Below are 72089 nucleotides of genomic sequence, written 5' to 3' on the forward strand. Positions count from 1 at the left end.
TGCGGACCGAGGTAAAATTTGTCAGTACTAGTGTATAAATTCTGAGAAAATAGGAGTAATTTTACGCGAAAGACGGGTAATAAACAATATGTACGAGAACCAAGGGGGAAAGAAGAATGGAAGGTGGAAGACGGGAGCCGGCCGTTGTAGCCGAGCGGTTCTAGGCGCTTCAGTCCGCAACCGCGCTGCTGCTACGGTCGCAGGTTCGAATCCTGCCTCGGGCATGGATGTGTGTGCTGTCCTTAGGTTAGTTAGGTTTAAGTAGTTCTAAGTCTAGGGGACTGATGACCTCATGTGTCAAGTCCCATAGTGCTTAGAGCCATTTGAACCATTTGTAAGACGGGAATGCAGTTTTCCACACCCACGGTTCTTTCTATACACCGAAGAAGCAATGATGGAAATAAAAGTTCAAGAGTGGAATTAAAATTCGGGGTGAAAGGACATCCATGATTAAATTCGCTGACGACGTTGGTATTCTCCAAAAATGGTTCAAACGGCTCTGAGCACTATGGGACTTAACATCTGAGGTCATCAGTCCCCTAGAACTTAGAACTACTTAAACCTAACTAACCTAATGACATCACACACATCCATGCCCGAGGCAGGATTCGAACCTGCGACCGTAGCAGCCGCGCGGTTCCGGACTGAAGCACCTAGAACCGCTTGGCCACCGCGGCCGGCCGCTATTCTCTGTGAATATGAATAAGCGTTACAGACTCTGTTGAACTTAATGAACAATCTAATTAGTTCACAGTATGGATTCAGAGTAAAATGGAGAAAAAGCAAGGTAATGAGATGTAGCAGAAATGAGAATAGCGAGAAATGTAGCATCAAACTTGAGGATCAGGAAGCACGCAAAAGAATTTTGCTACCTTGGAAGAAAAATAACCCATGACGGATGGAGCAAGGACAACGAAAGCAGACTAGCACTGGAAAATATGGCATTCCTGGCAAACAGACGTCTACTGATATCAAATATAGACCTCAGTTTAAGGAAGAAATTTCTGAAAATGAGCGTTTGGAGCACGGCATTGTATGGTAGTGAATCACTGACTGTCAGAGGATCGGAACAGAAAAAAATCGAAGCGTTTGAAATGTGGTGCTACAGTAGAATGTTGAAAATGAGATTGACTTATAGGATAAGGAATGAGGAGATTTTCCCCAGAAATTGTGAAGGAGGGAACATATGGCAAACACTGACAAGTGGATGGGACAGGCTTATAGGACACCTGTTAAGACATCAGGAAGTAACGCGCTGGACAGAGATTTGAATATATCCAACAAATAATTGAGGACATAGGTTGCAAGTGCTATTGTGAGATGAAGAGGTTAGCGCATGTAATGGACCGCATTAAACCGACCACAAGGCTTACGGACGACACAGTCGACGGACGCCAAATTTCTAGCACCTTCACGGTGCTGTACAACGCACTGCGTGTCCAATCTATATTGAAAGTTTGCTCGCCGCATAACATGAGACATTTCAGCCTGGCTTCCCGCGTCACAACACCTGACTGGTGCAGCGTATTTGCCGGTGGAGCAGGCGAGGCGAGAGCAGGCAGCAGTGGTGTGGCCGGAGCGTGCCGGCGGGCGGCGTCGCTATCTGCACGCACGGGCCGCCACAGATACAGCACGCGCGCCGCGGCTGCGGCGGACCCAGCCGGCGGCTCACAGCTACCAGCTCACAGCCTCGTGACACACTAGTGCACCCCGCCACCGTTCCCAAGTCAAATCGGCGAAAACACCAAACACAACGAAAAACTCACGGGAAGAAGCTCGTGACGCGTCGGCAAACGAAAGAATTCGGAACAGTCTCTATGCGAAATATACACACACACATACACACACACGCACACACACACACACACACACACACACACACACACACACACACACACACACACAGACTTCCTCAGGCGTTACGAAAAGCCCAAAACAGGTCGTTCAGATATCAGGTTGGAAGGACGTCAAGTTAGCGACGGGCACGTAAAACTATACCAAACAAACCATTGCTCTGTGAGTACAGAGGGACCCAGTCTCTGTCTGCATCGTTTTTGTCCAAGAGCCTCCCCTGACTGTCTCCTCATAGGTTAGGTATCTCAAATTTTGATAGACGGGCTCCGAGTGTCTGGCCGCCGAGCGCTTGTTTATAACATTCACAACACGATTTAAACAACCGTCCAGTTCCTTACATTGTTACAAACGCTAGACCTTCTACTTAAACGAACTGAGGTAGCGCAGTAATTAAGGCAGGGGACAGTGTTGTACCTAGAGGTTAGAGTACCTAGAAGCACGTTCTGTTTTTCGGTCGGTAATAAATTCTGGTGACTCGTTTTAGAATAAGCAGTTTCTGCCATTTTCTCCAGTTTTTGTTTTCGTTATAGATTTGACTGTTTTGTGGAGCTTTCGTGTTACAGAGTGTGGGAAAACAATTTAACCTAAAGTGTTGGGCAGAAAGATCAAACAGAGGGATTTGAGTGCAGGAACTAGGGGTCGCAATTGCTTATTCTCGGCGACACAGGAATGTAACTGAAATCTGGCATATGGACGTCTTTATTCGAACTGAAATGCAATTCACTAAAAATCTGTACGTAAACAGAATGTTTGAACTAGTCAGTCATAATGATGAGACAAAGAGAAACTTTAAGCATCACACAAACGTGTATCGTACTTAGCTGTCGTACCACACAGCTCTTCTTTAGGAATGAAGGTAATCACGTGTCCATCTTTCATGTTTCATGTATGCCCTAAAACGGTAAAAGTAAATGAAGAATGGGTACCTTCTTGTACACATACTTGCCATCACTTAATTAACATAAGTACGTCGTAGCAAATGTTCAAGCTGACCACCGTTTTCATGCTTCCATAGGATCGTAAATATTCAGCTGCGACCCCCAGGCCCTATACTCAACTTTCCTCGTCTGGTGCTGTGTTTCTGCCCTATACTTTTGGTCATATTGTTCTTCCACGTCCTGTATTTCGAATATAATTCTTGATTATTTTAGATATAAAATTTTATTGTGAGTAAAATGATATACAGGGTGGTCCATTGATCGTGACCGGGCCAAATATCTCACGAAATAAGCGTCAAACGAAAAAACTACAAAGAACGAAACTCGTCTAGCTTGAAGGGGAAAACCAGATGGTGCTATGGTTGGCCCGCTAGATGGCGCTGCCATAGATCAAACGGATATCAACTGCGTTTTTTAAAATATGGACCCCCATTTTTATTACATATCCGTATAGTACTTAAAGAAATATGAATGTTTTAGTTGGACCACTTTTTTCGATTTGTGATAGATGACGCTGTAATAGTCACAAACGTATAAGTACGTGGTATCACGTAACATTCTGCCAGTGCGGACGGTATTTACTTCGTGATACATTAAATGGTTCAAATGGCTCTGAGCACTATGGGACTTAACATCTATGGTTATCAGTCCCCTAGAACTTAGAACTACTTAAACCTAACTAACCTAAGGACAGCACACAACACCCAGCCATCACGAGGCAGAGAAAATCCCTGACCCCGCCGGGAATCGAACCCGGGAACCCGGGCGTGGGAAGCGAGAACGCTACCGCACGACCACGAGATGCGGGCCGTGATACATTACCCGTGTTAAAATGGACCGTTTACCAATTGCGGAAAAGGTCGATATCGTGTTGATGTTCGGCTATTGTGATTAAAATGCCCAACGGGTCTGTGGTATGTATGCTGCTCGGTATCCGGACCGTTCGCCGGATAGTTACGTTATTTAAAGAAACAGGAAGCGTTCAGCCACATGTGAAACGTCAACCACGACCTGCAACAAAAGATGATGCCCAAGTAGGTGTTTTATCTGCTTTCGCGGCTAATCCGCATATCAGTAGCAGACAAATTGCGCGAGAATCGGGAATCTCAAAACCGCCGGTGTTGATAATGCTACATCAACATCGATTGCACCCGTACCATATTTCTGTGCACCAGGAATTGCATGGCGACGACTTTGAACGTCGTGTACAGTTCTGCCACTGGGCACAAGAGAAATTACGGGACGATGACAGATTTTTTGCACGCGTTCTATTTAGCGACGAAGCGTCATTCACCAACAGCGGTAGCGTAAACCGGTATAATATGCACTATTGGGCAACGGAAAATCTACGATGGATGCGACAAGTGGAACATCAACGACCATGGCGGGTAAATGTATGGCACTGCATTATGGGAGGAAGGATAATTGGCCCCCATTTTATCGATGGCAATCTAAATGGTGCAGTGTATGCTGATTTCCTACGTAATGTTCTACTGATGTTACTACAAGATGTTTCACTTCATGACAGAATGGCGATGTACTTCCAACATGATGGATGTCCGGCACATTGCTCGCGTGCGGTTGAAGTGGTATTGAATAGCATATTTCATGACAGGTTGATTGCTCGTCGAAGCACCATACCACGTTCACCGGATCTGACGTCCCCGGATTTCTTTCTGTGGGGAAAGTTGAAGAATATTTGCCATCGTGATCCACCGACAACGCCCGACAAAATGCGTCAGCCCACTGTCAATGCATGTGCGAACATTACGGAAGGCGAACTACTCGCTGTTGAGAGGAATGTCGTTACACGTATTGCCAAATGCATTGAGGTTGACGGACATAATTTTGAGCACTTATTGCATTAATGTGGTATTTACACGTAATCAAGCTGTAACAGCATGCGTTCCCAAAGGTACACGTATCACATTGGAAGAACCGAAATAAAATGTTCAAACGTACTACGTTCTGTATTTTAATTTAAAAAACATACCTGTTACCAACTGTTCGTCTAAAATTGTGAGCCATATGTTCGTGACTATTACAGCGCCATCTATCACAAAGCGAAAAAAGTGGTCCAACTAAAACATTCATATTTCTTTCCCTACACAAATATGTAATTAAAAATGGGGGTTCCTATTTTAAAAAACGCATTTGATATCCGTTTGACCTATGGCAGCGCCATCGAGCGGGCCAACCATAGCGCCATCTGGTTTCCCCCTTCAAGCTAGACAAGTTTCGTGCTTTGTATTTATTTCGTTTGATACTTATTTCATGAGATATTTGGCCCGGTCATTCTCAGTTGACCACCCTGTATACTTTAGAACTATTTATACGAAATGTGGACAGTTAAGGCATAGCTCGTCACTTCTTTTGTACATTGAAACAGGAGGAGTTCTTTTGCCATGGAACATGTGATGGTTACAAATGAACTGAAATTCTTTGATGTCTTAACACGTTGCAAGGCATTCCAGATGTCCTCAATAATGTTCATGTCTGAGGAGTCTGGTGGCCAGCAGTAGGACTTAAGCTCAGAAGTATCTTCCTGGAGCCACTCTGTAGCAATTCTGGACGTGTGGGGTGTTACATTGCCCTTCTGGAAATGCCCAAATCCGTGGAATGCTCAATGAACGTGAATGGATGCAGGTCATCGGACAGAATGCTTACGTACGTGTCAACTGTCAGAGTCGTATCTAAACGTATCAGGGGTTCCATATCACGCTGCACACTCCCCACTCCATTACAGAGCCTCCACCTGCTTGAACGGTTCCCTGCTGACATGCAGGGTCCACGGATTCATCAGGTTGTCTCCATACCCATACACGTCCATATCCGCTCGATACAGTTTGAAACGAGACTCGTCCGACCCACCGAGCGAGGTGGCGCAGTGGTCAGCACACTGGACTCGCATTCAGGAGGACGACGGTTCAATCCCGTCTCCGGCCATCCTGATTTAGGTTTTCCTTGATTTCCCTAAATCGCTTCAGGCAAATGCCGGGATGGTTCCTTTGAAAGGGCACGGCCGATTTCCTTCCCCATCCTTCCCTCACCCGAGCTTGCGCTCCGTCTCTAATGACCTCGTTGTCGACGGGACGTTAAACACTAATCTCCTCCTCCCTCCTCCTCCTCGTCCGACCAACCAACATGTTTCCAGTCATCAGCAGTCCAATGTCGTTGACCGACCCAGGCGAGGCGTGAAGCTTTGTGCCATGTGCAGTCAGGGTACACGAGTGGGCCTTCGGCTCCGAAAGCCCATATCGATGATGTTTCGTTGAATGGTTCGCAGGCTGACACTTGTTGATCGCACAGCATTGAAATCTGCACAAATGGCGGAAGGGTTGCACTTACGTCACGTTGAACGTTTCTCTTCAGACGCCGTTGGTCCCGTTCTTGCAGGATCTTTTTCCGGCCACAGCGATTTCAGAGATTCGATGTTTTACCGGATTGCTGATATTCACGGTACACTCGTGAAACGGTGGTACGGGAAAATCCTCACTTCATCGCTACCTTGGAGATGCTATGTTCCATCACTCGTGCGCTGACTATGACATCACGTTGAAACTCACTTAAATCTTGATAACCTGTAATTGTAGTGGCAGGAACCGATCTAACAACTGCGTCAGATACTTGTCAGATACTTGCATGCCTACACCAGTTTCTCTGGCACTTCAGGGCATTTCAAAATGTATGAATGTGCAGCTGGGTTTCGATAGTAATTCTCCTTAATTTTATTTAACTTGCTGATTATTGGTGTGTAGTAGACTAATAATGTAACAAACAGACGGTCAGATACAGTACTGAAAACATTTTCTCGATTACATCGCTTTTCATTTTTAATAGGATATTAATTCCTAGGTAAATTCATGTTGTACCTTGCAATACGTTTTGACATTTGGAAAAATCGCATTTTTCTGCAGTAATTTTTGTAACTTCAGAAAAAGACTGCAATAGGTAAAAAGTGAATCCCATCATTTAATAATGGAATAGGAAAATATAGGAAACTTGGACGGCCGAAGTGTTCGTGCGGTTCTAGACGCTGCAGTCTGGAACCGCGAGACCGCTACGGTCGCAGGTTCGAATCCTGTCTCGGGCATGGCTGTGTGTGATGTACCAGGTTTAAGTAGTTCTAAGTTCTAGGGGACTGATGACCTCAGAAGTTAAGGCCCATAGTGCTCAGAGCCATTTGAACCATTTGCTATTTTACTATCTATGTGGTAACAACACATGTTATCGTGTGCTTGAAAATTAGTCTTCTGTTTAACAGCTGCCTCGTTCCATTTTAAGCTAACTTTCTTCATATACAAAGCATCATTTTACATTTTCCTCAATACCTTTATTCAATAGTTACCATTTTTGTTCGTAAAGTAGACTGCAGTTTCCATGATATTGAAGTTGTTGCTTAATTTAATATGTATTTACATGTAATGATTTAAATTCACGTTATTTACGTTTTTCAGTTTCTCTTTTTCGCATCCATTTCATTCTAACATTTTATCTTCTACTTCTGTTGATATTACTAGTCTATGATACTTGATATTCTAAGTGGTTTAGGGCTCTCATATACTGTAAAATTTCATTATTGTGTGGTAACATGTAGTTCATATATACCGGGTGAACATTAATAAAACCGACAAACTGCAGGGACGGCCTCTTGATTGGAGATTGAGGAAAAAAGATTCTATGAACATGTGTCCGAATGGCATAGCTACCACGAAAGATGGTGCGGACGAATGACAGTTCCTTTCCACACGTGCCCTTCATTACTTGCATGTTGCAGGCTGTGCGGTTGACGCAGCGTACTGTAAGCAGCAAAATGGTCCGGTATTCATGTCGGGAATAATCCGAGATGGTGTTTGTGTACGGCCAAGCAGATGGAAACGGTCGAGAATAGCACATGTGGTGTCGCCGCCAGACACCACACTTGCTAGGTGGTAGCCTTTAAATCGGCCGCGGTCCATTAGTATACGTCGGACCCGCGTGTCGCCACTGTCAGTGATAGCAGACCGAGCGCCACCACACGGCAGGTCTAGAGAGACGTACTGGCACTCGCCCCAGTTGTACAGCCGACTTTGCAAGGAAAGGTTCACTGACAAATACGCTCTCATTTGCCGAGACGATAGTTAGCATAGCCTTCAGCTACATTTGCTACGGCCTAGCAAGGCGCCGTATTCAATTGATAATTAATATTATGAAGCATGTACCGTAACGAGAGATGTTCTACAATTGTGGATTAAAGTTAAGTATTACATCATCTACGTACTTTATTTACAATTCTCAAGATATTGTCCTGTTCCAGACCTCACGCCAGTCAGCGTGTAATTAAACGCGTCCATTTCGGCCTCCTCTAGAAAAACAGTGTTGGCTCTTCTGCCAACACTACAGCACGTATGTACCAAAACAAATTCCCTAACAGATAACAACCACATCACACATTTAAAGCCCGTTTTGAGTCCTTTCAAACCGAGAACGTGCATGGAGGTGGCGAACTGTGCGTACACCAAATTTGGAGGACCATATTCTACAGTATATTGAGATAACCCTAGTACAAGGTCCAGGCAAGTGGCCCGCGAACATGATGTAAGTACGATTATGCGTATCCTGCATGACAATCGCTACCGTCCGTAACACCTGCAGCAAGTGAAAGGATTAACAGCAGTGTATTTCCTTCTACAGGGACGATTTTTTCGATGGATTTTACACCAGACCATCACAATTGTGAGGTTTCTGTTATCAGTCCTCTTTACCGATGAAGCAGCCTTTACCAGGACAGGCTTTATTAGTCTGCATAACTGTCATCTGTGGGCTACAGTCCGCAGCTCGTGGTCGTGCGGTAGCGTTCTCGCTTCCCGCGCCCGGGTTCCCGGGTTCGATTTTCGGCGGGGTCAGGGATTTTCTCTGCCTCGTGATGACTGGGTGTTGTGTGATGTCCTTAGGTTAGTTAGGTTTAAGTAGTTGTAACTTCTAGGGGACTGATGACCATAGATGTTAAGTCCCATAGTGCTCAAAGCCCTTTGAACCATTTTTTTTGTGGGCTACAGACACGGCACGCGGTCGGAGGAACTTTCATTCGTCAGCGCCATCTATCGTGACAACGAAGCATTTCCGGACACATGTTCATAGAACCTTTTATTCCTCCATTTCCCGTCAGGAAGCCGTCCCTGCAATTTGTCGGTTTTAATAATGGTTCAAATGGCTCTAAGCACTGTGGGGTTTAACATCTGAGGTCATCAGTCCCCTAGACTTAGAACTACTTAAACCTAACTTACCTAAGGACATCACACACATCCATGCGCGAGGCAGGATTCGAACCTACGACCGCAGAAGCCGCTCGGCGCCGTACTGAAGCGCCTAGAACCGCTCGAACACAGCGGCCGGCTTTTAATTATGTTCACTCTGTATATAATGTACACAGATGAATATGTCAGCCGTTTAACAAAGGCTCATCGACAGAACATTAAACCCTAAATTCCTGCTCGTTTCATTTTAGTTTTCTTTTTCAAGTTCTGTTAATGTTTGTAATGAAGAACTGATTTACATGTTTACTGAGTTGCAGTTGTGATGGTTAAAGAGTACAACATGCAGTTTTGATTTTTCCAACTATATAGATTCAGAGACACATTTTATTCTCTTCATTCTAAGAACAAGTATATAAAAAAAAGCAGTGTGTTTAGCCAATACCTAGTAAGACTTAATCTTTAAAGTAGTACCTGCCATATAGTGAGTAACTGTGAGTCATCTTCAGACATAACGTATGCAGATCGTAAACCATAGTAAACTTCGGGGAGGGGACACCAATGTTACTGCAACAGTACTGTTCCTTTATACACAATGAGGAGATAGAGTTGCATACGTACTTAGTTATTGCTGTTAATTTGGTGTCATCTTTGGCAATTCTATAGAATTTTTGCGTAAAAGTTCGCCAGATTTTTAGGATTTCACGTTTAAGACTGGTTCTCCACATTTACACTGTACAATCGTATTGTTTCTCTTGAATTTATGATTGCAGTTGTTCAGGAGTTATGGAAATCCTAAGAAAAATTTGAACGTCCTCTCTGTGTAGCTTATACACATCACATAGTAATTGAGCCCAACCGTAAGCAGTATTACCGTAGGCCAGCTCACATGGCTTGGTGACGAATTGTTATTTCACACTTTTACGGCAACAAATCTCGTTACATTCTTTTTGTTGTTTCTGCTTTTTGGAGCTAGCTGAATCTGACCTTTCGGATTCCAGTATTAAATCTCCGTGTACAGAGTTTGAATAAGTGTGAAATTCATTTGTTTTCTTGTTTACGAGTTGACAGGAAGAGAACTTTATGCATTTATTTACATTACATATTATTCTTCTGTCTGTAGCATTACATTTAAGCAACAGACACGGGGTATAGTAACGTGTTAATGGCAAAGATAGGTTGGAAGACGGAAGATAAGGTAGGGAGATGTAGAAAATGAAGAGAAGAGTGAGAGACAGAAAGAGAAGAGAAGGCTGAAACAGTATGGTACAGGAAAGGAAGGGAATAGAGACAAGGGGAAAAGGGATTAGAATTGTGAGAGAGTGATTCATAGAGAGAACGGAGTGAGAGATTTGAGAGGAGATATAGAGATAGAGAGATTGACTGACGTCGAGACGGAGAGAAAGAGAAGTATGAGCGGTAGAAAATTCATGGAGACTGATCAAAAGTAGTTTGAGTGAGCTATGATATTTAGAAGAGGATGAGACGGATCCATCTTAGGTGGCGTACTGGTGGATCGTGAGTGATTAAAACGTTAAAGAGGTGCTAATGTGCATTTGATTGCCTACTGTGTTTGTTATGACGTAACAATCTTCTATGAGCGCTATTTATATGGAAATGGCCATGTGCACAAGTTGCTTTTTGATTTTAAATGTTTTGTTTATTACAAACCTGTATATTATGTGCTACATTTTATCTAGATGACAACTTGGCGTGACGTCCTACTCAAAATGAACACATTTTATAACATAATTTTTTGAACGTGTTTACTAGTAAATGTACAGCTCCATTTCCGTTTCTTGTAACGCTTAACTAAAACTTATTTTACAAATCCCGTCATAACTCATGATACGAGATATATTCCATGTATGTGCTGTATGTTACAGACCTGAAGATGACACCAAAGTTTGTCGAAACATATTTTTTGTGAATAAAGAAGTATTTATGCGATCTTAGCTTTAGATACTTTATACTATGTACTAACTTCTTTGGGCGTGGACCTAGCGCCCTATAATGGATGACTCTGGCTCTGAGTACTATGGGACTTAACATCTATGGTCATCAGTCCCCCCTATAATGGATATTAAGGTCTCGTTTGGTACCTCAACTTCACTGCTTGCCAGTTTGCACTTGGTTTCCATAGATTTTAAATATTTTTGGAATCTTGTAATTTGATTAAGATGTTGGTCGCTCACATGCTTAGGTTTTATATTTGAAAGTATAATACTGACAGTCACTATTTACTGTTTGATTTTCGATGTGTATTTAGTGCATGGCTGATTTATCTCAGATCTGAAGATGATGACTTTGAAACGCGTCATGAATACGGAATAAAAAAGATTTGCGATTAAGACATTCCCAAATATCAATGAGCGACAGTCTACAATGATCGTTAAACGCAGTTGGTAGTTTAAGCGCAGTTGGTAGTTTACTTCCTGTGTCACTAAACCCCCAGAAGGACAGCATTTACGGTTTTACAATGGCAAACATTTGTTGGAGCATGCTATTGTTTTACATTTTGATACATTTGGACGAATTTCGTGATTCTTCATATTCACTGTTCCAAAGACTCCAGCAATCCCGACTACTGTACATATTACGCTGTAAAGGGTTTTCTTGTTTCGTCGTAGAAGAACCTTAAAGAATGCTCAGCGCTTGTCAGAGACAGTCTGCCTCCCGGCGCCGGGACAGAATGTAGGTGTGACCCGTTAGTTACGCAATGCTTCACATCACTTCCAAGATGAGAACAATTTGTTTATAGCCTATCGTAAAATCTTAAATTCACGTCTGAAATATTTGCAAACCACATCAACCTTAGTCATCACCCTGAGGTTATAGGGAATCCATAGCCGGTCTTATTTATTTGATTTTGTACTCAGTATGAGTAAATAATGTTTTACGTATCACTTGTGGAGTCTGTGCTCAATAAACACAAATACTGACTTTCTGTTTACCTAAGCTTTCTATTCTCTTCTTTTTCTTCGGCCTTTATCCCGTGTTACTTGGGGTCAACCTATTACCTCTTGATTTGCCATTATTTGGCGGGGCTGCCAAATATACTTCCTGTCACTATGTTTGCCTAAGCGTCCTGTCCTAGCTAATTTCAACTACCCATAGAAACTTGAGCTTTAGTATGTTATTTTTATATTATAGGTCAAATCAAATGGCTCAAATGGCTCTGAGCACTATGGGACTTAACGTTTGAGGTCATCAGTCCCCTAGAACTTAGAACTAATTAAACCTAACTAACCTAAGGACATCACATACATCCATGCCCGAGACAGGATTCAAACCTGCGACCGTAGCGGTCGCGCGGCTCCAGGCTGAAGTGCCTAGAACCGCTCGGCCACAACCGCCGGCTATATTATAGCGGTCATCAATTTTAGATAATGATGAATTAGTCTACATGTCTTCCCTGAAATGTCCAACGTATTTATGTATAATTAGCTTCCGAGCCTAAACATTTCATTGGCACAGATCTCTAAATACCTCCTGACATCACACTGTACAGCAATCCGAGAATAAGAAAAATCGTTAGAGAAGGGGTAAACAAATGCAGCATGAAAATAACACCACATAAAATCACGTGCGTACTAATGAAGGGAATCTCCATCTAGAATCCTACAGGAAACTTACAGAACATTGTAATTTCGAATTCTTGCAGGTACCTTCTGCAGAAGGTGGGTTCAGGTCCCCTCCAGTGCACCACAATTTTAATTTCCTTTGTTCCCCACAATCACTCAAAGGGAATGCATTGGAAAGGTGCACTCTCTTCTCCCTTCCTTAGTGCATCCAGTCAGAGCTTCAGGTCCGTTTCTAATTCTCTCGTCGGTGGCGGGACGTAAAACTCGAACCTTCTTTGTCTTTATAGCTGTTGTGCATATATCTTGAAAGCCACCTGCTATCTGACCGAGTTTGAAAGCTTCCTGTTTAATCGAATTTTCATTTTTGCCTCCAATATGTTGCTTTCTAAAACCACGACTTTATCTTTGCAAAGATCTGTTCGATCATTCTGTGATCAGGTTCGATTAGTCGAGCCAAGTGTCATCACCGAAGCATTTTCCTAGTTTCGGAATGCCACTAGGCAAATGGGAAACGTTCACGGATGTCTACCGACGAGGCCATATAATTCGAATTGGAACACGACATACTGTTCTGCCTCTGTTCTCGGCTTATCCAGATCCTGTTCCTGTTTCGTTATGCTGCAGTTGGAGTCCTGCAATGATGAAGACTGTGAGTGATACTTCTACAGTTACTTGCGTGATGACTAATAGGCGATGTGTAGCTTATTTGAATCATGTGTTCTAAATATTCGCACATTTATCTTGCAATGAATCCACGTGAATTATAACGTGAAATGATATCTTTGCATGTGTCGACACAAAGGCTCATAGATCGTTCGCTTTTCGTAAAATGGAAGCTGATTTATTGGAGCGATTAATACGAGTATCTTTTCGATCCGTCGCATCATGGATTCAGACTTATCTTCCTGTCTTGCATTTAAAATGTTTTGTCACTGTGATGAAAGATCTATGTCTAAAACAAGTAATATCACGGTATTTCCAGACTTTCACTTTTTGTTACACACTGTGAGAACCCGTGCGGTCTTTGTGATCTGTCGGCACTGTTTTGAGAACAGTATGTTTTATTTGCAACAGTTCTCTGAATTATTTCGCAAGCCAAGCCATTCACTTATTATCGTACATAAAATAGTTCCATGCTGCTGTGCCACCGTCTTGTCGGTACCTGTTGCTATAGGCTTCACGTCGATGATGATTGGTCGTGGTACGAGTCAGTTCCAAGCTATTATTTCGGTTCATTAATAGTAAATACCCCGTTTCTTATGTGAAACAAATTGCAGGTGGAGAAAGGTACGTTAACGAACGCTGCTCTGAAACTTGGAAGAATATACATTGTGTTTCTGTGTAACATTGACATTTGGAAAATATGATAGGGGGTGGCTCCCTGTTTTCAGCACTATGGGAAGATTTCGTTGCTAAATAGCGTTATAATGGCATTGATTTAATGAAGCATTCCACTAATTATGTTTTCAGATCTAAATTCAGTGATTACGTATAAGAGGAAACAGTCTCATTGCATCAGTTTTGGCTGTAAGCTGTACACATTGTATAACTTTGGAACAAATTTTTGATGGGGATATATCTACTATTTGATCTTCGAATGCGTAACTATGCAAACGCATTACCGTTGTGCCTGTATCAAATAAGTGTATATGTTGCATAACTATTGTGCTCAGCCGGCCGGTGTGGCCGAGCGGTTCTAGGTGCTTCAGTCTGGAACAGCGCGACCGCTACGGTCGCAGGTTCAAATCCTGCCTCGGGCCTGGATGTGTGTGATGTCCTTAGGTTAGTTAGGTTTAAGTAGTTCTAAGTTCTAGGGGACTGATGACCTCAGATGTTAAGTCCCATAGTGCTCAGAGCCATTCGAACCATTTTATTGTGCTCACATCGCGTTTTCAAATGTTTGCACCGGGAATAAACATTCGCCTAATACAGCATAGCTTAATAAATAAGCTGTACATATTGTATAACATTTGATGAGATTTTTGATGAGCACTTACCCATTATTTGATTTTGAAATACATAACAATCCAAATGCATTACCATTGCACCTACATCAAATAGGAGTATGTGTTCTACGACTATTTCATTAATCATTTGTGCTCAGATAGCATTTTCAGCTGTATACACGGGCAATGAACATTCACATAACGCAGCATAGGTTAATAGATCAGGGCTTTTCTTAACTACTCATAATAACACAGCACAGGGCGTACAAATTTAACATGAGCGCATGACATTTATGACTCCGGTATTAAGCCCTGAAAATACTCCCCTTTTTGTAAAATTTGATCCATTCATGAATAAAAATGCAATTTGAACGGAGTTAGTGAAATATAAGGTAGTAGGCCGCTAAGAATACTTTCATATCGCATCGGAATCTGAAAAAGGGGCTTTTAACAAGAATTAAAAGAAACCGACTCACAACAGGTTTTCAATTGTTCTTGTATGGTATATAAGTGTAGGTGTGTCTCTGCTTATGGAAAAGACGCATGCAATTCAGGTGTGACTGGACCTTGAACTGTCTATTAACTAACGACAAGAAGTACACTATGTGATCAAGAGTATCCGGACACCTGGCTGAAAATGAGTTACAAGTTCGTGGTGCCCTCCATCGGTAATGCTGGAATTCAATATGGTGTTGGCTCACCCTTAGCCTTGATGACAGCTTGCACTCTCGCAGGCGTACGTTCAGTCAGGTACTGGAAGGTTTCTTGGCGGATGGCAGCCCATTCTTCACGGAGTGCTGCACTGAGGAGAGGTGTCGATGTCGGTCGGTGAGGCTGGCACGAAGTCGGCGTTGCGAAACATCCCAAAGGTGTCCTATAGGATTCAGGTCAGGACTCTGTGCAGGGCAGTCCACTGCAGGGATGTTATTTTCGTGTAACCACTTCTTCACAGGATGCATTATGAACAGGTGCTCGATCGTGTTGAAAGATGCAATCGCCATCCCCGAATTGGTCTTCAACAGTGGGAAGCAAGAAGGTGCTTAAAACATCAATGTAGACCCGTGCAGTGATAGTGCCACGCTAAACAACAAGGGGTGCAAGCCCACTCCATGAAAAACACGACCACACCATAACACCACCGCCTCCGAAATTTACTGTTGGCACTACACACCCTGGCAGATGACGTTCGCCGGGCATTCGCCATACCCACAGCCTGCCATCGAATCGCCACACTGTGTACCGTGATTCGTCACTCCTCACTACGTTTTTCCATTGTTCAATCGTCCAATGTTTACGCTCCTTACACCAAGCGAGGCGTCATTTGACATTTACCTGCGTGATGTGTGGCTTATGAGCAGCTGCTCGACCATGAATTCCAAGTTTTCACACCTCCCGCCTGTCATAGTACTTGCAGTGGATCCTGATGCAGTTTAGAATTCCTGTGTGATGGTCTGGATAGATGCCTGCCTATTACACATTACGACCCTCTTCAACTGTCGGCGGCCTCTGTCAGTCAACAGACGAGGTCGGCCTGTTCTCTTTTGTGCTGTACGTGCCCCTTCACGTTTTCGCTTCCCTATCACATCGGAAACAGTGGACCTAGGGATGTTTAGGAGTGTGGGAATGTCGCGTACAGACGTATGACACAAGTGACACCCAATCACCCGACCACGTTCCAAGTCCGTGAGTTCCGTGGAGCGCCCCATTCTGCTCTCTCACGATGTTTAATGACCACTGAGGTCGCTGATATGGAGTACCTGGCAGTAGGTGGCAGCACAATGCACATAATATGAAAACTGTATGTTTTTTGGGGTGTCCGGATACGTTTGATCACACAGTGTATGAATCACAAAAATACGAAATCTCGATGTATTTAGAACTGCAACAAGTGTGTTGAACATCAGGAAAGTGGGTGCACTCAGAGAATGTTGTGTGATTTACATAAATTATAGAACGCAGCATTCATTCAATCTTTTTTTGCAGGTTTTATTACGCAAATCCAGATTACGGCTAGTGGCTAGCCATTATCAATGCTAAAAAATACAAGAAGTACATAGTCAGGTGATACAATAAAAAGTTACAACTCATGGCATAACCTAAATGTCTTATATATTAGATTACGTTCCACTATTTTCTAATCTGGATGCACGTTAGTTCCCTATTGTTAGGGCGTCAGTCACAGTTCTTTGAATACTACTGTATAAAGAAGGTAGGCTGTGTGGAGAACACATCGATTGGTTGTATGGCTTCCTGTATACGAACTACGTATGTAACATTTAAGGGAAGTAAAACACTTCAAATTTGCATGGGTATTACATAAAATAAAACATAAGTAAAATTCTTTGCATTGCTGTCCGAATTATTTCACATTTGCCAGTAAACATAGAAAATTTCCAGGTTCACTCCTTGTGAGTCAGTTGGTTTATTCTTTAAACACATATGTAACGTCAAAAAACCTTTTTTTTAAATTTATTTAAAAGCACAAGGAGGTACATGCCATATGAAACTACACTACTGGCCATTAAAATTGCTACACCAAGAAGAAAGGCAGATGATAAACGGGTAATATATTATACTAGAACTGACATGTGATTACATTTCCACGCAATTTGCGTGCATAGATCCTGAGAAATCAGTACCCAGGACAACCACCTCTGGCCGTATTTACGGCCTTGATACTCCTGGGCATTGAGTCAAACAGAACTTGGATGGCTTGCACAGGTACAGCTGCCCATGCAGCTTCAACACGATACCACAGTTCATCAAGAGTAGTGGCTGGCGTATTGTGACGAGCCAGTTGCTCGGCCGCCATTGACCAGACGTTTTCAATTGGTGAGAGATCTGGAGAATGTGCTGGCCAGGGTAGGAGTCGAACATTTTCTGTATCCAGAAAGGCCCGTACAGGACCTGCTACATGCGGTCGTGCATTATCCTGCTGAAATGTACGGTTTCCCAGGGATCGAATAAAGGGTAGAGCCAGGGGTCGTAACACATCTGAAATGTAACGTCCACTGTTCAAACTGCCGTCAATGCTAACAAGAGGTGACGAGACGTGGCACCCCATACCATCACGCCGGGTGATACGCCAGTATGGCGCTGACGAATACACGCTTCCAATGTGCGTTCACCGCGATGTCGCCAAACACGGATGCGACCATCATGATGCTGTAAACAGAACCTGGATTCATCCGAAATAATGACGTTTTGCCATTCGTGCACCCAGGTTCGTCGTTGAGTACACCATCGCAGGCGCTCCTGTCTGTGATGCAGCGGCAAGGGTAACCGGAGCCATGGTCTCCGAGCTGATAGTCCATGTAGCTACAAACGTCGTCGAACTGTCCGAACGATCCGTTACAGCCATGTGGATAAGGTGCCTGTCATCTTGACTGCTAGTGTTACGACGCCGTTGGGATCCAGCACGGCGTTTCGTATTACCCTACTGAACCCACCGATTCCATATTCTGCTAACAGTCATTGGATCTCGACCAACGCGAGCAGCAATGTCGCGATACGATAAACCGCAATCGAGATATTCTACAGTCCGACCTTTATCAAAGACGGATACGTGATGGTACGCATTTCTCCTCCTTACACGAGGCATCACAACAACGTTTCACCAGGCAACGCCAGTCAACTGCTGTTTGTGTATGAGAAATCGGTTGCAAACTTTCCTCATGTCAGCACGTTGAAGGTGTCGCCACCGGAGCCAACTTCCTGTGAATGCTCTGAAAAGCTAATCATTCGCATATCACTGCATCTTCTTCCTGTCGGTTAAATTTCGCGTCTGTAACACGTCATCTTCGTGGTGTAGCAATTTTAATGGCCTGTAGTATATTAGAATTGATCTGATTTAAATGTTTTTTGTCTTTTACCATTTTTTCTCTTTATTTAAACATAATGACAGGTAAGTTATTCCCCTTATTTACTGAATGGTTCATAGATGGCGGCAAATGTCAGCCAGATGGATGGTTGATGTGACTTGGCATTCCGTTACAGAAGTAGAGAGTACTAGTCTCTGTGTCACTTCAAACAGGTTTTTCTTAATAATACAATAAAACAAAGACACTGAATTGCTGTTATTAACAACGTACTTGCATTTAAGCTAACGTACCAAGGAGGAATTCTGTAGGTTCAATGTTATAACCATCATACTCGTACAGTATTATGCTAATGCCTGTTACATATCAGCAAGACAGCAGAACATACTTGGGGCGACCATTGTAGGCAAAACCACCCCTTCCTTCCGCCTCCTTGGTTTCTATCTCACCATCTATGGCCGTCCTATCGCCCTCACCCCCACCCTTAAGTACCTTGGCGTCACCATCGACCGTCGCCTCTCCTGGACCCCCCATCTCCGGACAATCCAAGCCAAGCTACGCTCCTGACTCCGTCTCCTCAAGCTCCTTTCTGGCCGTACGTGGGGTCTGGACCCCTCCACCATACTCCACACCTATAAATCCCTCATCCGCCCTATCCTTTGTTACGCCCATCCGGCCTGGATCTCTGCCCCCCCTACCTTTTATAAGTCCCCACAAATCCTTGAATGCCATGCTCTTCGCCTCGCCTATCGCATCCGTCTCCCCTCCCCCATGCGGATCCTGTACGACCTCATTCCGTTCCCCCCACCTCCTCCTTTTCCTTGAAAGGATACGGATCCTGTACACCTCCCGAAAACTCGATCCTCCTCACCTGCTTGTCTCCCACATCCTCTCCCACCCTCGCCCGCTGCCGCGCCTGTATTCCCACGTCCCACCCGGTCTCCATCTCTCCACCCACCTTACCCTCTCCCAAGGTGGCTTCCGCCAGCTCCCTCTCCCTGATGATGCCCTCCTCCCCTCCATCTACCCCTCCTACCAACTTTGATCCTCTCTCCCTCTTCCTGTGTTTGCTCCTTTGGGCACCCGCCCTGCCCTCTCTCCCCCTTCCCTCCCTCCTCCTTTTCTCCCCACTCCTCCCCTGGACTTCCCCTCCCCTGTCTCTCTACTCCTCCTCCCATCTCCTCAGCCATTGGCATCTTTGATCTCCCCTCCCGCCCCCCCCCCCCTCACCCTTCTTCCCCTCTTGGCAGGTCCCCAGACTCGCACACGCTACGTGGACATTCGCGCGCCGGAGATCATCGCCATCAGTGTCTCGTGTGTGCCGTCGTGTTTAGTGTTTAGTGTTCACCATCGCACTCCATCGTTCACCTGTGCCATCGACATCTTCAGTGTTTGTGCGTCGTGTCAACAGTTTGTAGTGTGGATTATCGTCGAGTGTGAATGGCTCCGTGTTTGTCTTTATGTGTCTACTGTTTTATTACCCACTGTTATGTATCTTATGTGTATTCTTTCTGTTGTTTCATTGTCTATTCTATGGCTGAAGAGCAGCGTAGCATGCTGCTGACAGCCTGCCTGTTATACGGGTTTAAAAATAACAATAAAGAAAAAAAAAAGAACCTATTTGGTTTCTCCTGGCTCAAACCTTACACTGTTTCCTAGCAACAAGTTTTCAATCAATTCCCGGAACATTGCATTTTTTTATAACGATCTGATCATTAATCAGGTTGCTGTTGGTATTCTTGTGATGGCAGAAGATCTCCAGCTCTTCTAGGAGATCGAGGGGCCTGCCCTTCTCGCATTTATATAGCAACTTCACATTAGATGTCAAAGTTGGCACCTTTTGTTTCGTTGCAAATAAATGAGCAACCATCCTCGATTTTTCCATGGTATCTTTCCTGCCCAACGCGACGTGTTCTCCAAACCTAATTTCCAGCCTCCTTCCTGTTTGGCCAACATAATAGGCCTTACAGTCTGGACACCAGAAGCATGAACTAGGTTCTTTAGATCTACAGAGTGTTGCAAAATACATCCTACGTTATTTTTGGTTTCAAAAGACGCTGTCACATTGTACTTTTTAAAGATAGCTGCAATCTTTGTACTCTTTTTTCCATTGTACGGTAAACTAACAAACTTAGTATTTTCTTTAGGAACCATATTATTGTAAAGCGGCATCCTATTTTTGTGTTTATTAGCTATGTTCTTATATGTAGTACCTACAAAGTCGTGTGGACGGTTATTCACTTTTGCAATGTGCCTTATGCATAACGAAACCTGCCATAAAAAGGACGACTGATTGCTGCGCTCTATAATTTATATAAAGCGTGTTGAAGTCCTCTGCAACACAAAGGTGCCCTGTTTGAATGAAACATTGCATGCAAAGAGGAAAACACTTTGTCTGCTGAAGGCAGTCTGTGGAATCACTAATTCTGCCGAAGTCAGGTCGTTTGCAATATACGCTGGTCGCACAGTCTACTAACGTGAAAAAATGCCAAACGGGCCCATAGCGATTGAAGATAAAAGGCATAAGACTGAGTGTGACATAAGGAGGAAAGTAATTCATGAGAATTTTGAAATTAATTTCTCTTATGAATCAATAAACAGTAGATACAAATATCATCCCGGGGCCCATATGGAGATGCAACATTTATTTCTCTTATGAATCAATAAACAGTAGATACAAATATCCTCCCGGGGCCCATATGGATAGGCAACTTTTCACAAAAATAGAAAATTTGCCACATATGCTTTCAAGTTCCTGTAGTTGTCCAAACTTAACAAACAGCCAGCAAGTTGAACGATGTTAACCCTATAGGTGGAGACCACGGAAAGAGTAACTGACCCTAACAGAACTTGAAACTCTGCTCCAAACAACTCGATTAACTGACATGACTTCGCGCTCATAGTACAGCTTACAGATAACCTTTTCACTATACAACTTATTAACCACAGGAGAGCATGGAATGTACAGTATAGTGTTTGAACCACGCGAATGACGCACAACTCGTGTAAATACACATAATATGAAATACGTTTCCACGAGACGACTTTCAATCTCGGTAAGCAATGGAGCTTTCCAGTGCATTTTGAGAGGAAAAACAGAAAATGGCCAGAGAAAATGCACACAATTGCTAGAATAGGGGTGAGAAATACACGTTATGAAACCACACCACAACGTCGTGTTAGGTTCATAATATACTGAAGTTCCAGTAGCTGGACACATGGATTGCGCTTGATTCGACCAGGAGTGACTGAAACAAACGTGCAATGGAACATAATACTGATCCGCACAGGAGCATTAAGCACAATCACCACTGATTCCCCCCATCTTGCGGTTTTACACAAGCTATTTAATAACATGGAAACAAGTTGCGTATTAGTCACTGAAGATCAGGAACTCCATTTGAAATACTTGAGGGTCACGTCAAACATAAGGTGAATTCTAAGTATGAATCACCTTCAGCGCAGCCAAGGCCTGATACTGTTCACAACGCAGCACAGTACACACATTAAAACAGGAACGCTACATGGAATTCCAGCTATGAATTATAATAATTAATAGTTGATTGTAGGGTAATTACATTCCGTTTTCATAGTTAGATCATAGGCTTTATTGTACCAGAAAAGAAGAATAAATGTGTGTGAATAATGATTACTTATAAAGACAATACGTATTGGGCAGCTGAGCGCGATGGGAAATAAAGAAAATTTACTGATTTTTGACAAGAAAGAGATTGAAGAGATCAAGGTGATTAATTAATGTATCTCACGAACGGCTACTCCTGTGGTGTACTTGACCGCTCACACAACGATGTAAACGTCTTAAGAGTTACATCCTTGAAGATCAAAGAAAGGTTGTGTCGTCAGTGATATGTGTAGCACAGTGGCCGTGAACTTATTGTGCGTAAAAACTACAGTATAAGCTAGTGCAACGAATGCGCTGTGTGGTACATATTAATATGAAAAACTTCTTGCACCTCTGCAAACTGTGGAGAAACACAGACAAGGTTGTTGATAGCGCTAACCCCTTACAGACAGAGTACATCTCCGAATGTTTCCTTATATGTCCAAAGGTTAAGGCATCTTTCAATGTGAGCACTATTTTAATGACAGTTCTGTCAAAATTTCAAGACATATTGCGTAAATCCCCGCACAATTACCCTGATTTAGGCTTCCCAAGCTCATTTAAAGCAAACAAGAAAATGATTTCTTTGAAAAGCACACGACCCATTTCCTTCCCCAGTACACGTCCAATTCGAGCTTGTGGTCCGACTATACTCAGCTCGTCGTTGTCGACGAGACGTTAAATCTTAATCTTTCTTTTTGCTCAACTGTTTGAGCGGAAAATTACACATGGATTCTTATGCGAATTTTCAAAGCCAACTAAAGAGTGGCAAATGGACAAACGGTGTAGCAAATTGATCAGCGGTAGGTCTAGTTTTGCGAAGAAAGATAAGAAAAACGTAATTAGTGATTTGAGGAAAAAATACTAATTTTCGTAGCCAAACTAAGAGTGAGAACTAGACAAATGAGGTTAAAGTTGACAAGTGGGAGGTCTATTCTTGCAATACATATATAAAGCCTGACTTCCAGAAAACCGATCGATATTTTGAAGAAAATTCGAAAACAAAAAAGAATTTGGAAGAAAAACGGTCAAACGTTTTGTGATATGATTTGTCTAAAAGCGAGAAATAAAACAGATTAGGCAAACACCTGACGAGCCTTTCAATGAAGCTCGAAATCACATGCAGCTATTGAGGGGCCCACTGATTCAATATTTAACTTAGAATCCTAGAATTCTGACGAGTACTAGAGGTTGTTTGTCTGGTGTAACTGCCTTCAGTGGCCACATACATCGCTGACGTATATCTTAGATGCTCAAAATACATTTGACCCTTTTTTAAAAATATTCTGTATTCATTCGTATCGCGCTACGTCACAAGTTCTACATGAAAAAGGAAAAAATGGAAAGTTTTTGTTATCCCGATGTTTTAGTGTCTAAGAGATTTAGCGGTCATGGTGCTACTGGATACTAGAGATGGTATGCCCTCACAATCCTCGCACCCATGAACCGGCGCTCGTGAGACGAGGAGTAGCAAGGCGCTTCTGTGGATAGCACAGCACACTGGACTCCTGTTCAGAAGTAGCAGGGTTCTAATACGCCTATGTGATGTTAATTCATTTTTCCAACCTTTATTTTGCATTTACGGTTGTGGGCACTGGAAATGCGCGCTGGGAGAGAAAATTTGATATTCTGCTGGTGGTTCACGTGCGTCTCGGGTGTCCTTTGTCAACAGATGGAACAGTTGCGAAATTTCATTACGTCAACCACGCCTCCTTGGAGGTTGGGAAACTTCGGTTTAAGTCAGGCTGTATGCACTGAACAGCCAAAGAAACTAGTACACTTGCCTAATATCATGTAGTGCCAAAGTGAACACGCAGAAGTGCCTCAACACGACGTGGCATCGACTACACTAATGTCTGAAGTAGTGCTGCAGGGAACTGACACCATGAATCCTGCAGGGCTGTCCATACATCCGTAAGTGTACGAAGGGGTGGAGATCTCTTCTGAACAGTACGTTGCAAGGCATCCAAGACATGCTCAATGACGTTGATGTCTGGGGAGTTTGGTGGCCAGCGCAAGTGTTTAAACTCAGAAGCGTGTTCTTGGAGACACTCTATAGCAATTCTGGACATGTGGGGTGTCTCATTGTTTTGATAGAATTGCCCAAGTCCGTCAGAATGCACGATGGACACGAATGGATGCAGGTTATCGGACACGATGCTTACCTATGTGCCACCTATCAGAGTCGTATCTAGACATATAAGGGGTCCCATGTCACTCGAACTGCACACGCTCCACACCATTACAGATCCTCCAACAGCTTGAACAGTCCCCAGCTGACATACCTTGTCCACGGATTCATCATGTTGTCTCCGTACCCGTACACATCCATCCGCTCGATACAATTTGAAATGAGTCTTGTCCGACCAGGCAACATATTCCCAGTCATCAACAGTCTAGTGTAGGTGTTGAGGGGCCCAGGCGAGGCGTTAATCTTTGTGTCATGCAGTCATCAAGAGTACACGAGTGAGCCTTCATCTCCGGAAGCCCATATCGATGATGTTTCGTTGAATGGTTCGCATGCTGACACTCGTTAATGGCCCAACATTTAAATCTGCAGCAATCGGCGAAAGGGTTTGCACCTCTGTCACATTGAACGATTCTCCTTAGTCGTCGTTGGTCATATTCTTTCAGGATCTTTTCCCGGCTGCAGCGATGTCGGAGGTCTGATGTTTTACCGGATTCCTTATATTCGCGGTACACTCGTGAAATGGTCGTACGGCAAAATCCTCACTTCATCGCTATCTCGGAGATGCTGTGTACCATCGCTCGTCCGCCGAGTGTAACACCACGTTCATACCCACTTATATCTCGATAATCTGCCATTGTACCACCAGTAACTGATCTAACAACTGCTTCAGACACTTGTTATCTTATATAGGCGTTGCCGACCGCAGCACCGTACTCGGCCCGTTTACATATATCTGTATTTGGATACGCATGCCTGTACCTGTTTCTTTGGCGCTTCAGCGTATAACCCGCTCCACCGCTATTTGGTGTACCCGTTCGGCACCGGTCTGCGTGCTGGACAGTGAATTCTGCGTCCGCCTTGCCACCATCCGGAGACAAATCGAGTACGACAATTTTCTTATTCTGCGCTGACTTCAGAGGCGGAGACACAGCGGCGCCGCTAGGCTTGTGTTGGAGCGTCGACTCCGTTTTCACTCGAAATAGTTGTTTCACAATAAGATTGCCTCGTGCCATCTGGCGAAGAGCTCGGTCGTGCCAACCAGTTAGACTAACACTGCTTTTGTACGGCGCCACGTCGTGACGCTAAAATGAGCATTTGATGCACAAAGGGGGGAAAATTCGCAGTACTTCCCTCGATATTTTGTAAATTTTGTACATTTTTCGTCTGTCATGTTGACAATGGCATGGAGTCGTCCTCTACCCATAGAATTTTGGAAACGATGGAACTTCGGTAGGAACAAAGAATTTTTGGGCATTCGGAGACGGGTATTGAAGGCCATCTGGGGTTATTTTGCGCGCTCTGCCTATTTAGAGGAGAGGTAAGTTTTCACAATCCACACTAGCTCGATCTGTAATCCAAGCATCTGGCTTATACTTATGGGTGTGTGCAGCCTGAACTGCTGACTTAATTCCAGTTTGTATTTGGCACTTTATTCTTCTATTAGCGGGATGCACAAATAAGGATATCCTGTTGCATCAGCCTACATACAGCCTTTCTTGCACAGAGTTCCTTTCATAGAGTTAGTCTTGCTTTTTGTTAACCTAATGCGCATTTCAATTAATCTTGTTTTTGCGAAAACCTTTGATTAAACATTGTGGAATTTAAGTGTAAATAAAATTCTGTTAAAGGCAGACTTGACTTCCATTAGAAGATATTTACTTGTCCTACAATTTTCTGGTCAGGCGACCTAAAGAAGTACAAATACAGTGTGGTATAAAGCCAATTCTTTGCTGTGTCAGCGTTGTCTTTTACGTATTGTGGCCAGATTAGACGTTGGGATATTGATGTTTCACATTCTCCAACATGAAGTAGGTTGAGCACACACGATGCGCGTAATTACAGACGAGCTCCTTTCAGAAATATGCTACTCACTTGACCAATGCATCTGTTGAGCGCGAATGCAGTTCCTTTGAAAACGACTGGGCCGATTTCCCCAACCACGTCCAAGCCGTGGTTGTGCTTTGTCTCTAATCACCTCGTCGTCGAAGATTTCGTATTGGGTTGATCCACAGTTTAACGTAAACCCTAATCACAGTGCAGTTTGTCATTTTTCACATATACAGAGACCTGACAATGGTAAATATGTCACTGAATACCCTGTAGGTCTCAAACCCCAGAAACTTTATATCTGCAGTCTGAGACTTGCCTCCGCGCCCTCCAAGCACATACGGAAGGCGAAAGCAAAACCGATGAATGACTGAACCACGAAAGTTCAACACCTATTGATGAGTTTTTGTCTTTCCAGTAATTTCATACGTTACCTCCATTTCATGTGTGTCCATGCATTGGAATGTCCTTGCATTGGAAATTTGCGTCATGCTGATTCCATATTACCAGTGTTTTAGTTTACCTAATTATTTGTATCATATGCTTACAAACTGAAATTTAAAAATTTAAACTGATACATTAATACCGATTTTGATTGTAAATAAAACTACTGTAATATTTGTCTGGCCAGTACACCATCTGCCGAGTCACTTTTTGTATAGGTGTAAATCTTGCTGCTCCTGTTTGCATTCTCGGAGTACTTTCTCTCATACAATCTGATGACAATAACGCAAATGAATTTTGTAGCATTTGTTGACTTTAATTTCTAGGGTCCTGAATACATTCGGCTGCGACGGATGATCGTCTGCGGACGGCAACGTCGTTGTATTGAAGTACGCATCGGTTTGTCGTTACTGGACCACCACGTTCCCCACTGGCTAGCGTAATGGGTAAAACTCGAAGCATAGGTCTTGCACAAAAGGACGATGTCCTTGGTGGGTGCTTCCCCGTTTGTTCTACACCTAATGGGAAGCAGGATAAGATAGTCGACCGCTAGATAATGGCACTCGTCAGTTACTCCTGCTGCTGCGGGAGAATGTCTTGACTCTTTTTCCCTTACTTACTTTCACGGGATATGTAATACCTGTTCAGTGGCCGTAAAGCTACCCGCAAAGCAACAGAAACGCTGTGCAAAGAAATAGAACGCTGTATGATCTCAACACGTGAAGTTTTCGTACATGCTATGCTGGATATAATAACCAATCGCCTGAAAATCTGCAATAAAATCCTAAAGAAATACTTTTCAATGGCACGCTTAGAGAATTGCAATGTGTATCTGCATACACGTATATTTGGAAATACTTTAATTTCAGTGTATTTACAAAGTGGATCAGACTTATGGCATACTATATTTCAAGCATTTTAGAGTCCAGCTTACATGAGAAGAACCACAATATGACTGACAAAAGCAAACTGAATGTTCATTCATGTACCAGGATCAGCTATGTGTACATACGAAAGGTACATGTTACCGTCGACATATAAAATGCAATTTGCCAAAATACCATTTAGGACTAGGCTGTGTTACTGTTCTCTTGGAAACTGTTGACAATCAGCTTTAGATATATAGCCGTACTGAAACGGTGCTCTAAATTAGTGTATACCTGACTGAAAATATTTTTTAGTTACCTCTAAAAGTAAAACAAGATTGCAGCTTACTGTTTCTTCTTCAATGCACCTATCTTTCTGCAACATAATTCATGATAATTGAGTCTATCGAGTGAGATGCCTTTGTGGTAAAATACCGAACTTGTAATTAAAAGCGAATCAGGTAGCATAGTGGTAAAACACAGAACTCTTACTCGGACGGACGGGGCTTCAAATCCCCATGTGACCATTCAGATTTAGGTTATCCGAGATTTACCTCGACCTCTTATAGAAAATGCAATAACGATTCCTTTTAATGAACTCGGTCTGTTTCCTTCCCCAGTCAGAGCTCGTGCTCCAGCTCTAATGACCTCGTCATCGACAGGACGTTGAACATAATTTTCTTTCTTCCTTTTTTCCTCAAGATTATAGTTTATCTTATTTAGTCGAAAATTGACATTTTTAGACCGTGGTTGTGTACAAAATAATAATATTTATTTAGAGAGCGTCGTGGGTTTCGAACCCACAGGTTCATCTTCAGACGTCTGCGTACATTTACATTACATTTGTTGTTGTTTACATTAGTTGTCGATTTTTTTCCCTTTCGTAGAGAGCATTTCTACGGGAAATGGTGCCCTATAAATACAGATGCGAGGAACGGCCTATTTAAGTGCAGTGCCTAGTAAGGAAGGAAAACAGTGTAAACAAATCTCTAAGATAGAACTGGACTCATTTTAGGTTACTTGTGTAGAAATTCCTGCGTCATCATGTTGCTCTGTTGCCTGCATGGGTTCATGGAATAATAAACAACATATAAAATATTTTTTTGATTTATGACTGTGCAAGGAGTCCAGGGCATCACAGACATACACTGAACTATTTTTGCACCATGGGAGACTACATACGAAGATGGCGAACTCACAAATAAAGCAGTGCAAAAGAATTTCTCTCTCAGAATGTGACCAATTTACATTGATAAGACAGCAGAAAATTGACACTGAATAATCTTTTCATTACTTGCTATTGATATTGAATGAGCGCTGGTTACAAGTAAAATAAACAAATAAAGAAAACAGATTGTTATAAAATGTTAGTGAAATACAAGGATACGTGCATGTTTGAACATATACACAGATTTTAGCCAAGCCTGCAGGTTGCGCCGTTGTATTTGACCACGAGGGTATCTATGCAATGTCCTCAGTGTGTTGCAAGTATCAGTCGTGGTGCTCAGAACAGTGTTGTGTGTGCTCACGAGTGCATTATGCCGCATCTAAATGATTTCGAACGAGGGCAAATTGTTGGTGCTCGTGTGGTGTGTGCTTTCGTAACCAAGGTAGCCGAAGTGTTCGGTGTTTCAAGAGGAACCGTGTCGAAGCTTTATACCGCATACTGGGGTTGGGTTGGATTGTTTGGGGGAAGAGACCAAACAGCGAGCTCAATGGTCTATTGGATTAGGGAAGGAGTGGGAAGGAAGTCGGCCGTGCCCTTTCAAAGGAACCATCCCGGCATTTGCCTGGTGCGATTTGGGGAAATCACGGAAAACCTAAATCAGGATGGACGGTCGCGGGATTGAACCGTCGTCCTCCCGAATGCGAGTCCAGTGTCCGCACACAGGCATAGCGGAAAAACACCATCCACTAAGTCACACCGTCGAGTGATCATAAAGGACGATCATCGAAGATATTTCTGACGTAGAATGAGAGGACGACAGCTGCAAAAACCACTGCAGAACTGAATTTCACACTCGTGAATCCTGTCAGCATTAAAACAACACGAAGGGATGAGCTTCATAAGCAGGGCAAATGCACGTAACAGGAAAATGTAGTGCCGAAGTCATCAAATGTGGACCATGGAGCAGTCTTTCTGCACACTGTTTACAAGACAACAGGGTGCCTGTTCGCACAGCTCACATCGTCCAGGACTGGTTTTGGGAGCACGAGGATGAATTATCACATCTCTCCTGGCCGCCGCAGTCACCTAACCTCGATGTTATTCAGCCTTTCTTTTCTACGTTGGAGAGATGGGTGTATGATCGCTATCCACCTCCATCATCGTTACCTGAATTTGCCACTGTTTTGCAGGAAGCATGGTATAAGATTCCCTTAAAAACCATACGAGACCTATATTTGTCAATTCCGAGAGGACTGGAAGCTGTTTTGAATGCTAACGGGTTTCCTACACCGTATTAAGCTTGTCAATGTGATATGTTTGTGAATGTTCTAATATTTTTGTCGACCCCCTGCAGGTATCATGTGTATGTTATCAAATGGAAAGGGAACAAAATAAGTGATAAGAAACAACTGTAGATAAATAAATATTACTACAGTGAACGTTACATTATTATCTGAAAGCTAGTTCGAAGTTTACGTTAGTTTTATTATTCTGTTCATGTATGATTAAACTGGTTGTTAAGTTTTAGTGTAGTATTTAATGTCAGATTACCATCTGCATCTTGTTATTGTCAAACAGAGTATTGATTATTTTTGTTTCAAACAGGAGAGCAGGTGAATGAGATTTTGCAGAAAGGCTGCATTGGCTAACTCAGTCCGTTCATTGCGGAGATGATACGGTGTTATGCTTTGACGTGTGTACGTTTAGATGTCTTAGAGTAGACTCATGAGACTGCCCTTCTCAGCATGGTGCAATATTTGAATGTTGTCTTGGGTGCTTTTTTCTCCACCTCTGTTGAGGGTTGTATGATTTGCAAATGTGTGTTCAAAGCTTCTCCCAGTTTGTCCTATATAGTAAGAGGAGAAATTTTCGTAACCGTGTTCGTATATGCCTGATCTTTTGCATGGGGAATTATTATTCCCTAAGCTATGAATGGCTAGTTGCTGAAGTTTATTGCTTGTGTGGAATAATATCTTTGTGATGTGTTCTTAAACAAATTGCTTACTTTATAGAATACACTCCCCACAAGAGGAAGTGCAACATAGTCTCTGCCGCTTTCTACTGTCTTTTGTGTTAACTGCAAAGTGTCTGATATGAAATTTTGTCTGAAGTTGTTTTGACTTTTTTGTAGTTTATCTCTCATTAAAGGCTTCAAAGCATGGATTTAACTATGTTCAATTCCTTTTGTTATTAAACTAGCTCAAGTGGAATTTTATGAAGGCAGGTCAATACAGACCTAAAATATACCATCTTGTGACAGTTTCTACAGCAAGATGAGTTTGGGATAAACCCATCAGTGGCTGTTTTTCTGTAAACGATATCTATGGTTTTTGTTGGAGATATCTAAATTTAAGAAGTTAATACTGTTGTTGATCTCGAACTCAACAGTGAATTTAATGTTACTGTGCATGTGGCTCAAAAATGTTGGTATTGTGTCAGTTTCCCCACTGGTGCCAGCAAAATAATAATTGTCTTATCCACGTACGCTTTACAGTAGACGATTTTGCTGTTCATGTGACTGTTAGTGGTGAAAAATGTTTATTCTAATTGGTTTATGTCCGAATACACTCGTACATAAGCTAATATACATAAGTGAATATTCTGTTCATATGTTCTCTTTTTAAAAACTAAAGTAATTTTATGGCAGTATGTAAATAATTCAATGAGTTCACAGTACTCTGCCATGCTCAGTTTCTTGTTTTTAAGTGTATTATTTATAAATTTTTAAAACTTCAATCGGTGTTAAGAAGAGTTAGTAGTTTGTTGTTCAATCTATGTGAAGGACTGTTCCTAGAATTTACAGTGGGCCTAATAAGACCACTTACAGATTTTTGGCTGCGACTGGAGATGCAGTGCAGTGAGATTCAAAGGTGTGTCATGTGGTTTCCCATTTAATTAGGAGGCAGTTATAACTCTGAAGCTCCTTCTTAATTCTGATCTCGAATTTACAAGTTGCATCATAGCCCTGTTCACTTATAGCTATTGAAAAATTTGATTGTATTGTCAACATAGTCATTTTCATACTTTATGGCTACACGGTTACCTTTATCAGCCTTGATTGTTAGAACTTTACTGTTAGAAAGTTTGGAGTTCACACAGTTTAGAGTCATTTGGTAACTGCTTTTACATAAATTGTTATTTTTAAGTGATCTGAGGGCTAATTCATTACTTCCCCAGAAAATTAAGTTTGCAACATGACGTTCAAACATAATTTATGCAGTAAGGTTGTTGAAGGTACTGACATTAATTTTGGTTCTTTGTTGCGATTTAGGTTCTTAACTATTAGACAAGTTCATCGTCTGTAAAACTGATGTAAGTTGAAGTAATAACTCTTTCATGAAACTGATGTGACTGTCAATTTTTTCTTTTTTTTGCAGTGAAATTACCTTTTGTCAAAGCTGCAAATTTTTTATCATGATTAAGTAATATTTAGAGTTGTTCTCTGTCAGTGATATCATCAATTAGCTGTAATATATAGGACAGCTGTAGCTTGGAAAACCAATTTACAAGTTGGAAGTGAAGACTGGGTAATTACTTATTGAGGAGGTCTTCCGTTTTGTACCGCATTGTTGTGTCTGTCTAGAGCCGCATGATTTCACATTTTGCTTTACCTATTGTAGAGATAGTGTTAGCACCATTCATCTTCTCTTTTGTGTAGTTTGATATCAGGTATGCAGATAGGCATTAATTGTTATATTTGATATTGAGCTTAGACTTTGTAAGGTTCAGTTTTATTTTTAAAAAACGTGAACGTTTCCCAGCGCCTGGTGAGGTACTCTGATATTTTGAGACCATAGCTGTATATAAAATACTAGTTGATTCTTGCAGAGAAGGAAACAGGAACCACCCACTGTTCATAATGCTGTTTACTTACACTAATAATGCCGTTACCTGGTCGGTCTTCAGACGGATTTTCACGTTTATACTACATTTTTTGTTGTTTACATTAGTTGTTGGCTGTTTTAACCACTTACAGCGAAAGTTCCTTGCGATGGTGGTTTTACAAATAGCACTGAACGTTAATAATGTGAGTTCGCAGTAGTTTCTCTAATGACCGTGATAATTATCCATTTAATTTAGATTGTTGTCTGCCAAAGTTCTCCTCTTATTGCGTTGTGATTTGCTTCTGATGATGTTACTGTTTGTTAGTCATGAAACTACAGTAACTATGATAACAGCAACTGACAACTCCAGACACAACTAATACGACGAATTAGTCAGGTATCGCGACAGTTCTTGTTTATTAATGTTCCCAAAGTAGAATCACAACTACTTTGTTGTCCTGACATGCATATATATAACCAGCGTGAAAGGTTTCTGTTGGATTCCTTTCATGTTAATTTCTTAAATCTGTTGTCATTTACGGCATAAATTCCTCTTCTAAATTTACTGTGGTGTTTCTGACTATCTGGGAAGTGACTGAGCAGTGAAACGTGTTACTTTTACACATAAACAAGAACGATCTGTCACACTACTACACTTTAAAACACAGTTTATATGTAATTCATGTCACACAGTCTCATACGGAACCTACATCCGCTTTCTTTTATATACTGTATATGATGAAATACTGTCATCCCCCTTCCCTTCTGTGTGAGAGGATGAATGAGCAAATGTATTTGTAGTTGCATGCTGGATGGTAGCAGACATGCCTGTCTGCTAGAGAACAGTAGGACCAACATCGGAACAGGTAGCTACGCTTTCTAAAGGCAGAGAGGTTTATATGCTTAGTATGGTCCTGTCCATCCCTTGTCATGTTGGTATAGGAAGCTGCCTCTCTGGTCACTTCCGTTTGTGTTTGGGAAGCACGCTCGGTAGGAGCGCAGGTCAGTCTGCCCGCGGCGAGCGTCTGAAGTGGTAAGATCTCCGGCTAAGCGCGTGTCTGCTAAGTCCGTAGGACAATGGATTTCTTAAGTTCAGCCTAACTGAAAATTTAATCACCTTTATTTCAGGTATAGCTCTAAAATATCTCATGTTATCTTAAATTGCAACGCAGTGTAATTCGCGTGTGAAGTTCAGAATATCTTCCGATAGTTGCTTTGTCACTACTTTGTGAGTAAAGTGGAACCACGTGTTGATCAATAACTCTAATTAAGATCATCAATCTTAAATGCGAATGCTCGTGTGATTATAACGTCTCGTCTTGACAATATTTTTCAATATAGCAACTTTTCTTTATGTTCAACCCACGTGGGGTGTACTTTGTGAGACCAGTACCACGTGCTTATACAGCTGTTTTACCCATCAGGTTAATAGTAAGATGATAGTAACCAGCTCGAGGTTTTTCTTTTCTAAATTGCATTTCGATATAATTTATTTTAATTATCAAAATTATTGTGGAGTTACGCTCTTTGTGTAAACCAAGTAGACCACGTGTACCTTGTGGTGTAAGCATCAAAGTAGTCCTCAGCTATTCTTTTCGGGAAGATTTCACAGAGAGTTAGTATGAATTTAGTATACCAGTGTGTGGTAATTTCATGACGGACAGGATTGCGCTACGAACGTAACTTCTTTGGGTGAAAATTGAATCGGTTGGTTGTGGTTAATTTCCTCTTGCATATGTTTCGACGTTCTTTGTGTGTTATTTTATGAATGCAGTGTTGTATGCAGTCTCCCAATCTTGGCTCCATAAGATTACAAACTCACATTTTCACAATCCTAAATAAGGCACCAGCTTAGTTATGACTCACGTTAAATTGCTGAAATTTCAATGATCAATGTTAAAATAAATTTCCAAATATAAACTGATTTATTTCTTTTTATTTAAATTCTCTTATATATATATATATATATATATATATATATATATATATATATCACCGGTTGTCGTATGACTATTAAAAGATTATAATTAATGTTAGTCTGGTTGGGAATTTGGTAAGCTAGACCGGATACCTGGTGAAACAGTTGCGCAGTAATGCAAGGTTAACTTCCCCAGACAGCTCACAGTTTTAACCCGCTTTTATTGTCTATCAGCACCGCTTTCATAGCAAATTAAAGCAACAACGTTACAAGCGTATCTGGTTTAGAATTTGGAGATGCAAGTCTTAATTTTTTTGCGCTGGTTACACGAACAAAAATGTAAAGTAATAATTATGAGAATAAATGCTGCTGTTACATAATGAAGCCAGTCTTGAACTATGTACCTCATCTACATCCATACTGCTTTCCTTCTCGATGCGAGAAAAGTTCAAGATAACATGAACCATATTCATCCTGACATCAAGTATTTGTTAGATAATTCCACTGTTCAGTGTTTTTTACAACCTCTACGTCTACATCTGCATCTATACTCTGCAAATCACTATGTGATGCATAGCAGAGGGTATGTTCCATTGTATAAGTTATTAGGGTATCTTCCCTCTCCATTCACGTATGGAGCGCGGGAAGACTGATTGTTTGAATCCGTCTGTGAGTGCAATAATTATTCTACTCTTAACCTCACGATCCCTGTGTGAGCGGTACGTAGAATGTTGTAGTGGATTCCTGGAGTCATCATTTAAAGCCGGTTCTTGAAACTTTGTCAGTTAATATACAATATAGGAACAGCAACGCTCCCAACACATTTCCCTGGGCCACGCCCAAAGTTACTTCTACATATGACGATGACTCTCCATCCAAGATAACAGGCTGCGTCCTCCCTACCGAAACGTTCTGAATTCAGTCACACATTTCACTTAATGCCCATATGCTCGTACTTTTGACAATAAACGTAAGTGTGGTACTGAGTCAAATGCTTTTCGGAAATCCTTAAATATAGCATTAACTTGATTGTCTTGAACCAAAGCTTTCAATATGTCATGTGAGAAAAGTGCGAGTTGGGTTTCATTCGATCGATGTTTTCGAAATCCATGCTATTCGGCACTGAGGAGGTCATTCTGTTCAAGATACCTCATTATGTTTGAACTCAGAATATGTGCTAATATTCTACGAAAGATCACTGTCAAAGATACTGGAACTTAGTTTTGTTGATCATTGCTAGTACCTTCCCTGTAGACTGGCGTGACCCGTGCGTTTTTCCAAGAACTGGGCACGGTTTTTCGTTTGTGGGATCTACGATGGATTATTGTTAGAAGGGGGACTAACTCAGCCGCAAGTTCAGTATAGAATCTGACAGGGAATCCATCGGGCCCTGGAGCATTTTAACTGTTTCGCAACACCACTGACACTAATACTTATTTCATTCATCTTTTCATTGGTACGGGGATTAAATTGGGGCAGTTCTCCTGAGTTTTCTTTTGTAAAGGAACATTTGAAAACGGAGTTAAGCATTTCAGCTTTTGCTTTGCTACCCTCAGTTTGAGTTGCTGTCTCATTCACTAGGGACTGGACACTAACTTTGGTGCCCACTAACAGCCTTCACATACGACCAGAATTCCTTTGGGTTCTGTGAAAGAAGTTGGGTTGACAGGATTCTGCTACGGTAGTCACTGAACGCATCACGCATTGCTCTCTTGACAGCCAAAAGCATTTCATTCAGCATTTCTCTATCTATATCCCTACGCTTTGTTTTACTCATGTTGTGCAGTAATCTCTGCTTTTTTTAGAAGTTTCTTACAGTGACTAATACTATGGAGGTTGCCTTTCATAATGAACACTTTTACTATCCAGCGAACGATTAACTATTCTTTTAAATTTGAGCCATGGTTCGTCTACATGCTTCTGACCTGTGCTCAAAGTTTCAAGTTTCTCATTGAGATATGACACTACTGATTTTTTATCTAGTTTTCTGAACGTATACACCTTCCTGCTTGTTTTACACTACTGGCCATTAAAATTTCTACACCAAGAAGAAATGCAGATGATAAACAGGTATTCATTGGACAAATATGTTATACTAGAACTGACATGTGATTACATTTTCACGCAATTTGGGTGCATAGATCCTGAGAAATCAGTACCCAAAACAACCACCTCTGGGCGTAATAACGGCCTTGATACGCCTGGGCATTGAGTCAAACAGAGCTTGGATGGCTTGCACAGGTACAGCTGCCCATGCAGCTTCAACACGATACCACAGTTCATCAAGAGTAGTGACTGGCGTATTGTGACGAGCCAGTTGCTCGGCCACCATTGACCGGACGTTTTCAGTTGGTGAGAGATCTGAAGAATGTGCTGGCCAGGGCAGCATTCGAACATTTTCTCTATCCAGAAAGGCCCGTACAGGACGTGCAACATGCGGTCGTGCATTATCCTGCTGAAATGTAGGGTTTCGCAAGGATCTATGGAGGGTAGAGCCACGGGTTGTAACACATCTCAAATATAACGTCCACTGTTCAAAGTGCCGTCAATGCGAACATGAGGTGACCGCGACATGTAACCAATAGCACCCCATACCATCATGCCGGGTGTTATGCCAGTATGGCGATGACGAATACACGCTTCCAATGTGTGCTCACCGCGATGTCGCCAAACACGGATGCGACCATCATGGTGCTGTAAACAGAACCTGGATTCATCCGAAAAAATGACGTTTTGCCATTCGTGCACCCAGGTTCGTCGTTGAGTACATCATCGCAGGCGCTCCTGTCTGTGATGCAGCGTCAGGGGTAGCCGCAGCCATGGTCTCCTAGCTCATAGTCCATGCTGCTGCAAACGTCGTCGAACTGTTCGTGCAGATGGTTATTGCCTTGCAAACGTCCCCATCTGTTGATTCAGGGATCGAGTCGTGGCTGCGCAATCCGTTACAGCCATGCAGATAAGATGCCTGTCATCTCGACTGCTAGTGATACGAGGCCGTTGGGATCCAGCACGGCGTTCCGTATTACCCTCCTGAACCCACCAATTCCATATTCTGCTAACAGTCATTGGATCTCGACCAACGCGAGCAGCAATGTCGCGATACGATAAACCGCAATCGCGATAGGCTACAATCCGACGTTTATCAAAGTCGGAAACGTGAGGGTACGCATTTCTCCTCCTTACACGAGGCATTACAACAACGTTTCACCAGGCAACGCCGGTCAACTGCTGTTTGTATATGAGAAATCTGTTGGAAACTTGTCAGCACGTTGTAGGTGTCGCCACCGGCGCCAACCTTGTGTGAATGCTCTGAAAAGCTAATCATTTGCATATCGCAGCATCTTCTTCCTGTCGGTTAAATTTCGCGTCTGTAGCACGTCATCTTCGTGGTGTAGCAATTTTAATGGTCAGTAGTGTAGTTGTCCTTTGTTCTTCAGTACTCATTTTTGCGACAACCACTGATACCAATTTCGTTGCGGACGTCCTCAAATAGGTCAGTATATTTGTTGCCAGTAGTGCAACGTGTGTACATCGTGAGTGGAGTTCCTAACTGCCTGTTCTAGGTAGTTTTCAGAAAAGGCATTTGTAAAGCTTCACAGAATGTCTTATCACACTCACCATTAACAAACAAAAGTGTAATTTTTCTAATTAATTATTGGATAATCACCACCGATGATTACAGGGTGATTTAGGAACTTGCGTACAAATGAACTGAGATTTCCTCTAAGGTTTTCGGTTATATCAGGAGAGTTTGGTGGGCGATGGAAGGATCCAGTTAGAATTTTATGTCCTTAGCTGATACTGAGTCTTGCCCAAACAATCTCACATGCAGCACCTGCATCTGCAGAACTGCTGCATCATCCTCGGCTGAGGTCTGAACCAGACATGTGCTGCACGTAGTCTCTGCCTGAAGTGTCCTGACCGAAATGTGTCTCAGGTGTGTGCAGAGCCCGAAGTGACTCTACTGAGAGAAAATCCTTAAGTGTCTAAAATGTCTGTACCGTAAACATCTCCCACGCCTCAAATATCAGTTTCCTATCACAGAACTTACCTTTAGTGTCCCGCCAATAAAAGAATTAGGCTGACTCCACTGTGCTCCCACCAATATAGGGAAAATGCGGCCACTTCAATCGAGCGTAGCGATGCCCCATTTCCAGAAACTTTTGTCTAAAAAATTTTACGTCATTATCGTGCAGCCAGTATGAATGTTTCATTTTTAGTACCTTTCACGCGCTGTTTTCAAGTGTTGAATACAAAAAGAAGAAGAAATGTTGGGCTGGACACCAAGCTGGAGGCAGAATCGTATAACCATTACCTCCAGAGAAAAACATTTAGCAGATGTCCCCCGTAGCAGTAAAAATGTTAGCAGAGGGTGCCTGATCGACAACGGCTCTCCAGGAAGCGGGCAGCAGCTGGTGGCCTAGCGGGTGTTCTTCATGTATGGGGCCCAGAACCTCAGGCCTGGTACTCTCCCTAACTCCTGAGCCAATAGGGGTTTAAGATGGTTCTTTTGTTGCAATGTCTTATGTGTTCTGAGGCTAACACAGCTCACTGAAATCAACTTAAATTGTACCCAATACACATGCAAGGTATATCTACAAGTGCAGTGTTGAAAGAAACGTAACAAATCACCTACGCAGCCACTGTTGTTTTATTGCATTTGGAAATAAACACGCGTTTTGCACTCTCCCAGATTGAGATAGTAATTAATTTGCTGTCTCTAATTTGCATACCAAGAATGTAGCTAATTTGCATAACAACACATCGTGCAATGAAGAGAGGCAAGGCATACTGCTTCAAACTTTACAACACATGCGCAGCCATGCACAAAGTCACTGGGATCACCAGAAACTCCACGTATACGAAACACGGGTAACATTTCCATCACCAAATCCAGTTCAGCTCTCGCAGCCACACGAGCTTCCCTCGCAGAGTTCCGCTGCCCACGTCGGACTGCCTATAGACTGCCGGCTACAAACGAGTTTGTGACAGTTGTGCAAAGTGGCACTTGTCCGGAGATGGAACGTGTTGATATTTCCAGGCAGCCTAAGACACTTCAAGTAATTTGCTTTCTTTCACATTTGTTGACTTCGTCTCACAACCAAACTGTCGTCTTGCAATTTAATCTAGACTTCGTGTGAAGATGGACAAACTAGCATTAAACTGACAATGACAAAGTAAATTATCATAACGAAGTCATCGGTTGCAGTTGAGTTTCTTCAACTTTTCAACATGTTTTAAAACTAATTCCTACGAGTAGTAACACGTATCGGAGTCTACTGCACGCTGTGCTACATGGTTAGACAGGAAACAAATTTTTTATATACCTATATGCTACCTGCGAAAACTCTCTTTTCCTAGCAAAAGTCCAAGGTTCCACAGAAAAGTACCTCCGTAGAAGTGTTCCACACCCCCTGCAGCTCACCCACTTTCAGCAATCTCAACAATGCCTAATTCAACTCGTGAGTACTGACGGGCGCAAATCTCCCATGAATCTGCATCCAAGAACTCCGAGGCAAACACAAGTCGTTACACGACCGAGTAGAAAACTATAAATTTCGAAATAATTACTTAGTTTATTTAACTCAGCTGAAATTCCAACGAGTTCATTTCGCAAGTCCTCCAGCAACCACTCATGCACCGCGTGGCGTACCTCTTCAGCACAACTAATCTGTAAACATGCTGCAATGTCATTCAGTGTCACTCGGCGGTTTTCCTTCACTATGGCTTCAACTGCTGCAATGTTCTGTGGAGTCACAACTCGATGTGCCTGACCTGGACGAGGAGCATCTTACACTGAAGTCACATCATTTGCGAACTTCTTACTCCATTCGTAGTCTTTCTGCTGTGACAAACATGCATCACTGTACTGAACCTTCATTCGTCGATGAATTTCAATAGGTTTCACATCTTCGCTACGCAAAAACCGAATAACAGAACGCTGTATTCCCTGGTGCAAGTCGCAAGTGGGGCGGCCATCTTTATACCGATACTGCGACGGTATCTGTGCATCTGCACTATGGTGACACCTACAGGCCATTCTGGACGCTGTTTATAGCATGCTTACCAACTTGCAGGATAACGGCCCGAAATTTCGATTTGTTATTACAAATTTAAGGTTTTCTTTTGACTCACCCTCGTACCATACTAAAATTTACTCGTTCTGAGTTGTGACATGTTGAAAATGATCCCTAGAACGCGAATTGCAGTGTGGAATGTTAAGAGATTGTGATCAGTCGTATCTGCGGTCACAGGCATCGCGCAAGACTTTTGACGGGCGGTGTTGGGGGGAATCTACGCTCATGCTCATAAATTATGGATAATGCTGATACATGGTGAAACAACGCTCTGGTGGGCGGTTTGCGAGTTTAAATGACGTCGGGGTACGACCATGCGGTGCACTTGACCTGCGGTCGTCGCACGGTGGCGCTGGCAGCAGTCCACGTACGCAGGGGTGTGTTGGTGCATGTCAGAGTACGCTGCACCGAGTAAGTATGCAGACGTTTTCAGACGTGCTAATGGTGACTGTGTGTTGAAAATGGCTCAAAGAATACATATTTATGATCTTATGAGGGGTAGAATACCAGGGCTACTGGAGGCTGGTCGAGCACAGGAGGTCGTAGCATGGGCCCTCCGTGTGCCACAAAGTGTGATCTCACGATTATGGCAACGATTCCAGCAGACAGGAAACGTTTCCAGGCGCTACAGTACGGGACATCCATAGCGCACAACACCACAAGAAGACCGATTTCTCACCATCAGTACCCGCAGACGGCCACGGAGTACTGCAGGTGGCCTTGCTCGGGACCTTACCGTAGCCACTGGAACAGTTGTCTCCAGACACACAGTCTACAGACTACTGAACAGACATGGTTTATTCGCCCGGAGACCTGCAAGGTGCACTCCACTGGCTCCTGGTCACAGGAGAGCCCGTAAAGCCTGGTGTCAAGGACACAGTACATGTTCATTTTAACGGTGGTCCCAGGTTATGTTCACGGACGAGTCCAGGTATAGTCTGAACAGTGATTCTCGCCGGGTTTTGATCTGGCGTGAACCAGGAACCAGATACCAACCGCTTAATGTCCTTGAAAGGGACCTGTATGAAGGTCGTGGCTTGATGGTGTGGGGTGGGATTATGATTGGTACACATAGACCCCTGCATGTCTTTGACAGAGGAACTGTAACAGGTCAGGTGTATCGGGACGCCATTTTGCAGCAGTATGTCCGCCTTTTCAGGGGTGCAGTGGGTCCCACTTTCCTCCTGATGGATGATAACGCACGGCCCCAACGAACTGCCATCGTGGAGGAATACCTTGAAACAGAAGATATCAGGCGAATGGAGTGGCTGCCTGTTCTCCAAACCTAAACCCCATCGAGCACGTCTGGGATGCTCTCGGTGGACGTATCGCTACACGTCTTCAAACCCCTACGACACTTCAGGAGCTCCGACAAGCACAGCAATAATGGGAGGGTATACCCCAGCAGCTGCTCGACCACCTGATCCAGAGTATGCCAACCCGTTGTGCGGCCTGTGTAAGTGTACATGGTGATAATATCCCATATTGATGTCGCGGTACGTGCGCAGGAAACAGTGGAGTTTTGTAGCAGATGTGTTTCGGGACGGTTTTCTTAACTTGTCGTGTGTGTTACGTATGTGCCTATGCAATTAGCGCCAGTTTTGTGTAGTGCCACGTTGTGTGGCACCACATTCTACAATTATCCTTAATGAATGAGCATGAGTGTAGACAAAAGTCCTTCCTCAAAGAACACGGCCCATACTCTGCCTATCTTACTTGTAGGTTCTAGATTGAATTTGTGTTGGAGGGGAAAATATCCAGTCACATCATTTGTGAAGTGTACATGGTGATCATATCCCATATTGATGTATGTGAGAATGAAACTCTATATTGTTGATTCTGAGACTTTCTTTCGGCCCCTAATATTGACTGGAAACGTGGCGTTTTTAACGGTTTTTCGAATCGTTACTATTTCTTGTCTATTGCATCTCCAGTAGTTAAGCTGTTGTATCATCTCTGCTCCGTTCTTCCATGTCCTATTTTTGTGAAACATCGTATTTATAAACATTAGTTTAGGCAAACCATGAATGACAAATTATATGTTAAGTGCAAAACCCGTCAACAGCGATTATAAATAAAACGGTCCACACCCGCGTTAACCTTTACGGAATTTTTTGTTAGCTTGTAACATGTATCTATTGGTAAAATTAAAACCCGTAAGAGCTCTACGTTTTAAGTAAACAGTATTTGTGTTTCCTTTTGGAAATATCAGTATAACTAAGAGGTACTCTGATGCAGAATGGTATAGCTGTCAGTGGACTGAAGCAAATCGACAGAGATAATAGAATTACGCGTTAGAAACTGTAGAATACTACGGTTTATGTAAGATTTCAACGACTCGTTTTTTTTTTTGAACAATACTTCTTTGCACTACATCACAGTATTATCTATGCGTTTTTGGGGATATTGTACTTATTGGATGGAATAAGCTGAGTGGTATGTGACTTTCTATGAAGTGACTGCTCTATAAATCATCTAAGGATTGGCTCTGGCAGTTAATGTTGCCGAATGGCGTACACATCTCGGCGGTATATACACTAAAATTGGAACGATACAGAGATTATTAGCAAGGGTGACACGCAAAATCGTGGGCATAAAAAGGTTAGCGCCTCTGCCTTCGGTGCGGAAGGAACCGGTTTCTATTCCCGGTACATCCGCAGATTTCTTTTTTGAGTGGGGAGGTATGCAATGGCGTCTTCTCAGCCTCGTGATGTTGAATAAAGAGCTGCTTGAAAAAGAAGCAGTGGTACCATGAGGGCTCATCTTCTGGCTGGCGACATGCTGTCCACATGTACCACCATCACAGGTCGCACGTCGTACTGCCTTACTGCTGTCGGTTAGTCAGAACAGTCATAAGGTCTAATGTAATGTAGTGGTGTTACACGTTTTGTTCACATGTTACCTCTGTGTAAAATGAGGGTTTGAATATAGAAAGACTTTGAATGTGTGCCCGAATGGGGGAGGAGGGGAGAACTGTATCTCTTCGAGAACACCGCCAGTTGTCCATGTGAGTAGTTTTTCTGCAGCAAGTCTACGTTATGTTCCATGTGTCCCTTTACCGAAACAATCGCATTCAATTCTTGGCGTACACAACCTCTGAGTGGAAAGACGGTGATAGAGAGAGAGAGAGAGAGAGAGAGTGAGAGAGTGAGAGAGATGCAGTATAGTTGAGACACCGGCTTTATTATTAGGCCGAAAATGCATGCTTTTCTTATTGCTATGTCGTAAGTATCGAAGTTTTGGTTAACCGTTTGGAACACTAGCACTGTGATAATGAGGTCGTCTAGGTACATTAGTATCGCTTGTCTGCAAGCGAATATCCAGCGCTCGCCTTTGGACCACCTGTTTCCGTTGACAAGTGGCGTCGCCCTCTCGTTCGCAATATATCAGCAGAAACGTCACAAGCGTCAGGGAAGCTGAAACCGGTAGTTGCGAGAAGGCGAGAGAGGTGGGCCCCAGCGGAGGCGTGGATGAGCCATCGGCAGCCGTCGGAGGCGGGGGCGGTGGTGGCGACGCGGACGCGGGTGGGGGGGTGGGAGAAGCGGCCGCGGTGGTGGGGGCAGGCGGGCGCGGCGCGCAGCCAGCCGACGCGCCAGTAGCTGCCCGGCCGCCGCGCAGTGCGCTTCGCTTCGCGTGCCGCCGACCAGCCGCGGGAGCTAGCCAGCAGCAGCGTGTCGAGCGACGAGCCGACGCCGAGGCCGGCCACTGCACGAGCCATGCCGATGCCGGCCCCGGCCGCAGCCTAGGCGCTACGTCTCACCAGGCGCCGACATGTCGCGGCGCAAGCAGAGCAACCCCAAGCCGCTCAAACGTAAGTAGCCGCCGGGGGACACCGTCGCGAGTGCAGTGCGTCACCGCGGTGTGTACCTGTGCTCAGGCGACGCGACACGTGACAGCTACTACGCCAGGATACGAGTATCCAGTCCAGTTCTCGCACCGAAGCATCTCCGGCAGCCGACGTTTCATTCCAAAGTCTGCGCACCGCACTCCGAACACGCTTCACCACCTCACTGCCGTTTTCATTATGAGGCTCTTTATCTTTGCGGTATTGGCTACGTAACTATCTGCTCAGTTCTTTGCAAAAATTAAATTTCCGATTATGGTGAAGAGTGCAGTGTATAGCGATTCAGTCTCACTGTGTAGTTACCCTGATGCGATACGTATGTGTTGACAAATTGCCTTCCCGATTCACCTTCCTTGTACCGTCTCAACGTGTGAACTTTAAATCTTCATTCTTCAGAATGTTACAATGAGTCATTCAGTGCGAGAGTGCACAAGTTACAAGCTGCCAGCTTACGCACTGGACGTTTCCGCCCGCCAAGGTTTGATTTCAACGCCAGTGCGTCGTAAGCCGACCGAACATCGGCTGGTATTTCAGTTATTTAGTGTGTCTGTTACATAATTCCCTGTACTTGTTGCCTGATTTCATCAGTACGGGACGGATTTCTAAGGTTTGGCGCTTACATTGCTGTTGTTTCTCTATCAACCAGGAAATAATGAGGAAGTGCTACAGATAAAATTCGTGCATCCTTTATTACACGGTATGACGAATGTCCGATTCACGGACTATACAGAATTGAAACTGATAATCATGTGTACCATCACTGACCAGACTGAGCTGGTTGACTATCGGAACAGGACGCTGCTGATGTCGCCTGTCACAGCTGATATCGCCTCTGGCAGAGAAGACTATCGTCACGAACTTCAGAGGCAACAAAACAATCCGGTGGTTAGGCGTTTTTAATATGTTTTTGCTGTGCTGTGATGCAGATTATTCACAAGGCAGGGACCGGTATGTCTGTCATAGGTTTGTAATTTGCGGAGCAGAGAAGTGTATTCGCCACTGCGGTAGACAGCCGATACGACACACACACACACACGTCAGGCGACCGCAAGCCGTCCACCCGGAAGACGCGAATCACGTGGCGACGTGTGACACGCGCCGCGGCCGGCGCGGCGGTTTTATAACAGGCGCGCAGTCCGCCAGAAAGCTGACCCCGCCAGCGGCAGCGTGCGTTCAGCAGGTCTGCGCCGCGACCGCTGCTCAGGTGTGCTACAGTTCCCTGCACACGCGCTGCATGGCTTAAACTACATTTTGAATCGCTTTGGACACAAGCATGACGCGTGTTGGACGCTACTGATTATTATTTCCCTTACAAGTGAATTTTTCAGCGGGATGTCAGTATGCTGAAATTTTACAGGCTGAATTACTTTGTACAAAACAGTTCTTGGCGGTTCCCAACTTATCTGTTATTTATCAGCGTTTGTTTGTCAGAGACATTCCGAGTAACCGTTGCAGCATTGTGAGATGGTCTTGAGGTGCAATTCAGAAATCAGCAAATCGAGAAACTGTTGTATCACTTTTATATTATCGTAGGTAAGAATGTGTCAGGTTAGTGTACTCCTGCATATAATTATTAGCTAGTAGATGCTTATATGTTCACACAATGATTTTTTAGCAGTTATTGTGTTGGTGGTAGAAATGATCTTGTGTAACAAGTAATAGTGCAAGTTAAGCAGTGTCCAATTAACTTACTGCAATAATTATTTCTCGCTTCAAACTGCTAAAGTGCAGACCTGCGATGAACGAGTCGATTTACAGGCAGTTCCAAAATAAGGCAAGAAAAGTGTTACTGAAATACAGCTTAACTTCTGTCTCTTTTGTTTAGCCCGTCAACAGTCCACCACGCAAGCGGTAGTGTTCGAAACGTCCACAATATGAATGAACTTCTAATGTATCTGAAGGCAATCACGAATTCCGTAATTCAGTATTGAAGAGGACCATCGCCACATTTAGGAATTTAGCTAATTATTTCCTTTGCTTTACTAGTGCAACATCTGATCTAAAAGTCTTATTTTATTTACTTTGACGTCTCACAAAACCACACCTTTTTTATTGTAAAATGAAGCAGCTGTTTAGGAACTGCGAATTTTGCCATGATGATTTAGTGTTGAATGGTTCAAATGGCTCTGAGCACTATGGGACTTAACATCTATGGTCATCAGTCCCCTAGAACTTAGAACTACTTAAACCTAACTAACCTAAGGACAGCACACAACACCCAGCCATCACGAGGCAGAGAAAATCCCTGACCCCGCCGGGAATCGAACCCGGGAACCCGGGTGTGGGAAGCGAGAACGCTGCCGCACGACCACGAGATGCGGGCTTTAGTGTTGATTCATCAATCGTGTAGGCATTTCCTGTTTCTCGTTGCAGCATTTTGCAGCTTTTCTTTTATAGGACAGCTGAATCTCATTTACTCTTTCGCAGTGATGTAACTTATTTCTCCTCCATAATCAATTTTTCATTTGCGTTACGGACACTTGCATACTTACTACAATCCATCTCTTTTTCATATTTGCGAGACAGTATCTATTGCTCGTAATATTATTAGCCTACACACAAGTATTACAATTCGTTCTCCCACTTTATTTGTTTACGTTAACTTTTGCCTATGATCTGTACAGTATTTCTTTCTATTCAGCTGTGCGCCACAAAAGAGCACAATGTTTACAATAAAAAGCGACAGCAGAGGTTTTAACGGTCAAACACCGTACCTCACAAGTGTGACTTGTAACATTAAGACTGGCAGCACAATAGAACGGTAGCTGAGAGAAAGGCAGTGTGTAAGGCAGACAGTTTCAATGAGAGGGCCACGAGGCAACGACACCCAACATGCATAACAGTTTTGTCCATTGGTTGCACATGTCTATGAAATTCGCGAAGGCTTTCGTTTTCTGCTGTCCCTTCATTTGAGAGTAGCCCTACAATCTACTGGCCTGAACGGCAGTTGGAGAATGTGTACCTCTTATTTCGTGTACCTGAACATACACTTTTCACGATTATTTTCTTATTCTGAAGATGAAAATTGTGGTCCCATTGAAGGTCATTCTGCGCGAAAATAGTATTTTGTATCCATAATGTTCTTCACATAATATTTGCTTCTGTACTAAAATAATTATAAAAATTTTAACGAAACTGCAGTTTTCTTTTTATCATACAAGTAGCAACTTATTTAACATAGTGTTTATGACTCTATGTTGGTGTGTCTTACTGCATACGACTCTTCTGCGGTTAGGAGACGGGTTTTCTGAAATCCAGGTTACACTACATATCCCAGCTCGAAAAGACTTTCAGGGCCTAAATTTATTCTCTGTTCCGGTAGTAAAACGACAAATCTGATCTGTTTAAGATTAAGTTTATAACGAGACACTCAGGTCGTTGTTCAAGCTGGTCAAGTAACTCGTGACTTTCAGTAGGCCTCTGAGTCACGAAATAGGAGAGAGTGTTCAGGGAGGACATGAATAAGGTACACCTCACATATAAAAGCTTCCTGATTAAGTTTACACATGCTGTACGACAAGTAGCAATCATTGTTAACAATTTTGCGATTCCGTTTTCGTGACACTCCACTGTGTACTACCCAGAAACGTTCCACTACTTCTCTCATTCTTACATGAAATGTCGGAGACAGCGCTCAGTCGACGAGGCAGTAGTATCTGCGATTCAGCACATTTGTGATGTTGCATTTGACTGAAACCGATTTAAACTCATTAACATTTCGATATCAGCGTGGTCTTGATTATCATTTTCGACCTCGCGTGTTTTCCTCATGCTGGTAACAGCATACGAAAGGTTATCAACTGTATGATTCACTTCTCAGAAATATATAACAAGTGATTCGTTTTTTGCTCACTTAACTGTATCTGTATTGGCAAGCCTTGGAATATGTTGCAAATAAGATTCGTAACAGTATAGGAAAATTTTTTCTGAAGGAAAAAACGCCTACAATTTTGTTGGAAATGTTAATGAGCTCGTACTTCATTTTCACAAATACATGAAACAGCTTGTCGTACCCTTAATAAAAGTTGTTTTGATTAAGTTGAAATTGTATGTGGAAGATGCCGGTAATCTGTTTTCCTGGGAAATCGGAAGTTGCTTCCTGAAAGCTTTCGCTTCTCTTGCTATAGCCTTTAGATATGCAAATGGTCGATAGGTATTCATGTTGAAGTTTTTTTCTGAAAAACAGTCAATGTTTAATTCGTATTTGCTTAAGTATTATAATATGTACCAGAGTTAATTTATCCCTATAATGATAAAGGCAGACAACAACACGAGCAACCAAATATGCTGTTAAGGTCTATGTTTTTTAAAAATTGCCAGTGAACCATTACCATAATCCCACTTGTACGTATTTGTTTTTCCAATTTTATGTATTGTTTGCCAGTGAACCATTACCGTAATCCCACTTGTACGTATTTGTTTTTCCAATTTTATGTATCGTTTAAAGTAAAATAAAGGGAAACTTTTTGAGGACTATGCAACAGCACCGAAACATGTATGGGAAATTGTAAACGCTAGGTCATCATCTGTCACTGGGAGGAATACTCAAATACATTTTATGGTGACTAGGTGTCTAACATTCATGAATCGTTGTATTAGGAACTATTACTGAATGGGACGACGATCGTTGTATAAAAAATTCCAAGGTGATGAAGTCGGGGGCGTGGACAATGTTATGTACTAGTTACCTTACCGAGCTGTCACTGTGTGGCAGCAGGCGCTGAATTTTCTTTGTTTCCTCGATTCGTTCGCAACATAGAGGGACGGGTGGCGTTTCCGAACAACGCAAGAGGCGCGATGTTTGGAAAAGTACGAGGCCCAAGCGCAACGCCTGGGGAGGGGCGTTATCGAAAGCCAGCCGTCTGCGCGCCGGAATCTGCTGGACTATCTGTTTTAATGGGCAGATATGTAAACGGTCTGGGTAATCAGAGGAAGCACTCAGGCGAGCGTCGGATCATTAGGGGCGGGCAGGCTTCTTTACTTAGGCCGTGCTATCGCCGGCCGCGACGATAAAAGCCGCGCCTGGAAGCCCGCGGCCAGCCAGCTCCGCTCTGTCTCAATCCTCTTACAGCCGGCCCAGCATCAACACGCTCTCGCCATGTCCCTGCCTGTTAGCTCTGAAAAATCTTACAGGTTTACTTCTACAAAAAGCAGTTGCAGAATTGTACTTCCAGGAGTAAAAGCAACGTCAAATTCTCCCTCTGTAGGTACAGAAACACTAGTAACCACAATGGTGAGATAATTCAATACAATTTGTAACATAACATTATGGACAGACTTCTGGGAAACATTCCCTACACACAGAGGAAAAAATATGTTAGTGGAAATCGATCAGGAAACGGTTTATTTTCGTGTTAGAAGTCATTTTCTACTTCTCTTTATAATCAATCATGGGAAATCCATAGGCAAATAACGTATCAACCCAGTCTGAATAGCTCTCCTAACAAATGTTCAAAATGCCCTCCGTTAGCAAGGATACTTGCACGAACTCGTCCTCGCATCGAATCCATGATGTGTTGATGTATCCCTGGAGATTTGTGGTTTGCTTCACAGCCTTCCACAATACAGGCACGAAGACTGTAGATCTTGTAGCAGTGAGTATGGCGTCCGTTAAAAGGAGATAACTATATTGATGAGGAGCATCTGACTAAATCCAAGCACGGTTCGGCAGACACAATTACTCGTATTATGCAAGTATACAATCAGTATTTTATAGATGTTCTGGTGTGGTTCGATTAATAAAGAACTCTGTAGCATACTAACAGCCAGTTCCCATCCTTATAAAAGAGAATAAAAAATTAAATCACACGACAATTACTCATGCATGGACTGACAACGTCACACCACCTGAAGAAAATAGACAGGAACTCGGCAGGTGCAGCTTCGTCGTTCGGCAGCGTTAGTTACCTTATTTTTACGAAACTGACCGTTTGTGGCTCCTCATAGGCGTCGTACTGAGGCAGTAAAAGTTAGTAAACCACACTAACATTAATCACAAAATATTTATTGATTATTACTGTAGACAAATAGTGAGATGGGAGAATTAGTCTGCCCAGGGTAAAGAAATTAGAGAATTCAAGTAGGCTTCTGGTTTATTAGAATAATTACTACAACAAACCCTCGCATAAATTAATACAAAGCGTAGCGTCTGCTACACTTAATGCAGTTGCATTTAGCTCGATTCCTGTATCGGGAATTTTAAGAAAATACACGAATTCTCCCAATCTGTTTGGTGAATGAAAACGGTTTACTAACACCCGATCGAGGTTTATATGTTGGGGGCAAACATTACCAGTGCTGAATGTTGAGATTCGCCTAATTCTCACTCTGCTACGTGGTTCATCAGAAAACCTAACCAGTCGCGCTGCCAGGCTGTAAGAAAAGGAAAGCAGTAAAATTTTACCTCGTATCGCTGAGCATAATACACAGAGGACTAACATGTGCTTGTCAAAATTAATTCAGAAAACATAGCTTGCTCTCTCAAAACTAATACTGCAGCCACGCTCAGTACCAATGCCAATATCATGCACAGCTTGTCTGATACAAACAACTGCCAGTCGGCCTTTTCCGGCTAAAGCACTGCCTGCTCACACCAACTCACACTAACACGCAGTTCAAGTTTAAAGCTGCTCAGCGCCGACTAAATAATAATAACATACACTGTACTACACGGCAAGCCCACTTACAACTCGGCACATGTGACAATAACAGACTAACTGCCTCACTGTAGCTGCGTCCATATAATTGACTTTACAACTGCCACCTTGCAACTACCTCCCTTCCTTCCTTCAAATACAATGCACTCACTTGGCCCCACCAAGCCCTAGGCGTTCACTGGATGAGATACTCACTCCAAAGATCGCTCCTGTGAAACCTAAATACTTCCCATATATCTGAGCGATATCGAAATCGACCAGCGAGCGGTCGAGGAATATATCAGAACACTCTCCCATAATCGATATGCAGAATACGCAGTCGAAATGAAGGATGGTTACATGAACAGACACCTTTCACGAGATCCATACACAAAAGTTTTCAAATGCTCGCAACAAATAAAAGTCTAGTGTGTTTAGTCGGGAGAGCGTGCAGGCCAAGAAATTGGTCCATCTGTATCTATGCGTCTGTCTGTCTAGTATTTAGAAGCCTACAGTGTCAACAAAGTTAGTGAATTGAGTCACATGTCACCATTGCCTTCGTTCAATTGGAAGAGCAAACGCTGAGGATGAATCTAGGAACTACAGTTTACTGTAAATTCTGACCAAACGTATCCAAGAGGATATTTTGATCATTTAATGCTGGTAGATTCTGTTTACGTGTTTCTCATGATTAATTTGATTGTGAAGGGAAGTAGAAAATGAGGTCTTACATGGACATAAAACGTTTCCGGACCCGTGTCCATGTATAAGATATTTTCTTCCTCTATGTGTTAAAATTTTCTCAAAGTTTGGCCAGACCTTTTTGTTACATACTGTATAATCGTTATTAGCTCACAGGCGTCTTCCGTTATTGTAACTAGCGGCGCTTCTCACAGAGGCTTCTTTCAGTAGCGAGCTTCACACTTCGTCAATAGATGGAAACGTTATTCCAATATCCTACTGATCGTGTAGAGCTCGATAGATACCCTGCGAGTATGAGAAGAGTTGCCCCATTATAAACACGGTAGACAAACTGTAACATATCTTCCGCCAAGATGTCCAGCAAACCTCTAGAACGTTCTAGAAATTTGTGCCTGTTATTCAAGTGCTGTGTTAAGAAAATGCAAACGCTCATAACATTTCAAATTTTATTTAACTCTTTGATCTTTTCGTATTTTCAAATACTAGAAACAATCCATCTTCAGATCTACCGTGTTTCAAACTATCTCGTGCATTTAGAAGCTATATAGTATCCATATGTATAAAAAAAGGCGTAGACATAATGCTGAGTCTGTTTAGCTCCTTAATGAGCAAATTACTTTGTAACATGCATAAATGCGTGTAAATCCCAAACCAGTAATATTTGGATCCAAACAAATTACTTTGCTATCACAGGCTTGTAAAAATTTACCAAACATTTTGAAGTTTTCCACTGCGTCTGTTTTTGATAAGTATTTACTTTATCACATATTGCACGGTTGACCAATTTAGGCTTTACAAGCTATCTTCAAACGCAGTGTCAATATATTGTACAATTATTCGACTGACATCTACTGCGCTTGAAAATGACCAATTGTGCAAAACGTAATAAAATGAATACTTATCAAAAACAGTCAAGGTGGGAAACCTGAAAAAACAAATGTACAGCTACAATGCCCCACACAAAAAAGTTATAAGAAGTTGTTATTGACACATTCTTCACGGTTCTCACAAAAACGTCAAGCTTTTGTAAAATTGGTGCAAGACCACTACTGCGAATCTTGTTCTGAGCGATGGCAGCAAGTTTCGATCAGCTGGAAAGAGCAGTAAGCTCCGGCTCGCTCGTGCGGTGTCATCGACTAGAGGAAAACGACGAGCGTTTGTGCTTCTTGGAGTGAACCAGTACAGTCCGACCAAGTGAACTGCTTGGCTGGAAGGACAGCGGTGTATTTGGTAGCATCTCTGTTGTCACTTAGACTTTCATACTGCTTCCAAAAACATAATTTTAAAGGTGGCGCATACAGACATAGGCCCAGCAAACTAAGAGCAAGTGCCGGAAACGTTGGTTACCATAATTTCGATACTCTCTAGACAATGCAGTCAAGAGGAGGCAATGGACAAGAGCGCCAATCACAATATAAATAAAAACAATTCTAAAAAACTTTGTCTAGACAAAATCGAGTTTCAGTTTCGTAATCCTCTGATCAAACGGAATCGTTTGATATACGTAACAGTAATATTCCGTACAATTTTTATTTTGATATTTTTCTAGCGAATTTTATTTTTGTGTATTTTTACTGTTTAGCTCTCACACTCTCTTTCAACCCGATTCAAGCAGTATATTACAAACGAGTTTCATATGTGAACAGAACTGGCAATTTGTGAAGGACTGCCAATGTCCTTTGAGTGCAATGAATTATCATTGTAATTGGCCGTGTGTATAGTTTAAAGTTATAACAAAAGCAAACTGATTCATAAGACAGGTCATAGAGCTTGCTAGACGCCATGAGAATGACACCTCACGCCACCAATATAAAAGCATCGGTCTCAGCTGAAAGAAGGCAGTTGTGGATTGTCATGGGGTTGTTGTGAGAGTCTTGGCACGCTGTCGACAGTTGTAGCTCAGCAGGGTAGACTACGGGTGTAACAAGCAGGAGCTCTGACAGTTCCAGATATTTTTTTAAGATGGTGATGCTCCACAGGTTGTAAATATTTGAAAACGACATGATCTGCTGCAAGAGCTGCTGGTAAAATTTCTGTATTTAACAACCAGTTTCTGTCCACGGACCACCAACAAGTTCATAAAAACATGTACAACATACTAGGCGATATAAAAGTGTCAATATGTAGAATTCCTTCACCTTTAGTGTTAATGCTGACTGTTGATACAGCGCGAATGGGTGCACTGTTCGGACATTTTATGACTGACGATATAATTCTGTTACGATGTGTCACCAGTGACGAAGTCATGGATTTTGTTATGTACTGCGATTGATCATATATCCGTTAGTATGATGTTATAAATGTTTTTATGAACCTGATGATGGTCTGTACATCGAAACTGGTGGATCATTAAAGAAATTTTATCAGCAGCTCTTGGTGATAATCATGACTCTCTCACAGTTACAGATGTGCTTGTTTTCATTGTGGCGCTGCATTGGTTTTGAAACGCTGATACAATGTACTGATGCACTGTTTGTGTACTGAACATTAATAAACAAACATAACTCAGCGTTTTTGTTGGTTATTTATGAAGTGAAGATCATCACAAACATAGAAATGGATCTGTGGACCAGTAATCCTAGACAACCAATAAAGACAAAATAAGTGTGTATCCACGGGAGTTGTGGATTTGCGATTCTACGTCATTAATTGAGGCTCATTTTCAGGCAATTTCAGATAAACTGCAATTATATCTCATTTACTTACCCGTAATGACACCGCAGACGGAAATTTTGGTTTTTGGTGACGTCTATGAAGTTGAAGTCTGCGGTTGGCATCCAAACTAATCTCTTATATTAATTTATAGATATTTCTATTAATTCCACTAGGGAACTTCATAACAACGTCTAATCTTACAACGTTTCCAGAAAATTCAGAAAATTAAGATCAAGTGTCGCGCGTGAAACAGCCTCTGCCTAACGTATGAAGCATATCACGCCTCTACCTCTGCTCAATTTCTGTACCCCTGCTGGTAGAAACGGATCCATTCATATTTTTTTCCCTATGCATTTCAACGTATTTAGCTGTCAACCGGGTCACAAGCGAATGCGACTATTAACACAAGGCGACGAAAAGTAGCGTTATCTACTTTAGGAGATCGTTTTCAGAATTTCCTTAAAGAATACCTAGAGGCGCACAACGAGATAGCTGACTCAGAGGACTTCCCAAGCGATTGCCTTCCGTCGGGGAAGAGACTGATACTCGTTTATCTGTCCGTTCTTGTTAGGGAAGTGTTGTGGAAAAGTTGAAACATGGCTCGTGAAGACAGCTAGTGTTACTACGGCCTAAATGAGTTGCCTTACAAGAAATTGGGCTGTGTGAGTCTTCCTTGAGGGTTGCAATGTTGGAAATTGATAGTTACTTACGGAATGAAACAGATTTGTTCGTCGAATCATAGCAGAGAAAAGGATCTCTAAATTATGCCTAAAGGCCCAAACGATCATCATTAGACTCAATATTTTATTTTAGGAGCTATCGTGCAGGAAGCTGCATCTAAGTACGGCACGAAAGAGCTTATCTGTGAAATAAGCAGCGATGCTAGATAAATCAGACAGCAATTCTTATGAATTTTACGTAGCTTTAGAAAAGATCAGAAGACATTTTTATTTACTATTTTTTTTTGTAAAAGTCTGATTGGTACTACTAAACTTTCATTACAATGAATTAGTAAATAAGACATTTTTATTTACTATTTTTTTTTGTAAAAGTTTGATTGGTACTACTAAACTTTCATTACAATGAATTAGTAAATAAATGTGTAGCTACAGAAAATATTCTGACACCTAACTACTAGTAAACAGGTAAATCCTATATTTGTAATATGTTTTGTTATATCTTGCAGAAATTAAGTTTTTTCATAGGAATCTTCTGTAACCACCAGTAAAACGAAACATACGTCATCCGGAGTATACATATTCGCAGGGTTTAATCTCTAACGTATTTGACAGGTCAGTAGTGGTAGGACATCTAACACAAAGTGATAGGTAGCGCCAATTAAAACAGCTCTCGACAATATAAATCAAAAGGCCTATTTCCAGAATGAAGGTCCAAAAGTCCTGTTGTTTCTCATTGCTAGTTGGTCAAGTCGCATGTTTTGGACTCTACACACTCCATGAAATTGCAGATTAAGTTAGTCCAATGAAGCAAGAAAACATCCATAGAACGTTACTAGTTGTCACACTTTCAGGTGTGTAAAATCTCCACAAATGAAGCTCAATGTGATCTTTCTTTCCTTCAGCATACTCGTACATACACTAATTATTAATACAGTGATTGAGAAAGAAGCACAATGGGCGAAGAATTTGGCGATTCATATAAATCAATCGCAAGAGTGGTAACTATTTGCGAAGAATAATCATTTCCCTCTATGAGTGAAAAAAACACAATATTAATTTGCTTAAATGTCTATATGTGTACAGATAACGGAATCCTTTAAAAATGCGTTAAGAATTTTTCCATTTTTATGGAGAAGTCTACCTTGGTACAAGCTACACCAGTGTCGTTATATATCTTCACATGTTCTGTTTTTGGGATATGCCTGTGCCAAAAGTTGGATACCGAATTGTTTCGAAAACCCTCAGACTCAGAACTAGTACAGAATACTCCCTTCAGAGCATGGTAAGAATGTCCGGGCGCTGGCTCTTCCTATTGCCACTCACGTAACGTAAGATCCACACTGAGCGTCAAGGTTGCTCGTCTTAATACCTCTTGGCCTATTATGGCTGTATTACTCCTTTTAGAGAAGTAATAAGAACGTATTCAAAATAAGGCTGAGTAATCGAGTAAAATAACTGTATATGATTTTTTGGCTTGCCTTTGTAACCTCGGTGCCTACGTATTTTCTAGTGTTAATCAGTGGTCTGCCCGGAAGTTAGCATATAGACTGCGTCATGAGAACTATGGTAAAATATAACCAAATGTGCAAATGATTCCTCCCTGATTGCCACGTCCACATCACGTCTGTCTTTCACTGATGGCTCTAACTAACTCTTCCGAAAAGTAATAATTTATGGCTAATACAAAATCAGTCATCCTCGCGCCTATTTAAAAATTATTTATTTATACAGCAACAACGCCACGTTAATTCTAGGAGTCTAGATTACGCACTCGGTTTTTCTAGAGGAATAAAGACAGCTAAAGTTTCTAGTACCGTTCCTTGCAGAGGACTCACGAGGGTGAATTGAAAACGAGCTCCATGTTTTCGCGAGTGTTGAAGGGACAATACGGCTCTGCGTCTGTGGAGCATGTAATTTTATAGCTAGTGAAACTGAAAAGCCAATCGTGCATGTACATATAATCATACCAGAGTTTTCATGAACGAGAGTTGGAAAGCAGGTAGACACTGCGTTAATGCTATTCAGTTAACCAGAGCCTTGTATTGTTTGGAAGATTTCTAATGAATGGTATCGCGCTGGTACAGTAATAACTGTTGGGATAGTATTGTACCCTGGTTGCCAAAAAAAGTGAAACACCTACAAGACAAGGTTGGATGTCAATGTGACTTCATACATGTGCATGCCATCGGCCGGTATGTAAATGAATAAGAGTTGCAATTCTCTGTGAGAGGTAGAACTGCCACCAAAGTGCGTTAGTGCTGTCCATGTTCACTGCTGTAACTAGGCGTGGTAAGTATACATTGGTCATGAACAGCGCCAGATGTTGCGTGATCACTGTGGAAGACATGGAAATGCAGCGTACTAGTATGAGAGACCGTTATTAGTACCGGACAGAGTTTGAAAGAGGCCTAATTGTGGCTCTTCATTTGGCCGGCTGGTCGAATCGTGCACTATCCAGATTTATGGGGCATTCAGATGTGACAGTATCCCACTGTTGGTCAGCATGGGAACGCGGAGTTGGTGTACTCGTCGTCATGGTTTTTCCGGACCACAGGGAGGACTGCAGTGTTGTGCACCAACCATGTCTTAAACATATCATCCCTGCACCTGCCATACGAGAACAAGTAACGGGCTCCCTGAAACTTTCTGCATCACACCACACTGTTGGTGAGAGGTTATGAGCAGGCGGACTGGAGAATTACCGCCACACATGGAAGCTGCCGATAACACCACAACACAGACGGCTGCCATTGAATGGTGCCGTGACTGGGAAGGATGGTTTGTTGATGAGTAACGTCGAAGTAAATATCCTCGAAGTAGTGAAGCAACTTAAATCACTTAATAAAAGCAAGTCTTCTGATCCAGACTGTATACCAATTAGGTTCCCTTCAGAGTACGCAGATGCAATAGCTCCATACTTAACAATCATATGCAACCGTTCGCACGACGAAAGATCCGTACCAAAAGACTGGAAAGTTGCACAGGTCTCACCAATATTCAAGAAAGGTAGTAGGAGTAATCTACTGAATTACAGACCCATACTATTAACGTCGATGTGCAGCAGGTTTTTAGAACGCACGTATATTGTGTTCGAACATTATGAATTACCTAGAAGAAAACGGTCTGTTGACACACAGTCAACACGGATGTATAAAACATCGTTCTTGTGAAATACAACTAGCTCTTTGCTCGCACGAAGCGTTGGGTGCTATTGACAAGGGATTCCGTATTTCTGGATTTCCGGAAGGCTTTTGACACTGCACCACACAAGCGGCTTGTAGTGAAATTGTGTGCTTATGGAATATACTCTCAGTTATGTGACTGGATTCGTGATTTCCTGTCAGAGAGGTCACAGTTCGTAGTAATTGACGGAAAGTCACCGAGTATAACAGAAGTGATTTCTGGCGTTCCCCAAGATAGTGTTATACGCCCTTTGCTGTTTCTTATCTATATAAATGATTTTGGAGACAATCTCAGCAGCCCTCTTAGGTTGTTTGCAGTTGACGCTGTCGTTTATCGACTAATTAAGTCATCAGAAGATCAAAACAAATTGCAAAACGATTTAGAAAAGATATCTGTATGGTACGAAAATTGGCAATTGATCCTAAATAACGAAAAGTGTGTCATCCACATGAGTGCTAAAAGGAATCCGTTAAACTTCGGTTACATGCTAAGTCAATCAAATGCAAAGGCCGTAAATTCAACTAAATACCTAAGAATTACAATTACGAACAACTTAAATTGGAAAGAACACATAGAAAATGTTGTGGGGAAGGCTAATGAAAGACTGCGTTGTATTGGCGGGACACTTAGAAAATGTAACAATCTACTAAGGAGACTGCCTACACTACACTTGTGGGTCCTCTTTTAGAATACTGCTGCGTGGTGTGGGATCCTTATCAGATAGGATTGACGAAGTACAGCGAAAAAGGTCAAAGGAGGGCAGCACGTTTTTCATTATCGCGAAATAGGGGAGAGTGTCACTGAAATGATACAGGCTTTGGTATGGACACCATTAAAGCAAAGGCCTTTTTCGTTGCGGCGGAAGCTTCTCATGAAATTACAATCACCAACTTTGTCCTCCGAATGCGAAAATATTTTGTTGACACCGACCTACATAGGAGGAAACGATCACCATGATAAATTAGAGCTCGTATTGAAAGATATAGGTGTTCGTTCTTTCCGAGAGCTATTCGAGATTGGAACAATAAGAATTGTGAAGGTGCTTTGATGAACACTCTGCCCCGCACATGAATGTGATTTGCAGAGTATCCATGTAGATGTAGATGTAGCTGTAGATTAATGGCGTCGCATTGTTTTCAGCGATTAATCACGATTATGCACTACCCCGAATGACCTTGTTATCGAGTACGGTGGCGACCTGGGGAGAGGTCCCGTTCTTCCAATGTTTGGTGAGGAAGAGCTGCGTTAGTCATGATATCATGATGTAGGGAGTCATAGAATATGTTTTCAGGTCACGGTTAGCAATGCTGAGGGAACTCTCAGGGCACACTGGTACCTCACGGACATCCTGTGTCGCTGTGTGATGCTTCTCATGCCATAGTACCTTGGTGGCATTTTTCAACAGGACAATGCTCATCTACACATTTGACGCGTCTCTATAAATCATCTGCTTGAAGGTGATGTATCCCTGCTAGCAAGACACCGAGACCTGACCCCGATAGAACATGTGTGGGAACAGCTCGGACGTCAGTTTCGTCCCGATGCCAGTACCTAGGATATCAAAGACCAGCTGCAGCTATTGTGGGCCAGCTTCACAAGAGAGGATACGAAGGGTTTATTACACCATTCCCAACCGGATCAGTGCATTCATTCAGGCCAGAGGGAGTGCAACATGATACTGATAAGTGGGCTCATACAGCCAAGCATCACTTGTATCGACACTAGGAAAACGCATATCCTTGGAAGATTTAGGTGTTTTGAAAGGGATTAGTGCGCTAAAATAATGTCAGAACGCATAGGATAAATTTTAGATTATTAGGTGTCTGTGAATAGTGTCCTTATTGCATGTGTAATGGCAAAGCATTTCCTTGTCGTGTTTCATAAACGTACTTTTTTTATAGTTGTGGTCACAGAGCGGTTTTTCCGGGGGCGGAACTCTCGCACCATTTCAGTCGGAGCCTCGGAGTTGTTCCGGTTGAATATGGTGCGAGGGGATTTCAGACAGCCTGCCTCTGTTTCTCGAGGCAGCGTCGTTCCTCGAATCTCACCTATAGAGCTAGGCATCTGTTTCACTTTAGATACATTTAGATACGCTAAAGACACTCATGATGTACTTTCAATCTGACGAAAGGTCGCTATGGACTCACACAGTACCAAGGGAGTTGTATCATGACCTTAATAACCACTGAGATCCATGTGTCAATGATGTTTCGTGGTTCCAGAATGAGACTTTTCTACTGCTGTCTATGTATTTCCCATAAATTAGTACATTCGTTCATTAATAACAACCATTGCAGACATAAAGAAATTACACATTAATAAAAACACTATGACACTACTTTCCGAGCAGAATACATCAAGTGAACGTCTAATGTGAGAATACGCCTTACCTGCACGGACTTTGATTTCATTGTACTTCCTCTCAATATTCGGATGGACAATACACAATTAATCGAGTATCTCCCATCTTGTTGAAGCGGTTTATTGCTAAGCAGAGCATAAATTCCGAGTGGATTTTACATTTTTTTACTGCATAATTCCTCCGCAGACCCACGTAAGTTTTTTCAATTCATTTACGTAAAATTATCTTCAGAAATGATCAAGTGCTTCTTTCCCTTCCGTACCTCAAGACTTCGTAATTTTTTTGCCCGTCATCATTACAATAATGTTCGTGACATATTTGTAAGTGATTGTGGAGATTAGACGTGCCTCCATCAGTGTCGTGGGACTGCGGCGCAAGATAGGCCTAATTTGTATTTGGTCCTCTTCTCGTTCAAAAAAATGCCACACATCCGATCTCCGGCTTGGTCATACCTAAAAAAATATACGTTTTTCGGTTGCAGATATAAATCACTTATCCTAGAAGAATCCACGAACGTGTAGAAGCTTCAACTTCACTGTAGGACACGCAAAGTATTTTAGAACATATCTATCGATATTCGTCCGCTATCTTTCGTCAGATGACCGCCTCGTTCGTTTCCTCGTCGCCTCCTATAAGAGCACCGCAGATAATCAACAGAAACACACTATTAGAAAGCTCCGATTTATTCGGCCGTTAATCGGACCCCCTAACGAACTCCTGTATAGTCCAATCAAAGGACTGCCCCCTCCGTTTGCTCCGGCCGGATTTCCATGGTGGAAGGAGAGATAAGTGCAGGGAGTAAAGTACTCAAATCTCCGAGTTATTCGCCCGTTGACGAAATCCGCTGACCTGCGCCACTATTTTGTTTATCCTCTTTAGAGAGATGACGCTGTATGGACAACAATCATTTAATTGTGACCATACCTTGGCGTTCCAAGATTATCTATTAAATATTGTGCTACATATTTTAAGCAAAATTTACAGATGCTTACACTTATTACTCCTTCACGACAAAACTAATGTGTATCTTCTAGTGATGTAATTGGTTAGTATGAGATTACAGAAATAAAAGTATGTGTTGCAACCCTTAATCGTTGGCAGTGCTTGAGCCTCTGACAGTGATTTGTGTATGCTGAATGATGCCAAGCCGCAGTGTGATGCGGAGTCCACGTTAAGCAGCAGATCTTCCACAACGGGCTGGTTAACTAAGTCAAAGTCAAAGTCGGAGAAGGCAAGGGCGTACCATCTCCAACAGCAAAATGCGCTGTCAGCGCTGCAGGGTACAAACCAGCCTTCGGGTCGAGGCCAGCCTTATCTTATCGTATGCTGCAAGAGTATTAATGCATGAATATTGAACACGGCTTGTCAATAGAACGTTTGTAAGAAGGTTACATCCTAGACGTTGTCTAAGAATTCTGAACTTCTAAGCTGCTTATTGCCAGGAGTGGTTTATATGATGGAGCAACCAATCGGTACAGAGGGAAGTAGGAGAGAGACACAGAAAGAATGAGAGAACGATACAGAGGCGAGAATATGTGTTGGGAATGAGGACAGCGAACGTGTGCACGTTCCTTGTACTGCTGATACCTATAGTTTTACACAGCTGACACCTTACGCCCAACTTCTGGAAAATTCTTGGAAAGGACAATGCTCCTTCCCCTAGGTCCACAATAAGGTCTAGCTAAACATCAGTTATTTGCTGAAACTGTGTTCGCCGAACAATCCCAACATATCTTCAGTGTTTACAAAAACAGTACGATTTTAACTATTATGGACCAGTCTTTTTTCAGTTCTTGGCCCCTAAGACGGCCACAGCAGTGTGCTTCGATTTATTACCTGTGCTGTGTCCTGTCAGTGCCCTGTGCAAGTTTGACATTTCTACGTAACACCTTGACACATGTGCATTTTCCTGTAGTGTTGCAGTTCCGCAGAAAGGCACGAAGCAAAACAATTCACACCTCAGGTAACACAGAAAACTATAAATCGTGTGGATACCTGAAACGGACAGTTTTTACGTAGCCTTTACTTCGAACTCAGCAAATGCGACGACAGCTTACAACTGTACTACAAATGCAGTGTCCATTCGGTAATATAAAGTGAAAATGTTGCCCTTTGATTTCTTATAACGAAGTTGCAGAAGTGAAATAGCAATCAGGCGATTTCTGAAAATAATTTCCTTAAGCTCTTCAACGAATTTTTAAACCAGACACTAGCAGTAAATGCTTGTTGCCGTATCGCATCAAGTATGATATGAAGTCACTACGCTGTGGGCATTTTATGAGTTGGTGAATCATAGCACAGAGCGTGGTGTTCCGCTGCGAGTGTGTGGGTTTGAGGAATAAATATTATCTACAGGAATATTTAATGCTTATACAGGAAACTGTCTGCCACACATTGCTACGTGTTTCCGTTTCTCATGGACACGGCTGAGAATCCACTAACTGTGAATGAAAATCAGTCAACTCGATAAAAAAAAAAATACTTTTGCCTATAGGTCTAAAGCTTCGCCGACGATTAGGTCACAGAACCATGTTGAGGTGCGTCTTAATCGATATAGGAGATGCACGAAAACTTAAATGTGACTTACCGGACAGGGATCTGAACACTGGTCCTCCAGAATGCGATACCAGTGCCTTAATCACACATCGTACTTGTCAGAAGACTCTGCATGAGCTAATGAATGACGCAGAATCCACTTATATTGAACCATCTGTACTGGAGTGATTTCATGACTGAGAAAACAGTAATGGACTGGATTAAATAGAGTCCCTACTTATACTTCACTGATCTTTAAACAAGCGTTGCCGGCCGCGGTGGTCTAGCGATTCTAGGCGCTCAGTCAGGAACCGCGCGACTGCTACGGTCGCAGGTTCGAATCCTGCCTCGGGCATGGATGTGTGTGATGTCCTTAGGTTAGTTAGGTTTAAGTAGTTCTAAGTTCTAGGGGACTTATGACCACAGATGTTGAGTCCCATAGTGCTCAGAGCCATTTGAAACAAGCGTTTTGTGGACAAAGTTTCTGTAAGAACATGTTGCCACGTCCAAGAAAACCTATCGCTATACTTCACACGAGCATCTGTACCAATTACCGAGCGAGGTGGCGCAATTGTTAGCACACCGGACTCGCATGCGGGAGGACGGTTCAGATCCGCGTGCAGCCATCAAGCTTTAGGTTTACTTTGAGTGCCCTAAATCGGATGAGGCAAACGCCGGGATAGTTCCTTTGAAATGGCACGGCCTATTTCCCTCCCCATCTTTTCTACACGGGCTTGTGCTCCATCTCTAATAATCTCCATGTCGACGGGACGTTAAACTTTCATCTTCCTTCCTTTCATCTGTATTAGTTATAGAACGAATTGTGCACGCGGAATATTTCACATTGTTCCCTTAGTCGCTTACTACGAAAACTGATATTTCGTTGTTTTCACCCGAGCTGAAGAAGATGAATGTTTCTGGACTACAGTGTAATTGTGGAAACGAAAGAAAAAAATAGGCTGAGTCCTAGCGCTCAAATATGGTCTAATACTCCCGACTGCACCAAATCTATCGCAGAGCTTAACGTCCCCATCTTTGAGTCACTATCTAAGAATATGTCAGTTGCCGAGATCGCATATAAGACGGCTGAGAATTTAGAGGCATAAATCAGGTCTTCGTTGCACAGTCCGGAGATCAGTAACCGTAAACCCCTAGTTTCTTTCATTGTCAGCAAAATTCTGAATCTGAAAATTTCCCGCTTCGCCAGAATTCGAGTGGATTACTTTCACATCGAGCACTATCACTTTGGTTGACCGTATTCACCTAGCTTGCGAGTATGTTGCCGGAAAGGATCGATATCAAAAAATGAGCAAACTTCGTCTGCGTCATTACGTACCAACAGACATCCGGTATTTTTAAGTGTGTCATTTACATGAGCGATTGCGGCCTATGTAGCTTTAAAACCACATATTCCTTTGTACGTATCGCATGATCTAATATTTTAGGTTTGAACTTTTTCGGTGTTTTGTGTACATCTATTACAATTCTAGTTTACAGGCAAAAATTGTAGCTGCGAGTGCGGACAACGGAAAGGAGTCCTTGCTTATTTGCTCCGAGTCTTACGTTAGTATCATTTGTCTGTATCCCGGACAAACATGCGTGTTGTTGCTGTCAAGTCTGTGCCTGTATCAGTGTCAGGGGTCCGAGATAGCCAGGCTTCCAACAGATAACTTGTTGCCGTCTGCTGGAGATTTGTTTTCCAAGTGTTTTCCTGGAAAAAAGAACGTAATTTCCGGGACACGTGTTTCCACCATGACACGGCGATGGCTATTGTCGGGATCATTATTGCGAGGGTAGAACGACGGTTTGTCTCACGAAAATTAAACAGTCGGTTAACCATGCGAGGTAAGTGCTACTCCTCTGAGATACTGTAATTATTTATATTTTCTGATCTAGTTGTCGACGTTGACAACTAGCTACAGAGTTTATAAGATGTTTTAGCTAAGCTGCCCATCTCAAATATTCCCGGAACCGTTCAAAATATCTCGATTCTACTTTAACCTACACTAATGATAATAAAGTCCTTACCAAAAGACGTGTCATCTCATTGATTACAGAGATATCGGTATCAACTTTGCTAATTCGCGTGGAGCTATAGTCATTTATGCTACTGTTACAAGGGATCACAAACATGTTAGTTGAACCACTTTCACGATAAGCAGTTTCTGGAAATTTTATAACATTTACAACTTGTTATATATCTGTACGTAATATTTTATGCAGAACTGATGTGAGGCTTCAGCTTGAGCCTAATTACAAATTCTTAATACACATTTTTTGAAGCTTTCGCGGGCACTTCTTGACATATTGCCTGTTGCCGCTCGTGCCGGGAGCTCCGGCCGACAGATGTTTAGTGGAGACTGAATTTTTGACAATACTAACCATTCATGCTGGTGAAACGTCAGGAAAGAAAACTGAACGACCGTCGGTCGGAGATCACGAGACTAGCGCCAACACGTCAGAATTTGAAACAGTTGTTAAAAATGTAATTTAAAATTTGGTATTAACCACATTTAGCTGGCTACCTGTGGGTGGATCAGTACTCCAAGTGGAAGGCAAAGAGTGTGGCATCTACTAGTTAAATTTGGTAACAATTACTCGCTACCATAGTTTTGACAAAAGTAAACTTGACAAACAAAATGGCTTTAAGCACTAAACATCTGAGGTCATCAGTCCCCTAGACTTAGAACTACTTAAACCTAACTAACCTAAGGACATCACACAAATCCATGCCCGAGGCAGGATTCGAACCTGCGACCGTAGCAGCAGCACGGTTCCGAACTGAAGCGCCTAGAACCGCTCGGCCACACTGGCCGGCAACTTGACAAACAGAACGTATTTTTGAAGCTAGAAATTGACATATAAATAGTGTTAAATAATATGAAGCAAACAAAAATGCAAGGATTTTTGGACAGACTGGAGGAAGAAAATGCAGTGGAGTCAAATCAGGCGAACGTATAGGCCAACTAATACTGCATTCCCGTCCCTTCCAGTGATCAGGAAGGAGTTGATGTAGCGCTTCCCTAGCCACCAGCAGATACTGAGCTGGCACCCACCATTAGGGTACAACATTGATATGTGTACTGTATTTCGTCTGGTTCTCTTTCTACTGGGCCCAGAATATTTCTGTAAGAAACTACCTCTTGTTAAAGTCTCTTCAGCAAAGGACTAGCTGCGTAGGCTCCATTGATTCAATAGTAGACGTTCACCGTCAACTGCTTCACCTACATCTACATCACACACCGCAAGCCACCCAGTGGTGTGTGGCGAAGGGTACCTTTTCTACAGTTTACTAGGCCTACCAATAGTGTTCCATTCGCGAATAGCGCGTGACAAGAATGATTTTCGATAAGCCTCTGTATTGGCTGTAATTTATCGAATTTTCTCGTCATTGTCATTACCCGAGCATATGTGGAGATGAACTAATATGTTGTCCGACTCTTCCCAGAAAGTGCTCTCTCGAAATTCCAATAGTAAATCTCTCCGCGATGCACAAAGCCTCTCTTGTAACGTCTACCAGTAGAGTTTGTTGAGCATCTCCGTAACGCTCTCGTGAAGACTAAACGATGGTAGATACTGTTTCCAGCGGTTTGTCATCAATACTGTAGCTACATAGCAGTGGATTTCCTTTCCTATGTATCGGCAATATATTACAATTATTTACGTTCAGGGTCTAGTGCCAGAGCCTGCACCATTCATCAATTCTCTGGAAGTCATTCTTCAAATCGTTACTATCTTCTGGGTTGCTACTTTGTTATAGACAACCGCATCGTCTGCGAACATCCTTAGAGAGCTTTCTGTACTAACCATTTATATATATTGTAAACAGTAACGGTCCTATCACAATTCCTTGGGGTACTCCGGAAATTACCTTTACATCTGTCGACTTTGTTCCGTTAAGAGCGACGTGTCGAGTCCTGTCTACAACGAAGTCGTGATTCCAGTCGCAAATGTATTCCGATACTCGATAAGCTCGTATTTTTTTCTCTAAGCAGCAGTGCGAGACGGTGTCAAATGCTTTCCTCAAGTCAAGGAAAACGGCATCAACCTGAGCGCCATTGTCTACGGCGCTGTAGATCTCATGAAGGAACAGAGCGAGCTGAGTTTCGCATTGGCGGAATCCATGTAGATTTTTATAGCGGAGATTTTCCTTCTCCAAGAACGTCATAATTCTTGAGCATAAAACATGTTCGATAAGTCTACAACAGATTGACATCAACGATATAGGTCTACAATTGTGTGGATTTGTCCTACGGCCCTTCTTAAAAACTGAAATGTAATCTTTGTGGAATCTTATAGGTATCTCATCTGGTCCTGACGTCTTTCCACTACTAAGCGATCGTAGTTGTTTTTCTATTCCGCGATCGGTTATCTCAATATCTCCAATTCTGGCGTTGAGAGGAGGGACCGTGTTACGATTTTCCGGGGTGAAACAGTTTCGGATGACCGAATTCAGTATTTCGACATTCTCTCTGTTATCATCCATTTCGGTGTCAATATGCTGAGTGAATGAGTAGATGATTTTGACGCACTTACTGATTTTACATACAACCCAAACCTATTAGAGTTTTTATTCAGCTCGGCTGACGAAGTTTTACTTTGAAAGTGATTGACCGCTTCTCTCGTTGTTCTCCTTCCGGTCATTTCCGCTTCGTTCAGCTTTTGTTTGTCAGATAAGTTTTTACTTCTCTTGAATCGGAGATGAAGTTCTCTTTGTTTACGTACCAGGTTTTTAGCACGGCAATTGAACCATGGTGGGTCTTTGCCATCCTTTAAGACATTAGTCGGAAAATTCTTGTCTAGGGCATATTGCACGATTCCTTTGAATTTTTTCCATTCGTTTTCCAGATCTTTGACCTCATCACCGAATATTTGATGCTGACTGCTCACGTACTCTGAAATTTGTATCCTGCCATCCTTGCTAATCAAAAATTTCTTCCCACCTTTCTTAACATTTTTTGTCAGATCCGTCGTCACAGATGCTATCACAGCCTTATAACTACTGACACACTACCCTGTGTTAATTGATTCGAAAGCTCAGGGCAGCTTGTTGCCAAGAGGTCTAACACGTTACCCTCGAGAGTTGAATTCTCTATCTGCTCAAAGAAAATTTCGGATAAGACATCCAGATCAGTGTCACACGGATCCCTGTCTCAGACACCAGTTTTGCCAGCATGACAGAGCAAGATCCGCAAAATTACTAACGATATTCTCCAAGTTCTGCCTGAAGCGCTCTACCACTAGGGTTCCTCATGTTTACGCTGCGTCAGCCAGCGAGGATTCTCAGCAGCACAATAACGCATATTTGTTACTTTCAGCTTTCCGTGTTTTTTAAAGGTTGGTTCACTGGTAAAGAGACTTCTCTGAAGAAAGAACCTGTTGTCCTTATGTCGCATCAGACACGTCCGATAGAATTTTATGTCTCTTCTGCAAAGATTCGACCACGGCTGGCCTGACTTACGCCATTTTAGCGGCACTTACAGTTTCTCTGGAGCTAAAATGCGGATTATGTATTGCAGATGCCAGAACATCTATTTCGTTCGCAGTTTCTGTGGTGCTAAAATGTGGACAGTTTCTATGGAGCTAAAATGTGCAATATTTACTACATATACGAGAATGTCTATTTCGTTCTCTCCGTTCGTTGCAAGCTTGCCGTTCGCTTTCTACAAAGCATTATTGTGTACTTCCCATAACAATTTTTTGCATATTCGCCGAATCTTTTTGTACAAAGTACACCATCTGTCAGATAAGCTTTGTGTGTACAATTCATCTGTCTTTTTCGCACTTCTTCCTTATTTTCCGTAAATAAGTAGAACACCCAATTTATCTCTGTTTGTGAAAGACATTTTTAAAGTAAATAGCACTCAATGCACGTATACTACACAGAATAAAAAGCTGCATTTCCTCTGTGCCCCTTTTATCGCGGCTAAGTGAAACTTTTTTTCCTTATTCTATGCCTTACTTTGGTAAGAAACCACAAAGTTCTGCATAAGATGCTAGTATCTGAGATGGAAACGCATGTATTAAAACAATACAGTATATTACTATGTTAGAGCTGATATTGCTTATAACCACGTGGCATACTTGCTTAGCATATACTGGTTGAACGTGAACTATACCGACAGTTACGCACAATATGCATTGTGTGACCTGTTTGGAAACAACGTTGTTTCGTTCACTCATGGTACTTGCTATTTAGAATAGAAATAGCCACTTAAGTATTCCCATTCAGGCTTGCATTCATTACGGGGAGGGGGAGGGGGGGGGGGGGGGGAGTGGGCTGTTGGTACCACCAACCGCATATCGATATATATGAGTGATCAGCCTAAGCGTTACGACTACCTCACTCCCTCTTTCAAGTGGACAGTTGGAGACACGATTCGAAGTCAAAACTAAAGTTAAGTAAAAAAAATGCATTTCGTAGCTTCGTAAAATAAGGAACCTGCTCGTTTAGGGACATAGACAAAGTGCAGATTGGATGCACCGGCGGACTGAATGAGTTAACGGAAACGATGCATCCTGCCGGACATTCGCCATGTATTAACACAAAATAAAAATTCGCGAGCAGGCCATATGGACTACTGCCAGGTACAGCCGCTACTTCTCATACAAGTAGTTCCTAAGTTGCTATCACGAGACTGAGTGCACATGGTTCTAGTACTCCCGAAAAGGAAAAGGCCTGGCAATACCGGTAATGGAATCCCGGACCTCCGTATGTCAGTCAGACCCGCTGGGCGCTCAGTTATGAAAATTTATCTGAAAGCGGATAAGTCGTGGTGAGTTGCTAGTAGAGGAAGAGCGTCGAACGTCCATCCATCAGGCATGAATGTGAACGGCAAACGATTTTCCAGTTGCAAGCAGTCTGTGACGAAACCGACAGCGTAGTGCAATACAGGGGAAGGTGAAAATATTTCGGAGCACATCGTTCATCTCGATTAGATTCCCGCAGCAGAATACACACAATTCTTCCTCAAACTCAGAATTTATATACGCTTTTGGATCTTGAGCATTTTGTAGGGCAGCGATTGCACACTGTAATGTAAAGTAGTCTGTGTGGCATGACGAATCTCCCAGCGATCATCTCAGTCATGACGTAACGCTTACTTGCCGAACAGTTTTTAGTCAGAGCCAACATACTACGATATTCTCGATTAAGATGTTGCCACAAAACGTCGCAGTTTTAATGTGGAAAAGGTGCTTTTATTTATAGATAAATGAAACGTCGGTTGCCATAATTCACTCTTTCATCATGGACTTAAGAACATCAGTCTACTTCACAGATAGGGCCATTTCTTTTCCGTTGCTGTCAGAACAATTTGTATGTTTACTTCTAATCATCCTATTTCGTTGAACAGCTCATGGGGGCGTAAGTTGGCGTGTGTTTCCTATTTGCGGCTGTGGTTAAGAAGGGATAAACGTATCTAAGAACCTGGAAGTTCCACTTAAAGAGACTGCAGCTTTGGCTGTGTGTCATACTGAAATAGTGCCGCAAAGTTGCTGACCCTTCAACTTTTTTTTTATTTATTTTTTATTTTTTTTGCTACTTCATTTTAACAATAGAAGAATTGCGCCTTTCCGCGAATCTAATACTTGCTGAAGGAGTAAGAAAAATTTTAAATTTGTTTTCCATGTTTTTGCGGCATAAATTTTCGTAGATGGTTTGCTTTTAAGCAGTCCGTTGACGCAGGTAGTAGTAGGGGTCACATATTACTCTTTCGTTTTCGTTTCATACTTACAAACGACCCTTTCTGTGTTATATGTTCACTCACTAGAACAGACCAGCAATTATTTACAGCGTCTTCTTGATTTCAATCTAAACAGTGAAGAGATTTACTTATAAAGTTAATTAATACACGATAACTTGAGGAATCTGAAACTGTTTAGTCTAGAATTATAATAGCGAAAACCAGTACTGTTACGAGAGCTCGCTCTTTTCCTGAATGAACAACCGCATTCTGATGACTGGAATCAGGATTAATCAGAGAGCTGACTAATTGCCAGCGCTGAGGAGATGCCTGAGTGTGACTTCGCGCATTAATTATAATCGTCCATGATGACACTAGCTCACCGCGACTGCCTGTCGCCTTATGACGTACCAGAACATGTGATTTATCTAGGCCTCACGGTGATGTGTTGTCAGCTGCTTCCACAACACTCTAATTTTGATTGTGATGCGATGACACAGAAACATCGAGTTTGATGTCGGATAAGAAATCAGAGAGCTCGTCCTTCACGTTACCGAATTGGTACCCTGATTTGTGCTCTTATGTGTTGCCCTTCGCCCTAGTGGCTTGCACGCACAAAGACACCGAGAGTATTGCGGAGGACATAACCAGTCGTCGTTTAGGGCTTAACACCTGGTCGTGTGATTCTTAAAAGTATGCCTTTCGGCACATTTCGGATAAGGAGCTGTTGATGAATGGGCGGGTCAGTGAACATTGTGTTACATCTCTACGGGCGATGCATTTCTTTCAACAGTATTTCTTCAATCGACGAAACAGCTCTTCTAGGATTCTTCACTCAGTGAGGAAAAAACTCCAGCACTTCATCACTGTGAGGACTGCTGGCTGCGGTTGGCGATTGCTCCACGAAAAGGCCCTGAGTTCGCTACGTCTTGGCGTGGCGAGTTTGTTCCTGTGCCCTGTTACTGAAGCGTATGCTCTCCTGCTAATCGATCGACTCTCTGAGAGACCATTGTTTCTATGCTAATGTGCTTTCATTATTCTTTTCCTTTTATGAGTATTACCCCAGAGATAAGACTTATTGCTTGCGGACTGTCAGCTCTCAAGAGTGCAAGAGGTTTCTCTCGAAGTTGTAGCTTGAAGCAGGTATCCGATTGATTCTAGTAAATGTGTATGGATCTCGCTGTAGTCCTTACTGCGTCCGAGAAAGAGACAGGTCTGCCGAAATGTATATCAACGCTACTGCTTAAGATCCAGGGAGTAGTAGTAGTAACGTCTAATGTAGGACGGTCGTTGATGTATCCAATATCCTTTGTGAAAAATAAATTCAGCAGCAAGACTACATTATATGAGAATATTTATACCGATAAGGATTAAATTATTCATAATTGTGAAGCAAATGACCAGTTTCGACCCCCTGGTAATTCTCAGGAATAAATAATCAACTTGGTAATGTAAAAAAAATAAAAAAAATGCGATGTATCTGTGCAGGATGTGAAAA

Source organism: Schistocerca americana, chromosome 5 (assembly GCF_021461395.2).
Source record: "Schistocerca americana isolate TAMUIC-IGC-003095 chromosome 5, iqSchAmer2.1, whole genome shotgun sequence".
Classification (NCBI taxonomy): Eukaryota; Metazoa; Arthropoda; class Insecta; order Orthoptera; family Acrididae; genus Schistocerca; species Schistocerca americana.